At 38.1% G+C, this 72,089-nt stretch overlaps 1 protein-coding gene across 1 annotated transcript; it reads right to left on the reverse strand.

Moving 5' to 3' along the window:
• Positions 1-26,257: 26,257 nt before the first annotated feature.
• RTL3 (retrotransposon Gag like 3) lies at positions 26,258-29,721 on the reverse strand. Its single transcript, XM_074323462.1, has 2 exons — positions 29,531-29,721; positions 26,258-28,928 (listed from the first exon to the last, which is right to left on the reverse strand). The coding sequence occupies exon 2, from the start codon at positions 28,722-28,724 to the stop codon at positions 27,177-27,179; it is 1,548 nt and encodes a 515-aa protein (XP_074179563.1). The 5' UTR covers positions 28,725-28,928; positions 29,531-29,721; the 3' UTR covers positions 26,258-27,176.
• Positions 29,722-72,089: the final 42,368 nt, after the last annotated feature.

The raw sequence follows: 72,089 nt of genomic DNA on the forward strand, positions 1-72,089 counted from the left end.
TTACCGCCGAATAGTATTCCATTGTGTATATATACCACAACTTCTTTATCCATTCATCTATCGAAGGACATTTTGGTTGTTTCCATGTCTTGGCCACTGTAAACAAAGCTGCAATGAACATTGGAGCACACGTGTCTTTATCTCTAAATGTTTTCAGATTTTTTGGTAGATACCCAGGAGAGGGATTGCTGGGTCATATGGCAATTCTATTCGTAATTCTTTGAGGAACCTCCACACTGCCTTCCATAACGGCTGCACCAGTCTGCATTCCCACCAACAGTGTATGAGGGTTCCTTTTTCTCCACAGCCTCTCCAACATTTGTTACTATTTGTCTTGTTGATGATAGCCATTCTGACTGGGGTGAGGTGATATCTCATTGTGGTTTTGATTTGCATTTCCCTGATGATTAGTGATGTTGAGCATTTTTTCATATGTCTATTTGCCATTTGTATGTCCTCTTTGGAGAAATGTCTCTTCAAGTCCTCTGCCCATTTTTCAATTGGGTTGTTTGTTTTTTTGTTGTTGAGTTGCATGAGTTCCTTGTATATTCTGGATACTAGCCCCTTATCGGAGGCACTGTTTGCAAAAATCTTCTCCCATTCAGTTGGTGGCCTCTTTATTTTGTCAATGGTTTCTTTTGCTGTGCAGAAGCTTTTAAGTTTCATATAGTCCCATTCGTTTATTTTAGCTTTTACTTCCATTGCCTTTGGAGTCAAATTCATAAAATGCTCTTTGAACCCAAGGTCCATAAGTTTAGTACCTATGTTTTCTTCTATGCAGTTTATTGTGTCAGGTCTTATGCTTAAGTCTTTGATCCATTTTGAATTAACTTTGGTACATGGTGACAAATAGCAGTCCAGTTTCATTCTTTTGCACGTGGCTATCCAATTCTCCCAGCACCATTTATTGAAGAGGCTGTCTTTGCTCCATTGTATGTTTTCAGCTTCTTTGTCAAAGATTATCTGTCCATATTTATGTGGTTTTATTTCTGGGTTCTCAATTCTATTCCATTGGTCTATGTGTCTATTTTTCTGCCAATACCATGCTGTTTTGATTATTGTAGCCCTGTAGTACAAGCCAAAGTCAGGAAGTGTGATACCTCCAGTATTGTTCTTTTTTCTTAAGATTGCTTTGGCTATTCAGGGTCTTTTGCGGTTCCAAACAAATCTGATAATTTTTTGTTCTATTTCTTTAAAATATGCCATTGGGATTTTGAATGGGGATTGCATTAAATCTGTATATTGATTTGGGTAATATGGCCATTTTAACTATGATGATTCTTCCAATCCATGAGCATGGAATATCTTTGCATTTCTTTGTGTCTTCTACAATTTCTTTCAAAGATGTCTTATAGTTTTCAGCATATACGTCCTTCACATTCTTAGTTAAGTTTATTCCTAGGTATTTTATTCTTTTTGCTGCAATTTCAGAAGGAATTGTTTTTTGTATTTCTTTTTCTGAGATTTCATTGTTAGTATATAGGAATGCAATGTACTTTTGTACGTTGATTTTGTAGCCACCAACTTTACTGTATTCGTTGAATGTTTCTAATAACTTTCTGGTGGAGTCTTGAGGGTTTTCTATATATAGCATCATGTCATCTGCAAAGAGTGATAATTTAACTTCTTCATTCCCAATTTGGATGCCTTTTATTTCTTTCTCTTGCCTGATTGCTCTGGCAAGGACTTCCAACACTATGTTGAAAAGCAGAGGTGAAAGGGGACAGCCCTGTCGTGTTCCTGAACGTAGAGCAAAGGGCTTCAGTTTTTCTCCATTAATTATGAGATTAGCAGAGGGCTTGTCATATATGGCCTTTATTATGTTAAGGTATTTTCCTTCTATACCCATTTTATTAAGTGTTTTAATCATAAATGGATGTTGTATCTTGTCAAATGCTTTTTCTGCATCAATTGATATAATCATATGATTTTTGTCCTTTATTTTGTTTATGTGATGTATCACATTGATGGATTTGCGGATGTTGAACCATCCTTGTGCCTCAGGGATGAACCCCAGTTGGTCGTGATAAATAATCTTTTTAATGCATTGTTGTATTCCATTTGCTAGAATTTTATTTAGGATTTTTGCATCGGTATTCATCAGAGATATTGGTCTGTAGTTTTCTTTTTTGTGCTGTCCTTACCAGGTTTTGGTATCAGGCTAATGTTGGCCTCATAAAATGAGTTAGGGAGTACTGTCTCTTCTTCAATTTTTGGAAGAGTTTGTGCAGACTTGGTATTAGATCCTCTTTGAAGGTTTGGTAGAATTCACTAGTGAAGCCATCTGGTCCCGGACTTTTGCTTTTGGGAAGGTTTTGGATGACTGATTCAATTTCGTTACTGGTGATCGGTCTGTTTAGATTTTCCAGTTCTTCATGGTTCAGCCTTGGAAGGCTATATGTTTCTAAGAACTTGTCCATTTCTTCTAGGTTGTTGAATTTGGTGGCATATAGTCCTTCATAGTATTCTTGGATGATCCTTTGTATTTCTGTGGTGTCCGTGATAACTTCCCCTTTTACGTTTCTGATTTTGTTAATCAGTGTCTTCTCTCTTTTTATCTTAGTAAGTCTAGCCAAGGGTTTGTCAATTTTGTTAATCTTTTCAAAGAACCAGCTCTTTGTCACATTAATTTTTCTATTGTCTTTTGTTCTCTATTTCATTTAGTTCTGCTCTAATTTTTGTTATTTCCTTTCTTCTGCTGACCTTGGGTTTTACTTGTTCTTCTTTTTCTAGTTCTTTAAGGTGTAACATGAGGTTATTTATTTGGGAGTTTTCTTGTTTCTTGAGATAGGCCTGTAATGAGATAAATTTCCCTCTTAAAACTGCTTTCGCTGCATCCCAAAAATTTTGGTAGGATGTATTTTCATTGTCATTTGTTTCTATGTATCTTTTGATCTCTCCTCTAATTTCTTCTTTGACCCAGTCCTTCTTTAAAAGCATGTTGTTTAATCTCCATGTATTTGTGTTTTTCCCCTTTCTTTTTACAGTTGATTCTCAATTTCAAAGCCTTGTGATCAGAGAATATGCATGGTATGATTTCAATCTTCTTAAATTTGTTGAGACTGATTTTATGTCCCAATATATGGTCTATCCTTGAGAATGTTCCATGTACACTAGAAAAGAATGTATAGTCTGATGTTTTAGGATGAAGTGCTCTATAAATGTCAATTATGTCCATTTCATCTAATGTGTCATTTAGGGCTACTATTTCGTTATTTATTTTCTGTTTGGATGATCTATCCATAGCTGTCAATGATGTATTTAAGTCCCCTAGTATAATTGTGTTTTGGTCAATTTCTCCCTTTAGTTCTGTTAGTAGTTGCTTGGTGTATTTCGGTGCTCCCTGATTGGGGGCATAAATATTGATGACTGTTATGTCTTCTTGTTGTACAGTCCCTTCACCATTATGAAATGTCCATCTTTGTCTCTTGTTATCTTTTTCACCTTGAAGTCTGTTTCATCTGATATCATTATGGCTACACCTGATTTTCTCTGGGTACCATTTGCTTGGAGTGTCAATTTCCACCCTTTCACTTTGAGTCTATGCTTGTCCTTGTAGCTGAGATGTGTCTCTTGGAGACAGCATATGGTTGGGTTTAGTTTTTGATCCAATCTGCTACTCTGTGCCTTTTTATTGGTGAGTTCAGTCCATTTACATTTAGGGTGATTATTGATATGTGAGGATTTCCTGTCATTCTATCTTTAGTTTTCTGGTAAGGCTGTGTCTCCATTGTTTCTTTGCCTTTTGTTGTTGTCTATTATTTCTGTGTGGTGGTATTCTATGATGTTTCCTCTGTTTCTTCTTTTATTTCAGTATATATTTCAGTTCTGGATTTTTTTGAGTGGTTACCCTTAAGTTTATGTAAAAGAAAGTTTGATATTTAGAGTATTCCATTTTCTTCAGCACGCTTACTTTCTCCATTCCCATATTCCGTTCAGGCCTTTACTCTCCCCTTTTTGAGTTTTGGTTGCCACAAATTGTCCCTGTTGATGGTGGTCGAATAGCCTCCTTTAGTATTTCTTGTAGTGCAGGTCGTGTATTAGAAAATTCCCTCAGCTTCTGTATGTCTGGAAAGGTCTTTATTCCTCCTTCATATCTAAAGGATATCTTTGCTGGATATATTATTCTTGGCTCATGATTTCTCTCTTTCAATAGTTTGAATATTTGGTTCCACTCCTCCTGGCTTGTAGAGTTTCTGCTGAAAAATCTGATGATAATCTAATGGGCTTTCCTTTGTAAGTTACCGTCTTCTTTTCCCTGGCTGCCTTGAGGATTCTTTCTTTGTCGTTGATTTTAGACAGCTTCAATACAATGTGCCTTGGAGAAGGCCTGTTGGGATTGAGGTAACTAGGTGTTCTATTTGCTTCTTGGATTCGAGGGTCCAGTTCTGTCCACAAATTTGGGAAGTTCTCATCGACAATTTGTTTGAATATATTCTCTGTTCCCTTCTCGCTTTCTTCTCCTTCTGGTATGCCCATTATTCTTATATTGCTCTTTCTGATGGAGTCAGAAAGTTCTTGTAGAGTTCTTTCATTTCTTTTAAGTCTCAAGTCTCTTTCTTCTTCTATCTGTGTCATTTCCAGGTTTCTATCTTCGATGTCACTGATTCTTTCCTCCATCTGGTGAACTCTACTACCTAAGCTGGTTATTTCATTCTTAATTTCTTCTATTGAGTTCTTAATCTCCAGAAATTCTATTTGGTTCTTTTTTAAAATTTCAATCTCTTTCGTAAAATGCTCATGCTGTTCTTTGATTGAGTTTCTGAGTTCATTTAACTGCCTATCTGTGTTTTCTTGTATCTCGTTGAGTTTTTTCAGAACTGCAATCTTGAATTCTCTGTCATTTAAGTCACATATTTCTGTATCTTTAAGTGCCTTTTCTGGAGATTTTTCACTTTCTTTCTGAGCTATCTTGTTGCCTTGGTTATTCATGGTGATTACTGGTTTACTATTTCTCTTCCTAGACATCTACAGGAGTGACTTCTGCAACAGGTTGATAGGAAGCGGTCTTTCTTTTGTTTGCCAGTACTTGTTGGTAGAATGTTTCATTATTTCTCCAACTGCAACTTATTTTTCTTCTCCCACACGGTAGTGCTATGTTTTCTCTGCACTATTCCAGCTTCTCACACAATGGGGGGATTCCCTGGGAGACGGGCTTCTCCTCTGTTAATAGTTCGTCTAGGTCACAGGGTGCAGTGTCCCGGTGGGTATGCAGAGAGCTTTTGCTGTTCCAAAGCTCTTCCAGCTCCTGATTCAGAGCCTGTATGTTTCAGCAGTTCTGTTTACTCCGGCAGGGATCCGCCCAGATAGGTGGGTCCAGGGGCGTGGTGAGTTGTGAGAGGTGGCCCAGAGCAATGGCGGTGACCACCACCAAAGCCAGTCCTGCTTCCACAGCTCCCTCCCCTTTGCTGGAACTAGTTGGGCTGCGAATTTGTGTCTGTGGTCCACAGTTCTCAGAACAGCAAATATTGTTTTCTTGCCCTGACACTGCTACTCTTTCATTTCTAGCACCGGGCAGGTGGGGGTGGGGCGAGCTCTGGAAGGTAGAGAGGGGGCGGCTAGTCTCAGTGCCTAAGACTCTGTTCTCTGCTTGGCAGTGAGGGCTTAAACCGCCATTTTCAGCCTTCTTTCCTCAGTCTTTTCTCCGAGGTCTCTGCCATGAATGTTGGGTTCAGCCGTGTTTTATGCTGCCCCCTCAGCCCTGTGGGCCATAAGCGGAGCCCTAGCTGTCCGAGTTCTTCCCTGTCCTGCAGCTGCGGTAGTTCCGGGATGCAACGAGCCCGGAGCACTGAGCTGGGTCTGCGTCCTGTTCCCACGGGACTCCGTCTCTGCACTTCTCCCTTCCCTCCTCCCCTGCTCGCGTGAATCTCCCACCTGTAAGTGATTTCAGTAGTGGGCCTCTTCGTCTTGCCTGTCTGCTGTGCAGGGAGTCCTTTGTGGATTTTTTGTTGTTCAATTCTTTGTAAATTCCAGGGGAGCTTTACAGAGGCTCACCTCATGCCGCCATTTTTTCCTAAGTCCTCCCGATTTACTTTTTAACAGGTCATTATTCTTAGAGGTAATTAATGACTAGCTAGTATTGGTCTTGTGACCCCTTGGCTTGGACACTTGTAGGCACTTAGGATCAAATGGAGGCCATCCCACACCATCCAGGTGATGGAAGTGAGAAATGGGAGCTATTCTGTATTCTTCAGCTATTTCAGGAGGTAGAAATAGAGATTTTTTTGGAAGGGTTGGAGTATCAACCTTGCTGAAGTGTCAGAACATACTTCTCAATAAGTGTAAAATGGCTTAGTACAACAAACTTGGCACCATTGTACCTAAATTAAGATGCATTAAAGCAATTTCTTCACTGCCACCTCCCAATTAAGAGTGATACCCTTTCCTACCTTCTAATTAATTTGGATGGGGCTTTATAGATTCCAAAGCATTCCCACGTTTTTTTTTTTTTTGTTTTTTTTTTGACTTATGTGATATTATCAACAGCCTCAGAGAGACTTAACTATCCTCATTTTACAACTGAGGAAATAAGTTTTGAGCTATTAACAGACTGGAGATTTCACAGTTGTGAAAACACAAAGTTGAATTTTATTAAAACCCAAGTTTGTTGACTCCAAATCTAGTGTTCTCTTGCAGTTATTGCACTTATTTTTGATCAATGGTAAAGAAGCTCTGAAACTGAAATAGTCAGATATGGGGACAGAGCCAGGAGTGCAGTTTCCAGGCTCTCAGCCTCACGTTGAAAGGTACTCACTTGGTTAGTAAGTGGCCATCAACTGTGATTAGATGGCTATCAGCTGTGGCTAGTTGGTCCTCAGCTGTAACCAGTGAGCCATTGGCACTGATATAACTGCCGTGGCTATGCTAGTAGAAAATGGGGGCCAGCAAGAAGATGGTGGCTGAGCTAGCAAGAGTGGATTGCCGTTAGCATGGCGGATTGCAGCTAGTGAGTGAGGTTGGTTGGTGTGGGGACAGAGCCCCAGAGAGTAGTTTACAGGCTCTCGGCCTCACGTGGGGGAGTGCTGGCTCGGGTAGTGGATGGCCATCGGCTGTGGCTGATTGGCCGTCAGCTGTGGCCATTGAGCCATTGGCCACTAATATAACTGCTGCGGCTACGAAGGATAGCCGAGGAGAGTGGAGGAGAGTGAAAGAGAGTCGTCGGTGGGTTGTGGACAAAACGAACAGCAGGTCGCACGTCCAGTGAACCCAGCCTCCAGTGAGACCGTAGTGGTGTGGCTCCCCTACCTATGGCTCCGTGGGTGTTCCTTTTTGGCCTCACCATGTCCTGCGTTCTTGTGTGGGGAGCGGGAGCAGAGACCCCGCAGGCCTCCCCACACGACAGTTGGCAAAGAAGTGGACGGACGGCAGGCTATGGATCATGTGGCTCCTTCTGCCTGTGTCTCCAACCCAGCCGCCAGCGAGACTATAGTGGTATGACTCCCCTATCTATGGCTCCGTTGGGTGTTCCTTTTTGGCCTCACCATGTCCTGCATTCTTATGTGGGGAGCGGGAGCTGAGACCCCGGCATGACACCCTGCATGACATCAGGTCACACAATAAGTAAGTGGCAGAACTAGGACACTGAGAATTTCAAGCCTAAAACACTCTTATTCCATTTCCCCACTCTTACTTCCCATAACATTTTAATGCTACTCACAGGTATACACACACACACCACACACACACCACACACACACACACACACAATGTACACACGCAACACACACACACCACATTATTTCTCTGCTTGAAATGATTTAGTGAACCCACATTGCATTTTATAACAGAGTTCCAACATCTTTCTATTGTCTATGAATCTGTCACTCTCACCTGATGCCATTGGCATATGCTATGGCCTCTGTCAGGAGTACTTTACCTGCATTTGTCTTACTTTAAGAACCCCTTCCCACAATTAGGACCTGAGATAAGGACTTGAGTGTTGGTAGTTTATTTGGGAGATGATCTTAGGAAGCACGAGTAAGGGAGCAGGGAGCATGAAACAGGGAAGAAAGAAATGCCAGTGTTAAGGGGCATTATTCATGTCGTGTATGGAGAAAATGGGGACTTGATTATGCTGGGATATCACAGAAGCATAGAGAATGCCTCCTCAGAATTGACACATGAAGGAAAGGAGAATAGACCACTGACCCACTAGTTTTCCCATTAGTTGATTGCCCCCAGTGATCTTAACTTCCTTAGCACTAGTTTAGTGGGCTTTGAGACTTTAGCAAAATCCCTGAGACAGAAAATGAGAAGACACTCTGTATCTTAAGTTGGGACACTGCATGCATGAACTGTGTCTGAACTCATACAAACTTTCCACTGCAGCTCTAGCTGAAATCTCAAGTGGGCCCACGTAATGTAGGGAACTAGTTCCACCACTATTTCCATGGATACTTCTTTCTCATCTTCGGGTCCCGGCTTATATATCACTTCTTAGATGCCTTCTACGAACACCCAATCTAATTAGATACTCCCAAACTCTGACTATGAACTTCTCTTTTCTTACCCTTCTTTTCACTTATTATCATTTGTAATTATGTCCTTAATTGTCTTGATATTTAATATCCATCCCTCTTACTAGAAAGAGCTTCAAATAGCCTGGCACAGAGCAGACACTTAATACATATTTGCTGAGTGAATGGGTAGATAAATAGACACCCATGAGATCTAAAGATGTGGTATCCTGTTGTTTACTTAGCTTTGCAAAACTTTTCTCTTATATGTCGACTCTCAATTCCATCACCCAAAAAGCAGGCAAGCAAGCAGGTCAGCAATCAACTAAACAGACAAACAAAAATGGCTGGACTATGTATTCTTATGCCTATCTAGCAACTGACCTTGAGCTAGGTTAAAGAAGCTAAATAACTTGCTTGTTTGAGGTTATTGTGGGAAAACTGGGAACACATCGGAGTGTCCCAGACCTAAGACTGGTGTTGAGTTACTGAAACATGATATTAAGTACATTTACTTAGCACTTACTATGTGCCAGCCACTGTACTTAGTTCTTTACATGCATCACCTCATTTGTTACAACAAATCTAGGGGCTTATTTCCATTTTACAGATAACGAACCCAAGACTTAGGAAAATTGAGTAGCTTCCTTAAAATATGTATCTAATAAGAGGGTAACTGTGATGAATGCCATCAAATGCATTATTATTTTATGTGTTTTTCCGCTTTTTCCTCCAGCATTATTTATATATATTTCTCATACCATAAAATTCACTCATTTAAAGTATACATTTCAGTGGTTTTAGTATATTCACAGAATTGTGCAACTATAACCACTATCTTATTTTAGAATATTTTCAACACCCCAAAAAGAAATTCCACACTTATTAGGAGTCATTCATTTCTACTATATCCCTGCTTAACCTGCCCCTGTCCCCTAAACATTAGTCTACTGTATGTCTCTATGGATTTGCCTATTTTAGACATTTGTCATCAATGGACTAATACAGTTTGTGATCTTTTGTGACTGCTTTCACATACCATAATGTTTTCAATGTTTATTCATGTTGCAGCATATATAAGGACTTCATTCCTTTTAACAGCCAAATAAGTTTCAATTGTATGGATTTTATTTACCTATTCATTAGTTAATGGGCATTTGGGTTATTTCCACTTTTTGCCTATTATGAATGATGCTACCATAAACATTTGTGTTCAAGTTGTTGTGTGAACACATGTGTTCAATTCTGGGAATATACCTAGGAGTGGAATTTTTGGCTCACATGGTAACTCTATGTTAAACTTTTTGAGGACCTGCCAAACTGTTTTCCAAAATGACTGCACCATTTTACAACTCCATTCTGTGTTGTCTTTTCTTGACAGTGTCCTTTGAAACACAAAAGCTTTTAATGTTTATGCATTCTAGGTTCTCTTTTTTTGTTTGTTTGTTTCTTATATTGGTGTCATATCAAAGAAATAATTGCCTAACTCATGATCACAAATATTTACTCTTCTATTTACTTCTAACAATTTTGTAGGTTAACTCATGCATTTAAATTTTCTATCCATTTTGAGTTAATTCTGTGGATGGTGTGAGGTGTGAGGTCGGGTTCCAACTTCATTCTTTTGCACATGCAAAAGACTGGTTTTGCTGCACTTTATTAGTTTTGTTATGCTTTCATTTTCATTTATTTGAAAGCATTTTCTAATTTCTCTTGTAATCTCTTCTTTGACTTATTGGTTATTTAGGAGCATGTTGATAATTTCCACATATTTGTGAATTTTCCTAATCTCCTTCAGTTATTGATTTTTAACTTCATGTCAGTATGTTTGGAAAGCATAATTTGTAGGATTTCAATCCTTTTAAATTTACTCATGGTTATTTTATGGCCTAGTATATGGTTTATTCTGAAGAATGTTCCATGTTCATTTGAAGAATATGTGTTCTACTACTGTTGGATGCAGTGTTATAGATGTCTATTATGTCTAGTTGGTTTTTGGTTTATAGTGTTGTGTGGTATGTTTTTTAATTTTAAATAATGTTTTCTATTTTACTTGTGAAACCAATACATAAGAAATAAGTTGATAAAACTGTTAAAAAGGTAGGAAACTACTAGCCAAACCAACATATAAAATAAAAATTAAAAAAAATTCTGTATGTGTTCATATATCAAAATGCCTTTTCCTTTTAAATTTAGCTCCTGTGGAAAAGATTTCTTAATGAATTACAGATTTTAAGAATAATACTGCTTAACTTCTTATTTAATTAATAGATCATATTTGATGAACATAGTTAAATTGACACCATATACATTTGGTGAAATTGAAAGGAAAAATACATTAAGCTGGAAAACAGAAGACATGTGTTCTAGATCTGACTCTGTCACTAACTTGCTGTCTGGCCTCCATGAAGAATATGACTTGTCTGGGCTACAGTGTCCCTATCAGTAATATGAACTACTGTAGCTCCAGTATTCTTTCTTTTTTTGGGTTATCAATAAGAACACTTTTGTTGCTTTTCGAGAAATAATGGGGCAATGTGCAATAGGCTGACAGAACCACCTTTCACAGAATTTAAAAAAAAAATAGAACTATAAGGAGTAAATTGAGGAAAGACGGTGTTATGAAAAAGACATTACCTTATACCACAGAGTTTGAAACATATTTTAAAAACAGAACAGGTAAAACCCAATAAGGAATATTCAATACTCATTGCAATCAGGTACACATATCGTGAACTTTTTTCTCATGTTAGGAGAAACTGTATTCTGACTGGAGATTGAGGGTAGAGGCAGAGATAAGGGCAGGAAACATTAATATATATGTGTAACATGAGCTTTGGTGTTTTCTCTAATATTAAGTAAATTAAGGAAGTTGCTAGGCCTCACTTTACTTATTTATTAAAAATGAAATGGATTGACCTAAACTTTTTAACCTGTTTTTCTAAAGTTATGTAATGCTCAAATTCTTCTCCTTCCAAGAATGAATCTATCCAATGCTTCTTTGTGGTCTTAAAACCTACATTTGCTTGAAGCCTGACTGTTTGGACTTGACACAGAGATAGACAAAAATTTATGTACTTGCATCATCATCGAATCGTTACTTATTAGAGTGAAAAATGATAAAAGAGATAAATATTAAACAAAAGGAAAAATTGAAATTCTAGACTATTTAGAAAATGAAATCAGAAGTCAGGTTGATGTTTTATTCCTCTCTTCTTAACAGAAAGCATTATGTTTATGATGGAGAGTGTCTGGATAAAAACGGGGTAAAATAAAAACATTACAAAGATAGAAGTTAAGAAATATTTCACCTAGTGTTGGGAAAGAGACTATCTTTATATTCTGATATACCATATTCTTATATGTAAATATTGAGGGTGGAAAAGACCAAAGACTCTCACCATGAAGCTCAGAATTTTCACTGACTTTAATTTGCTCGGGAGAAATAGATGTTCCCACCATTCTCATAAATGTGCTTTATTAGCAGGAAATTACCTGAAGAAAAGTCATTCAATATTCTAATCTTTTCTCTGAAACTTTGAGTAGTAGTTTATCTCCTAAATCTTCAAAGGCTCAGCTTTCTTCTCAGAGATGCAGATTTTCATCTATCCTCATCCAATTCTAATAAACTTTGTCTCCATAGATATAAATGCAATGCATTTTATTTCATAGGTGGATTCTGCCTGTTTAATTTGAAAAAGGAAATAAATACGTATATTTGGGGGTTCAGCAACATTTACTTATTTATTCATTTATTCAACAAATTAATTGATTATATATTTACTCTGCTATACATTATTGTAGAGCAAATTATAGAAACATTTTCCTTAATGTAGTTTACATTCTTACTTTATTTGTAAATGCATCCTTATATATTAATACTTTATATATTTATTCATAAATAAGTAATATAATATAAAGTAGTGATAGTGCTGTGGATAACAATGAAGCAGGGTAGAAGAGAAGGTGACAGAGCAAGGAAAGGAGGCTTGTTCTAAATAGGTTACTCTTGAGAGGCCTCTCGGCAGAGTTGTTTGGCAGTCAGAGACTGACAGCAACGACAATTTTATCCTACAAAAATATGCTCATTTAATACTATGAAATAATACATACTACCTCTTTTAGTTACTGAAATCATTAGTCAAAATAACTTTTTAAAGTAAGTTTTTGCTCTTCAGTTTCATAGGTTTCAGTTACTTTTAAATTTCCTCATTTCTTATCAATTTTGTCATATTTCCCTATTTTCAATTACTGACCCAAGCCTGATCCCTTGCCACATCTGACCAAGGCAGGAACTATGTCAAATACTGTGTCCTCATCATTTCTGAGTAAGTATTAATTGATGTTCTCAGCCTCTGTATCTACTGGTCTTGTCCCAGTAACTTGGTTACATTGACTCTTTGGTGTGTTTCACTCCCAATGATTCTTCGGCCAAAAATCCTGAATCAGAACCCCTTCATCAGTGGCTATATCCAAACTGACTAATTCACAAACATAGCATCAGTTAAAAAAAAAAAAGCAATCCAGTAAAAGAAGAAAGAAATAAACAACAACAAAAAAACTAACAGATGTGAGATCTGGCTAATAGTGGACAATACTCAAGAGATCAGTGACAAATGTCCCAGGATGAATATTGTATTAATAACAGCACTTGCAAAATGCTGGTCCAGAATTAAGAGAACTGGGGACTCTAGGAAGAAGGACTCTGAGCAAAAATGACATACAAATTTGTGGTGGCTTTGGAAAATTAGTGAGGCATAGTAAGAGAATTCCATTTAAACTTTATGCTGAGAATATTGTCCTTTCAGTGGCATATTGGAGATGTAGAGAAATATTTGTAATAACTACATTGGAATTAATCACTATGCACTCATAATATGGCAAAACAAAATAAATGCATTTAACACTCATTATTAAAATCAGCCAATGGTAAAAACCATGAAATAACTATGGCTGTGGAATATACGCATACTTCAATATTGGCAGTGTAAAAGTAGAGGATCAAATGACAGAGATAAAGAAACAGTAGGATGGGAATAGAGAGGTTGAGGGCAGAAGAAGTGAATATATATTGATGACTATTATGTCTTCTCGTTGTATAGGCCCCTTTACCATTATGAAATGTCCATCTTTGTCTCCTGTTATCTTTTACACCCTGAATTCTGATTCATCTGATATCATTATGGCTACACCTGATTTTCTCTGGGTACCATTTGCTTGGAGTGTCAATTTCCACCCTTTCACTTTGAGTCTATGCTTGTCCTTGTAGCTGAGATGTGTCTCTTGGAGACAGCATATGGTTGCGTTTAGTTTTTTGATCTAATCTGCTACTCTGTGCCTTTTTATTGGTGAGTTTAGTCCATTTTATATTTAGGGTGATTATTTATATGTGAGGATTTCCTGTCATTCTATCTATAGTTTTCTGGTAAGGCCGTGTCTCCATTGTTTCTTTGCCTTTTGGTTGTTGTCTATTATTTCTGTGTGGTGGTATTCTATGATGTTTCCTTCTGTTTCTTCTTTTATTACAGTATATATTTTAGTTCTGGATTTTTTTGAGTGGTTACCTTTAAGTTTATGTACAAGAAACTTTGATATTTAGAGTATTCCATTTTCTTCAGCACGCTTACTTTCTCCATTCCTATATTCCGGTTCAGACCTTTACTCTCCCCCCTTTTATGTTTTGGTTGCCACAAATTGTCCCCATTGATAGTGGTGGAATAGCCTCCTTTAGTACTTTTCGTAGTGCAGGTCATGTATTAGAAAATTCCCTCAGCTTCTGTATGTCTGGAAAGCTCTTTATTCCTCCTTCATATCTAAAGGATATCTTTGCTGGATATATTATTCTTGGCTCATAATTTCTCTCTTTCAATAGTTTGAATATTTGGTTCCACTCCCTCCTGGCTTGTAGAGTTTCTGCTGAAAAATCTGATGATAATCTAATGGGCTTTCCTTTGTAGGTTACCGTCTTCTTTTCCCTGGCTGCCTTGAGGATTCTTTCTTTGTCGTTGATTTTAGACAGCTTCAATACAATGTGCCTTGGAGAAGTCCTGTTGGGATTGAGGTAATTAGGTGTTCTATTTGCTTCTTGGATTCGAGGATCCAGTTCTGTCCACAAGTTTGGGAAGTTCTCATCGACAATTTGTTTGAATATATTCTCTCTTCCTTTCTCTCTTTCTTCTCCTTCTGGTATGCCCATTATTCTTATATTGCTTTTTGTGATGGTGTCAGAAATTTCTTGTAGAGTTCTTTCATTTCTTTTAAGTCTCAAGTCTCTTTCTTCTTCCATCCGTTTCATTTCCAGGTTTTATCTTCGATGTCACTGATTCTTTCCTCCATCTGGTCAACTCTACTACCTAAGCTGGTTATTTCATTCTTAATTTCTTCTATTGAGTTCTTAATCTCCAGAAATTCTATTTGGTTCTTTTTTAAAATTTCAGTCTCTTTTGTAAAATGCTCATGTTATTCTTTGATTGTGTTTCTGAGTTTATTAAACTGCCTTTCTGTGTTTTCTTGCATCTCTTTGGGTTTTTTCAGAACTGCAGTCGAATTCTCTGTCATTTAAGTCACATATTTCCATATCTTTAAGTTCCTTTTCTGGAGAATTTTCACTTTCTTTCTGAGCTGTGTTGTTGCCTTGGTTATTAATGGCAATTACTGATTTATTATTTCTCTTCCTAGACATCTACAGGTGTGGCTTCTGCAACAGGTTGATAGGAAGAGGTCTTTCTTTTGTTTGCCAGTACTTGTTGGTAGAATGTTTTATTTTCTCTCCGACTGTAGCCTTTTTTTTCCTCTCTCACATGGTAGTGCTATGTTTTCTCTGCACTATTCCAGCTTCTCACATAATGGGGGGATTCCCTGGGAGACGGGCTTGTCCTCTGTTAATAGTTCGCCTGGGTCACAGGGCACAGTGTCCGTGTGGGTATGCAGAGAGCTTTTGAAGTTCCAAAGCTTTTCCTGCACCAGATTCAGAGCCTGTATGTTTCAGCAGTTCTGTTTACTCCTGCAGGGATCCACCCAGATAGGTGGGGTCAGGGGCAGGGTGAGTTGTGAGAGGTGGCCCAGAGCAATGGCGGCGACCACCACCACAGCCGGTCCTGCTTCCACAGCTCCCTCCCCTTTGCTGGAACTAGTTGGGCTGTGAATCTGTGTCTGCGGTCCTCAGTTCTCAGAACACCAAATATTCTGTTCTTTTGATCTGACACTGCTAGTGTTCCGCTTCTAGCATTGGGCAGGTGGGGGCAAGGCGAGCTCTGGGACAGTAGGGAGGGGGAGGCTAGTCTCAGTGCCTAAGGCTGCTGTTCTCTGCTTGGCAGTGAGGGCTTAAACCACCATTTTCAGCCTTCTTCCCTTAGTGTTTTCTCCGAGGTCTCTGCTGTGAGCGTTGGGTTCAGCTGTGTTATATGCTGTTCCCTCAGCCCTGTGGGCCATAAGCGGATCCCTAGCATTCCGAGTTCTTCCCTCTCCTGCAGCTGCGGTAGTTTCGGGAAGCAGTGAGCTCGGAGCACTGAGCTACGTCTTCGTCCTGCGCCCACGCGGCTCTGTCCCCCGTACTTCTCCCTCTCTCAGGCGATTCGCCCACCTTTAGGTGAATTCAGTAGTGGGCCTCTTTGTCTTGCCTGTCTGCTGTGCAGGGAGTCCTTTGTAGAGTTATTGTTATTCGATTCATTGTAAATTCCAGGCGAGCTTTACAGAGGCTCAACTCACACCGCCATTTTGATGACGTACCAGATAACAATCTCCAGTATTCTTTCTATGGCTCAGTAAAGCATGGGATTTGAGAGACTTGAGTTTATGTATACATTGCCCATTACATATTGATAATTCTCTTTATTTTTATTTTCCACATTTTTATTAGATTTATTCATGGGTTTTTAACAATTTTAAAAACATTATTTATTCAAATATAGCTAACATACAATAGCGTATTAATTTCAGGTGTACACCATAGTTGTTCAACATTTATATGCCTAAAGTAGTGATCACTATGATAAATTGAGCAAACATCTGACACCATACCAAGCTATCACAATATTACTTCCTATATTTCGTATGTTGTATATTACATCCCAAGACTTATTTGTTTTATACCTAGAAATTTGAGCCTCTTATTCCCATTCACTTTTCCCCCACTTTTTAAATTTTTCAATTACAGTTGACATTTAATGTACTGTATATATATTTCAGGTGTACAGCATAGTACTTAGATATTTATATAATGTAAGAAGTGATCCCTCTGACTAGTCTAGTACCCACTTGGCACTATACATAGTTATTACCATATTATTGACTATGTTCTCTATGCTTTACTTTACATCCCCATGAATATCTTTTAACTACCAATTTGTATTTCTTAATCCTTTCACCTCTTATACCCTGTCTCCTAACTCCCTCCCATCTATCACTTTGATAAATCTAGTACCCATCTGACCACACATAGTTATCACAATATTATTGACTATATTCTTTATGCTATACCCTACATCCTTCCATCTAATTTGTACTTCTTAATCCCTTCCCCTTTTTCACCCATCACAAACCCCCTCCCAGCTGACAGCCACCAAAATGTTCTCTTTATCTATGAATTTGTTTCTATTTTGTTTGTTAATTTATTTTGTTCTTTAGATACCAAATATAAGTGCAATCATATGATATTTGTTTTTCTCTCTCTGACTTATTCCACTCAGCATAATACTCTGTAGCATATTGCAGATGGCAAATTTTTATTCTTTTTTGTGGCTGAGTAATATCCCATTTTTATATATGTATAACCTCTTCTTTATCCATTCATCCACCCAGGGACACCCAGTTTGGCTTCACATTTTTGCTATTATAAATAATGCTGCAATGAACATATGGATGCACACGTCGCCTTGAAGTAGCGTTTGGATTTCTTTGGATAAATACCCCAAATTGCGATTACTAGATCCTTCTTTGTCCCTTGTTACAGCCTTTCTTTTGAAGTCTGTTTTGTCTGGTATAAGTATTGCTTCTCCAGCTTTTTTTGTGTGTGTTGCCATTTTTATGAAATATCTTTTCCATCCCTTTACTTTCATATGTATGGGTCTTGTTTTTTCATTCATTCAGCCACGCTGTCCTTTGATTGGAACATTTAATCCATTTACATTTGAAGTAATTGTTCATAGATATGTAGTTATTGACACTTTGTTATTCATATTTTTGTTGTTCTTCTTCTTCTCCATTTCCTTCTCCTCCTCCTCTGCTCCTACTCTTTCTTCTTTATGAAGTTCCTCTAACATTTCATGTAATACTGGTTTGGTGGTGATAAACTCCTTTAGCTTTTTCTTGTCTGGGAAGCTCTTTATCTGTCCTTCAATTCCAAATGACAGCTTTGCTGGGTAGAGTAATCTTGGTTGTAGGTCCTTGCTTTTCATCACTTTGAAGATTTCATGTGAATCCTTTCTGGCCTGCAAAGTTTCTGTTCAGAAATCAGGTGACAGTTTTATGGGAGCTCCCGTGTAGGTAGCTAACTGTCTTTCTCTTGCTGGTTTTAAGATTCTTTCTTTGTCTTGAAACATTGGCGTTGTAATTATTATTTGTCTTGGTGTGGGCCTCTTTGGGTTCATCTTGTTTGGCACTCTCTGTGCTTCCTGGGCTTGCGTATCTATTTCCTTCACTAGGTTAGGGAAGTTTTCATCATAATTTTTTTCAAATAGGTTTTAATTCCCTGCTCTCTCTCTTCTCCTTCTGGTACCCCTATGATGCAAATGTTAGTATGCTTGATGTTATCCAAGAGGCCCCTTAAACTGTCCTCATTTTTTATTTTTTATTTTTGTTTTTGCTGTTCTGATTGGGTTTTTCCTGCTACCTTAACTTCTAAATTACTGATTCGATCCTCTGCTTCATCTAATTTTTTGTTGATTCCCTGTAATTTGTTCTTCATTTCAGTTATAGTATTCTTTATTTATGACTGGTTCTTTTTTATGTTTTCTATCTCCTTTTTCATATTTTATCTTTATTGAAGTTCTCCCTGAGATCATTGAGCATCCTTATATCCAGTGTTTTGAACTCTGAGTCTGGTAGATTGCTTTTGTCCATTTTGTTTTGTTCTTTTTCTAGATCTCTGTTGTGTTCTTTTATTTGGGACATGTTTCTTTGTCCCCACATTTGGCATCCTCCCAGTGTTTGTTTCTACACATGAGGTAGGGATGCTATTTCTCTGGTCTTAGTAGAGTTGCCTTATGTAGTAGGTATCTTGTGGGTCCCAATGGTGCAGTCCTCCTGGTCACCAAAGCTGGGTGCTCCAGGTATATCCCTTGTGTGGGTTGTGTGTGTCCTCCTTTTGTAGTTGAGCCATGGTTGCTGTTTGCATTCAATGAGAGAGATTACCCCTTAGGCTCATTGGTTATGAGGAGTGGCTGTGACTACCGTTGAGGAGTTGTGGTGCAGGGGCTGACCCTACAGAGCAGGACTTGCTCTAGCAGGGTTCTGGTGCCTGCCCAGTCTGTCCTTTGGGTGTGTTGCCCTTTGAAGCAGTTGGCTCAGTCTGAATCTGGCCACTAGGCATGCCAGCCATGGGTCTCCTGGGAGGGGACCCACTATAGGCCAAGTTTATCTGCAGCCTATGCCCTGCCTGAGGCCACCTGGCATGAGTCACAAAGCAATTGCATGTGGATGCCACACATGCTGTGCTCAGAAGTTCCTTGAGAACCCAAGATGCAAACCAAGTCTGGGTGTCACTGTGTGGTGCTTAGGGCTGCTCAGCCAAAGGTATGGGACATGATAAAGCTAAATGCTACTTGTTTGGATTTTGTGAACCTTTGAGATATTCTAGAAAAGTCTGTATCATGTGCCATGGCAGGCCATTTGTACATAAAAGCCACTGGAAGTGGCTTGGGTGTTCCTGAAAGTTGGGTGAGGTGGGGTCTCAGAATCATGAGGGCAGAGCAAACAAACAGTGTTAGCCAGATTTTTGGATACTCAGATATGGTGGCTAGCTGCATCTGTACACTGGGAGGGGGAAGGGCTCAAAAAAGAAACAATGTCTTCCAGCTGCTCCTCCAACTGGGATAAAGCTGCTCCTTCAGCCCTCACTCTGAAGCCAGACCCTTGAGTTTCTCCCTGTATGTCCCTGGCACCTGTCAAGCTGCCACCTCAGTGCTAGAGTTTAGAGCAAGTGAGTTCATCAGCAAGTAAGTCTGTGCACAGACCCTATAAGAGGACTACCTGGGACTGCAGCCACCATCTGCTTCACTCAGCCACAATCTCCACTGATTTTCACAACCAGAAGTTATGAGGACTTCTTTCCCCAGCACTGAACCCCTGGGCTGGGAAGCCTAGTGTGGGTCAGGGACCCCTCGCTCCTAAGTTGGGGGGATATCTGCAGCTGAGATATCCCTTCTGATTTTTAATGGTCACACATGGGTGTGGGACCAGCCTATTCTGTGTCTCTGCCCCTCCTACCAGTGTTGAGGTGACTTCTTTTCTGTGTGCTTAGTTGTAGGACTTTGGTTCAGCTAGAATTCAGGCAATTCTCAATGATGGTGTTCTGTAGTTTAGTTGTAATTTTGATGCAGTTGTGAGAGGAAGTTAAGCATAATGTTTACTATTCTGCTATGTTGCCTGGAAATCTCCAAATATTGCTAATTCTTAAGTGTGATTTTATTTGACCTTGCCCCTTATTGGTCTCTCCCCCATTCCTTCAAATACATATTTAATTTTACAACAGAAAGCAGTGTTAAAAATTAAAAGTTGAAATATGGAAATTCCCTTTGGTATTCATCTTTTTGGGAATGCTTTAATAATATTGGAGTTCAGCTGCTTTTTCTTCTAAAAATCAGTAGAGCTTCATTGGCAATGCAGTTGGTACACTTGTAGCTTATTATGTGACATATGTGGTATGACTGACAGGAAAAAAGCAATGAGACAGGCTAAGAAAACAGTGAGCTCAGCTCTAGAGTTTCAGACATTCTGTTCTGTATGGTTGTAAAATTTCATACTTTCTTTTTCTCATATGAATTTTAGGTTTCTAGATGTCCTGTGCACATATGACTGTTCTGTGTGCCATATCCCATTTTCATCTGTATCAGAATACATAATGGTTCTCCAATTTGAGGCATGTCAGACAGTTGACTACTGTTGGCATTTGTCTCGTCCCCCCACCCCCACCGGATGTGGGAATATGTCCCACATTCTCCAGCCAAAAACCCTTTACCAAATTTTCTCACTTATTTGAATCACTATGAGGCAGAATAATAACCAAAGTGAGTGCTCTGTTAGTCATATTAAATGATGATGGCAGTTGTTTCCTATAGACTTATGACTTATGCAGAGGCCAGTACAGTTTGACCTTTTAACTTTCAATTGTTTTTACCTAGAAATCATATAAGTTAGAAACAGAAAAGATAATAGTCCTATATGTTTTCATTTTTAATTTAATTTTCTTTTGGTAGGGACATGAAGATTAGTCTGTTCTTACTTGTTTTCTCTAGGTTGGGCTAAATAGATGAAAAAATAAGCTCAGGTCAATTATAGTAAGTGATCAATTAGTTGACATGCCCACAGGAAGGCATTAGCATTTTAAATACATGATATTCTGGTAAACAGAGTGCTGGTATATATGCTAAAAATGTTATTCTTATTTTCAAATGATTTGATTATAATAACAAGCTACTTAATACAGTAATTATATCAATCTAATTAAATCTTGTTCTGATTGACAATATAGAATACCTGACACATAGCAAATACTTACTAGATTTCCGGGAAATTAAATTTAACTTAAATAGGTATTTTAATATGAAGCTTTTGGGGGTCATTATTAGGAACAAAAGTTATTATAGCACCTTTATTTATACAGCAGTTTCAACTTTCATAATACTGTTTAACATGAGTTTTTTTCATTTGATGCTTTTTCTAACTTCACTGTGTAGGTAAAACAGGTATTATTATTCTCATTTCATAAATGAAATAGGTTGTACAGCTAGTAAGTGACAAACTCAGGAGTTTAATCCTAATATCTTGATCCCTTGTGCTCTGACCCTTATATTTTTCTTATCATTTAATATTTGATAATCTAGTAGTATGCTAGATATGAAAGTTTATTGCATTAAGAATTTTAAAAATCATCTATCCCTACAAAACCTTTTAAAAACATATTTGTAGAAATACACAGGTACTTTAAGAACTGGAGCACATATAAATCCTTCTATGGAATGACCATGACTACTCCAGTTGTACTTTAATAGCATGAAATACGAAGTACTTGTTAATAAAACAAAGCAGTAAGAGAGGTTACCAAAATATATAGAGATCATTTTTCCTGTTAAAGTTCAAACTTTGACAATTTAGCTAAAGAGGAAAATGTTTTCTTTTTATCCATGCCAAATATTGCTGAATATATATATATTCAGAAAATCTCTCCATGTAGAGTCTTTAAAATTTGAAACTTAAGAGGCCCAAATGGAAAATCGTTTCTTATAATTCATGAGCCTTTATCCGTTATTAGTTTATACATTTTTCAATGGAAGGGACATTGTCTTGTACATATTTGTGCATACTTTAGTGTCTTACTCATAGTGAAATCTCAAACATTTGAGGGAAATGGGTCTTAATTTTCTTTAAATTTGTTGCCTTTCATGGTTTGAACCCATCTTTATAAAACCTAAGAAGTTAAAAAAAAAATGAGAGTACTTTTTGACTTTCTCTCTTAACAATTTCAACATCACTATCAAAATTTCTAAAATATAAACTAATCATGTTTCTTTCCTACCTAAAAACCTTCTAATTTGTGAGATAAGGGGCAGTGAGAAAGGGAAACCTTTTGATTTTATGTTCTAAACCTTTGATATATATGAGTTTGTTGCAATGAGTATGCATTACTTTGTAGCAAGAGAACAAAAATACACCCATACCTAACATAGGAAAACAAAAAAGAAAACCAACTTTCCAGTTCAAATTTCCCGCAGGGTAAAGGTTGAATGCCTTAGCTTGGTAAATGGGGTCTATAACCTGAGACTTCCAACTTCCTTGTAAGTTTCATCTCCCACCATCATCCTTCCCCCCTAAAAACACATGCACATGCCCCTACTCACCAGTGAAATAGAACTATCTTTTCTAAAGACACCATGATTTTTCTTTCCAACTTCTTTATGTGTGTATACCTTATTCATTCTATAAAGTCCTGCCCTCCCTCTTGTTTCCAATGAGATTCTTTCAAGACCCAGCTCAAAACACACTTTTTCAGTCCATAGAAGAATTAGTGCTCTCTCCTCTGTATACCACAGCACTGTGTTACACAACTGTTTCCCCATTAAATTGTGGCCAAAACAAGAACCATGAGTCATATTTTAGACATCTTTGTACTTCTTTTCCTCTTCCACCATGCCTGTGTCTGATACATAGAAGGCATTCAGTAAATGCTTGTTGAATGAATAAATAAATAAATTCATTAACTAATTAATATCTTTAAGGTAATAGAACTCATGTGAGTGAATAAATATTGTTAAAGTACTTAATAAAGTGTAAAATGTCAGTCAGCCTGAAAATCAGTGTGGTGTATTGGATAGAACTCCAGCTTTGGAGTGAGATAGATCAGGTTTTGTTTTTAGCATTCACCAATTCTTAGCAGTATGACCTTTGGCAAGTGACCTCATCTCAGTGGGCTTCACTTCTTTGATTTATATAATGGGGATGGGGCTAATAGTATCTACCTTGCAGACAGTTGTAAAGATCTGAATCACCTAGCCCAGTATCTGGCAAAAGCCAGGTGCTCATTAAATGGTAGTTATTACTGTCGGCTTTATCAGCTTGTGCAGTATTTCAGTTTGATATATTTGTTACCACCACACATTTGATTATCTGTGCTAGCTGTCTACGGCTGGTAATTTTTTTGTCCTTGAGCACATTTTTAACTTTTTTTTTAAATTAAAGTTTATTGGGGTGACAATTGTTAGTAAAGTTACATAGATTTCAGGTGTACAATTCTGTAATACATTATCTATATATCACATTGCATGTTCACCACCCTGTCAGTTCTCTTTCCATCACCATATATTTGATCCCCTTTACCTTCATCTACCAACCCCCTCCCCCCTTGCCCTCTGGTAACCACTAAACTATTGTCTCTGTCTATGAGTTTTTGTTTCTTCCCTTGTTTGTCTTGTTCTTTTGTTGTTTTCAGTTTTGTATACCACATATCAGTGAAATCATATGGTTCTCGTCTTCTTCTGTCTGACTTATTTCACTTAACGTAATAATCTCAAGATCCAGCCATCCTGTCACAAATGGTACTATTTCATCTTTTCTTGTGGCAGAATAGTATTCCATTGTGTATATATACCACATTTTAAACTTTTCATGTTATACTTTAGACATGGTCTGCAGTACCTAGCTCAGTGCTGGTCACATACTTGATTTTTAACTACTGAGCTAGAACAGTGGCTTATGGTGAAAAGAGCACTAGATTTGGAGTCAGGAGATTAGCATAACATACGCTGAATAGCTTTCCTTTCTCTAGGCCAAATCAGCATCTTCATTTGTGAAATTAAAGAAATAGACTTCTTACGTCTTTTAAAGCTCACAAATTCTGTGATTCAATGATGAGATAATTGATCCTTTTCATGAAATAAAGAATTTTACTATAGATAAATAAATTCCTATATTCACATAGAAAAATGTAAGGGCCAGGTAGGTTGACCAACCATCCCAGTTTTCCCAGAATTGTCCCAGTTTTAACACAAAGTCCTGTGTACCATGAATCTTCTCCGTTCAGTGGGAAGTCTATACCGTTGGTCTTGTTAGCTCCAGGTAGTTTGGCAAATAAAATATATTTTTTTCTTTGTAGCTGCTTAAAACTTCTGTTTTCTTGAATTCCACATTGACAAATCATGCTTGGTCTTGGGGGTAGAGACAAGAAATTGAGAAGAAGAAAAATCAAGAAGAGCCCATAATATACAAATAAGCACCCTTCTCTTTGTAACCATAATTCACTATCATTGAATCAGTAGCTGTGGAGAACTTTTATGTAACAGGCAGTATGGTAGATTATGCTGTCAAGGGTATGGACATAGAAGATTCTATCTCTGCACCCAGTCTAAGTATTTGTATGTAGGGGTGGAGTAGAGGGGACATAGGACATCTATCTAGGGAAAGGTACCCACATACCACAGGGTGGTGTATAATGGCAAAATGTGTTAGACTGTTCAGAGAAGTAAGGGGAAGCTAATGAGGACTGGAAGAGGTAGGATTTGAGGCTTCATAGGATTTGGATTGGCTATGGAAGTGTCTAGGCAGACAATTCCAGGGGTAGTGCACATGCTGCCAGATAATGCACAGATCCTACACTTAACTGATTGTTAATGGACTTCCAACACCCTTGAAAAATAACATGAAATCTGAAAGGGGGCGGTGCCATTAATAAACAAAAAGAAATCCTCCAAGAGATAAAGTGGTAAGTTTGAGGGTAAGTGAGGCAGTGAGGTTGTTGGGGATGAGATCAAGGGAACTGGCAAAACAGAATTACAATCCAAATGGTCCCTGAAAGTTTTCTTCTAAGTTTTTCCCTCTTTTTTAAGGTTGTCTCACTTAGCTCTCTGTTGTCACAATCTTGTTTGGTCCTTACCATTGCACTAGGGACATTGGCATGCTGTAGGGGAAAGGACTTTGGAGGCCAAACAGACCTCTACCACTTACTAGCTTTGTGATTTGGGGCAAGTGAACTAGATTTGCTGGGAATCTGCTCATGTTAAAATAGGAACAAATATACCTGTTTCACTGAATTGTTCTGAGGAATAGTACAATAATTAATGTGTATAACATGCCTGACACTGTAGCTGGAATATATTAGTGACTCAATGAATGGTAAGTTCCTCACCTATTTCCTTTTAGGGTTCTGATCATGTATTTGATTATTTGTCTAGCTAAGAGTCAGGGTCTCCTTCAAGTGGTCTCAGAAAGAGACTCCTAAAGAAGAGTTGAAAACATAGAGGAAGTACAATAGAGTCTGCTTTGATCACTCCTCATATCTCATCAGGTGATCCCAGCCTCGTCCCCCACCACCGTGTGTGTGTGTGTGTGTGTGTGTGTGTGTGTGTGTGTGTGTGTGTGATTTAAGTCAGGATATTGCACTAGCTTCTCTTAAGTCCATCGGGCATACATTCTTTTCCTTGACTTGGCTCTCTCTGTGTGTCGTGCAAGCAACATGGCTAGCAGAGCAGGGTAATTTGTATATGCAGGGGAGGAACAGTTGGCTACTAATAATTTGCATGTGTTGAAAGCTGATTCCTGACACCCCACTTCTGTGCACTGGCAAGAGCAGATTAATAGGCATGAGCTCTAGGGCAAATTTCCCTGGTGAAGGAAATAAGACCTTATCACTTTATGGGAAAGCTGGGTCACTGAGTGCCCTCATTATCTTCTCCAGTGTCTTTGGTTAACTTTTAAAGCCCAATAAGTTTGCTCTCAAAGTTGCTCATGTCTCTGTTATTGCTCACTTTATTTTTGTAGGAGTTTCCCCCTCCCCTCAGCTCTGCCCTCAGCACCCCCTAGCCTTCCTTTGAACTCTTTCCAACCTCCTACCAATCTCCCCCAAACCCTCTTCTCAGCCTTCCCTCTATACTCCACCCAATCCCTCCATACTTCATTCAATCTCCCTCTGACCCAACCATTCCCCTACTCTCTCCATCTCCCTCTACCCCATCACCCACTGATATATCACTACCCCTGGAATATTCAGGACCCCACCCAAAATTTTAGCCTTTTCCAATCCCCTTTATCCCTCCCAAATTACTTGTCCCATATCTTCTTCCCTCTGACAAGCCAAGAAATAATTCAAGCACCAGTAGAAATTGCCAATGTTTATTGATTTTTAAAAAAAGTCACTTGCAAATTTATATTCTTTATTGAAAAGATGTTGCAATTTTTGTGATAGAGAAAATCTTAAGAAAAAATATCAAGTCAGTCTAACAGCTATACTTTTTCAATGTTAGTTTCTAATATCTATTCTCATGCATATTGTTAGTATAATTTGTAATTAAAACAGCCCCACATTAATGCAGGGTTCAAAGAAAAGGGCATGCAGGGTTGGTGAAAAAGTGGCAACTCAAAGTCGTTGAGTTCAGTCCATGATCCAAGAGGCAAGGTCATTGTACAGGTAGCCTTAGTTCATTGCAAGAGATTCAGTAGAAAATTCTGGAAGCGGCAAATGCTGATGACAGCTGAGGTAACAGAAGACAGGTTGCCAGAAGCAGTCACTAGGATAAAGGCTCTACCCAGCAATTATTTCATCATGATGTCTTCTATTCCACCTGTGCCTGAAGCAATTGTAGTGACAGTAACGAGATGGAAAGGACACAGTGCGGCTACTCCACTCAATGTTTGGGTCATGTGTTTCAAGCCAGTGGATTCCAAGAATCAGAGGGTATCTTGGTGCATGAATAATATCAAACTGGATCTCTTCAATGTGGTTTCCAATTTTAACTTCGACAGGTGGTGTTTCCTTGGTTATGGGTCCATTAATCAGTGGACGGCCATCTACTGTTTCCAGCATCAGAGGGAAGATGTTATTGCGGATGGGCAGCTTCTCTCGAAGGACCACAGAATGGTCAATGCTGTTTCTGTAAGAGCCTGAATCCACCATTGCTTGCTCAAAGAATTGTCGTCTTCCCAGTCGAATTTCAACAGTAAGCCATAGGGTATGGGACATGGATACTGGAAGTGAGGGGGATGCATATTTGTAGATTGGCCCGCCGGGGTTCCCCCTTACCGCCGGGCCTCCATGTTTCCCGCCTGCTGGGCACGATGAGGCTTGACAGGGCAATATCTGGCAAAATGACCAGGATGACCACAGTAGAGGCACAAGTGGCCTTCACGGCGGCGGACCCGTTCAGCTTCACTGAGGTGTGGACGATTGCTTGCAGCCTGCACAGGCTGGTTTTCAGCTGATGGTCTCTCAGGCCCAGCTCTCTCTTCAGAGGAACTTGCCCCTTGTGGATTTGGATCAGGCTTACCACTTAGCTTTTCTTCTAGGTTGATGCACTGGGTGATCATATCAGATAGGTTGATAGCTGGGCTTGTGTGAGACAATTGATCTCGGATAGAACTGGGAAGCCCTTCCTGAAATTGGATGCAGAGAGTGCTTTCCTCCCAGTTTAGCTCTTGAGCAATGAGGTAGAAGTGGGTCACATACTGGTGGACAGGGTCCTCCCCTTGGCAGAGCTGACGGATGCGGTGGTTGGCATCTTCCATGTTTTCTGGATTGTCAAAAGTATCCTGGAGCACTCGTATGAAACTTTCAAATTGCTCCAGCAGGGGGCTTTGTATATCTACTAAGGGCTGGAACCACCTTCCTGCCTCACCTGAGAAGCGGTTGCCAACAAAGCTCACCAGGGCAGCTTCAGTGGGATACAGGTGCCCTCTGACTCTCATGTAACTATTCAATTGAACCAGGAACTCAGGGAGCTTATGGGCATCCCCGTTGAAGGCTAAAGGGTATTCTAAGGGGAAAGCTTCAGCTTGTAACCCATTAGGGGATTGTGGGAACTCTGAGGCTGCTGATGTCTCAATAGTGATTCGGTCTTCCAGAGACTCTTGGGGTGCTGAGAGCTCTAGGAACTCCTGGACATCTGAAGGATCCAGGGACTCCTGGGGTACTTGAGACTCAAGAGGCTCAAGGGGTTCCAGGTGTATCGAAGTCTCCTGGTATTCTCGTGCCTCCTGGAGCTCCTGGGCATTTGGGGAATCCTGAGGGTCTGAATTCTGGGGCTCCTGGGCCTCTGGGGCATCCTGGGTATCTTGGGACTTCTGGACCTTCTTGGTTTCTGGGGGCTTATGGGCCTCCTGGGCCACTGGGGTCTTCTGGGGCTCCTTAGCTTCTGGAGGCTTTTGGAAATTCCAGGCTGCTGAGAACCCAAGGACCATTGGAGGTACCTGGGGCTCCTGAGTTACTAGGAGCTCTAGGGACTCTGGGGCTGCTGCAGGCTTTAAAGACTTCTGGGTCTCCTGGGCTATTGGGGTCACCTGGGTCTCCTGGGCTGCTGGAGTCTCCCAGGCTAGGAGTTCCTGGGGTTCTCTGGGCTTCTGGGTCTCCTCAAACTCTGGGGGATCCAGGGACTCTTGGGGTTTGGGGGACTCCTGGGCCTCTGAGGGCTTCTGGAGTGGTTCATCCTCCTTGGCTGCTTGGGGCTTCTGGAGCTCTGGGATCTGGGCTTGGAGGGCAGCATTTTCTTCCATCAGCCTCTGCACTTGGGCCTGCAGAATTTCATTCTCTAATTTCAGAGCAATATAGGAGGCTGCCAAGTCCTCCACCATCTTTTGAGGAAGTGGGCTCGGTTTGTCAGTGTGCTGCCAAGAGAGATTGGGTGGGCTCTTGTGAGGTATTTCTAAAAGCTCCTCACAGGCATATGTCAGGCTCCTTGAATTTTCTAGGAGGTGGAGATTTGAGCCCTGCCAAGTTTGATTACCAGGAGGTTACTGGGAGCCTCCAGAGATCAGCAAAGGGAGGTATCAGATACACTGTGAAGAGAGTAGGATCTGAGGATCAGAAATTTTGGAAAGCATTCATTCAAAATAAATAAGAACAAAACCTGACCAATACTGCTGGATTTCTTTTACTATAGGCTCATATTCACCAGTTGGGTCATATATGCTGGCTCTGACCCCATGACATTTTATGAATAGCATCTGACCCGAACTGTATGTAATTTTGCATTCTTCTTTTGAAACTTAACATTATATTAGAATCTATTTCTCCATATTCTTTTCTGTTTTTACATAGTCTTTGATTTCTGTCTGCCTAATATCCCAATGTAACACTTGGATTTTAACAGCTGCTTTCAATGACTAACTCAAATGTTTGAGCAATGTGGGCATTTTAGGCTCTGTGGTGGACCAACCCAAGAGATATTTTTGGGTGGCTGGGGTAGGAGGTAAGGGGGAGCTCTTTCTGACACCTCAGAAATTGTACCACATAAGTAACCGCACAAGACCAGCCTCAGGAGAAAACAAGCAAAAGTTGACTAAATATATACGTGTATATGCGCTCAGCAGACACATGCATGTTATTTATAAAATTGCTCAAAATAGTTAAGAAAATAACTTTTATAAAGGTACGTTACCATTCAGAGACTTAGTCCAGGAGCTCGGCTGTCTGCGTACCCATCGCTGAGGAGGGAAGTGTGTGAATGGCTGTGGAGGCTTGCCTTTTCTGCACACACTGAACTCAAACAAACACACCCACTCCCAGAACGCCTTCCAACTCTCCTCTGTAACATAGTTATTTTGAGTGTGGAAGAGTTGTTTTTTTTCTCTCTTTTTTTTTGACAGTGCCTCACAGTTTAGAGCCGCAAGGAAAGTAGGATGCTGCGCCGGTGTGAAGCAGCCTCATATACTCAGTCCTTGGTTACATTAATAAATATTTGGCCAGGAAATTGGGAGTAATACTATTGCCCTTGTGAAAAGTTGCAAACATTTCTGAATGACCACAGTGGTTTGGGACTTTATTTTTTATGTCTGTCTCATGTAACCTCCCCTCTCTCTATCCACACTGGGCTGTTTGTTTAATTCTCATTCAGAGAGCAGCCTGCAGCCCCTCAGGCCCTTCCCCCGCCCACATACTTAGTCCCTAGGGTCCCTCCATGCAATGCTTTTTTTGGAAACTTTACCATGGACAGATCTAGGCAAGGTATAATAGGATAAGACTGTGGAGGAGACCAACTTTGTTGAAGGGTACTTGCAGCAGTCTTGCAGTGCCCCTGGCTCCTTCTGAACATCTTGACCCAGGGCTCTCATCTTTCTTTGAGTCACTCAGGTGCTCTAGGCAGCACTCAGGTAGCCATCAAGGGCTGGCCACTTGAAAAGTGACCTTGCACAAGATCTCACATTCTGTTCTCATGACAAATCACAGTCATACCCTGGGCATGGGCCATGTGGCCATTTTAGGTAAGGCTCAGGGGCAGCTATTTTAATCTTAGTAAGGAGTGGGATTGGAGATTGTCTTTGGCCACTTCAAATCACATATCAAGTCATTCATGGCCCTAAGTCTCCTTTAAAAATGGTCAGTTCCACATTAGTCAGCATAATGGGATAAACCCTGGTGATGGCCTATGCCCAAACCACAGTAAATTGACAGACTGGACTAGCTGGAGCTGAATGCAGAGGCCTTGAAAAGAAAAGGAAAATATTTTGCAACTAAGTTATATTCCTTTCCTCCCTTTTAATGTTTTATTCTTTAGAAACACATTACACATAAAACCACCACTATTATCAGGAAATAACATGTTCTATGTATGTGAATTATTCAGATAATTGAAGCCTTCCTTTTGAAAATCCAAAACGCACAGTTGACATTTACCTTATCAATTAAAACATGAGAAAAATTTTTATAGGATGCATTACACTTCTTTTATCATTCCTAAGTAGATGATTTTGAACATAATTTAATCGATTTTTAATGGGTTGGAGTCATACTTACACAAACCAGTTTCTTTGCTGTGTTGTAACACGGTGTTGCCTTCTGAAAGTTACTGAGAAGTATAAAGTGGCCTGTCTCCAAATTAAATACCTCCAAATTGCTATGCTTTCCAACTTCTTGTAATTTATTTCTCCTTTGTAGTTTTTTCTACCATTTTGTTATCAGGCTGTCATATAGCCCTTCACACTGTTACCTATATACGTTTCTATACGAAGTCTAGACATATTTGGCAAATTACTTAGTCCTTCTAAAACTTTGTCTAAAACTCTGTTTATGAAACTGTAAAATTGGGCTATTAATTGTATTTAACTTTGTAGAGTCATTGCAAAGATATAGTGAAATAATGCATGCAGAAGTCTTAGTACAGTGTCTAACAACTAGTAGCATCCAATAAAGGTTAATAATAATAATAAGCTGTAGCCACAGTAACCAAACTTTATTTTTAAATTATCTGTGAATTGGGAAATTAGGTAGGTAAACTTGCTAGAATTGAATAGGGGCTGAGCAGAGACTCTCATAAGAAGAAACCTATGGTGCATGTATTTTACGGCATTTATTTTTCAGCACTCAGGGGCTTATTTCCCCCTTCCTAATTGGGTTATGGATGATTTAGTTTACCAAATAATGCTCTAGAATCACAACAGAGGCACCTGAGCAGGAAAATGAGATGATTAACAAGGGAATTGTGTAGCAGCGAAGACAGATGTTCAAAAAGTCCATGGACTAAAGCACTGAACAGTGCCTTGCCTACAGGTATATTTATCCACTAGGTAAACACAGAAACCTTTTTCTACCTCCCACCCCCCACAAAAGAGCAAAGACCAAATTCAACGTTTGTAAGTACAAGTTGCAAACTGCCTAAACATAGAGAGAGAATTATTCTCTTTTGAGTGGATATAAAGAGCTACACTGACTTTTTGTCAAAATACCTAAAGTAGTTTTAATACACTGAAATAATTAAGTAAGAATAGGAAAGTAATCACATCGAAACTCTCATCGTGTTTCCCCTACTCTTTAATCCTTCTTCTTACACTCACAACACAATGAAATATATGGAGCCTTTATAATGTTTATGAAAACATTTTAAGCAAAAGAGGTTTTGTTAACTAGGCAAATAAATTTTTAGAGAAAAAAGAAGACAAATATGTTCATTTAACAGTTATAAAAAGACTGCATAATTATGCTCAGTTATGTTAATAAGTTACACATGTTGATTGTTAGCTTAGGGAGAAAGGGAAGGGAAAGGTTGAATAAGATGAACTTCTACTTTGTACGTTCCAGAAAGAATCATAATTTTATTTTTTCTGCAAATGTACAATCTGAAACATTTTAGGTCTCTGCTGGGGTCTCCCACCAAAGCTGGCTGGGCTGCATCTTCAAGCACTTCAAGCACCTCAAGCTCCTGTTCCTCTCTCTTACCACCTTGGAAAAAAGTCAACAAGACAGGTTATTCCATGGGTTCCCTGGCACAATGCCTAGCTACCCCTTGGGGGCAGTTCCACCGTGGTTTCTGTTTTCTTCATACTATTCCTATGGTTGTGATAGAGCTTGCAGCACTTTCTTAAGTTTAACCCATAATGTGCTTAGTAAGATTGAAACTTTTCACTGTTATCAACACTATGCAGCACTGGGACAACATGAGTTCCCAATTCTTGTAGAAGTTGCAAACCTTTCCAAGAATTCTCTTTACTCATAGGACTGGACTCCAGAGCACCTGGTAATGGAATAGAAACAGGGTTCTTTGCTATAACCCCACTCATGTGGAATGCACTTCTTTTAGGGACCTGGACCTCTCCTTTACTTCCTGAACCCCTATTCTCTGGGGTTTGCCAATGCTAGTTCATCCAGAGGCCAGACTAGGTCCAAGCTGATGGCATCACCATGGCAGAAGAGAAAGAGGGAGAGAGAGGAGAGGGAGATGGTGGGAAGAGAGAGAGTGGATGGAGGGAAGGGAAGAGGAGAAGGAAAGATAGTATTAGAAAATCTAGAAAAAAGCTTAAAAATCTCAGCATATGTACATTTTGGTCAGTTAAAGATACAATTTAATTTTGTGGTTTAGCATTTTAAAAACTCATGTGATAGTAGACTATCTTTTAATGCTTAGGCTTACCTCTAAAGGTCTTAATCAGGCAATGGGGGTGGTATTGTCTTTATAGGGTTGTAGAATGCTAAAAGAGGAGGTGGTAGACTCTCTGTGGAACATGAGAGGAAGCTCGGAGTATACTGAAGGAAGATACAGCAGTGAATGAGGTGCTGACAAGGGAGAATACCCAGCTCTGCCAACTCCACATTTTTGCTGTGCAGTAAAAATGAGATAATAGTTGTGAAAGTGATTTGGAAAAAATGTGCTAATGGAAAAAGTGCAGGCTTTGAAGTAAAATGGGCCTAGGTTCAATTCCCAGTTCTGCTCTTTACTAGCTGTGCGATCTTCACCAAGTTACTTAAATTCTCTGAGACTCATTTTCCTTGTCTGGAAAGTAGAGGATAATAATAGGTCATTATGGAGTTGCTGTGATGATTAGAAATAACATTAATACCTAATAATAGCCATTTGCTGAGTTGTAGCTGATAAACAAAATTATAATGATGGTAGTGGTGATTGCCACTGAGTTTCATATATCAGCTTATCTAGTGCATCCAAACAAAATTTGTTTCAACTTTTTGTATATAAACCCACCACAATTAATACAACTGTTTCACAAATATGAGCATCCAGGTGGCTAAAGGCACTGAGCTGAGGTTGTGTGTGTGTGTGTGTGTGTGTGTGTGTGTGTGTGTGTGTGTTTGGGGTGTGTATGCTGAGTGAGGAATAAAAAATGAATCTACTTGGAGCTTTTTGTCAAAGAGTTTACAGGACAGTAAAGCAGGCAAAATATGTACTTTGGTATAAATAATGCAGAAATCTCCTAGTGGTAAATGTCATTCAGGGATACAGAAAAAGTCCTCTGACAGTGGACAAGGGAGAGATCTTGTGAATGTGGTGGGATAGGTGGAGAGGAGTGAGTGTGGAATCTGGTAAGGCTTAGTAAAAGAGGTGACTTTCAAGCTGGGCTTTGAATTTGATTTTAAAAGGAGGGTATGATTTGCTCATCCCACTGTGGGGGTGAAATGAGAATGGATGAAGAAAAGAACATCAACAATGGAGGAAACAGCTAAAACAAAGGGACAGAGCATGGGAATTACAGCTTATGAACGGACGAAGAGCAGTTTCATTTGGATGAAGCCTAGGGTATACGAAGGAAGTATATAAGTTCACAGAGATATAATGTGATACATAGGTCCTCAAAAAGAAAGTTGAGATTTAGCAGAGAGATGACAGGAAAAGCAAATGTTTATCTACCTATGTATCTATATATATCTATATATCTAGATACATGGTCAAGAAATATGTGATCCTGGCAATTTATAACTGCCCTATATATTTTCTAAATTCACTGAAGGGATGGTATCCATTAGCCCTCCTCTCAAGAATACCTGATACACCTTAAATATGATCTATGAGCTAATTTTATCTATTAACATTTTCAAGAATTTATTACTACTATTATTATTATTATTATTTATTAAAGTTTATCAGGGTGACAATTCTTAGTAAAGTTACATAGATTTCAGGTGTAAAATTCTGGAATACATTATCTCTCTATATATATATATCACATTGTGTGTTCACCACCCAGAGTCAGTTCTCCTTCCATCACGATATATTTGACCCCGTTTACCCTCTTATACAAACCCCCTCACCCCTCACACTCTGGAAACTACTAAACTATAGTCTATGTCCATGAGTTTTTGGTTTTTCATTTGTTTGTCTTGTTCTTTTGTTGTTTTCAGTTTTATATACCACATATCAGTGAAATCATATGGTTCTCGACATTTTCTGTCTGATTTATTTCGCTTATTATTATAATGTCAAGATCCACCCATGATGTCACAAATGGTACTATTTCATCTTTTCTTATGGCAGAATAGTATTCCATTGTGTATATATACCACAACTTCTTTATCTACTCATCTATCGGACGACACTTTGGTTGTTTCCACGTCTTGGCTACCGTAAATAAAGCTGCAATGAACATTGGAGGACATATGTCTTTATGTATAAATGTTTTCTGATTTTGGGGGAAGATACCCTGAAGAGGGATTGCTGGGTCATGTGGTAATTCTATTCCTAATTATTTGAGGAACTTCCACACTGCCTTCCATGGCAGCTGCACCAGTCTGCATTCCCACCAACGGTGTATGAGGGTTCCTTTTTCTCCACAGCCTCTCCAACAAATTACTATTTGTCTTGATGATAGCCATTCTAAGTGGGGTAAAGTGATAAGTCATTGTGGCTTTTATTTGCATTTCTCTGATGATTAGTGATGTTGAACATTCTTTCATATGTCTACTGCCCATTTGTGTGTCCTCTGGAGAAATGTCTCATCAGGTCCTCTGCCCATTTTTTAAATTGGACTGTTTGTTTTTTTGTGGTTGAGTTGTATGAGTTCCTTATATATTTTGGATATTAGTGCCTTATCAGATGCATTGTTTGCAACAAGCTTCTCCCATTTGGTTGGTTGCCTCTTTATTTTGTCGATGGTTTCTTTTGCTGTGTAGAAGTTCTTCACTTTGATATAGTCCCACACATTTATTTTAACTTTTCTTCCCTTGCCTTTGAAATCAAATTCATAAAATGCTCTTTGAACCCAAGGTTCATAAGTTTAGGACCTAGGTTTTCTTCTATGCAGTTTATTGTTTCAGATCTTATGTTTAGATCTTTGATCCATTTTGAGTTAATTTTGGTACATGGGGACATATAGCAGTGTAACTTCATTCTCTTGCATGTGGCTTTCAAATTCTCCTAGCACCATTTATTGAAGAAGGTGTCTTTTCTCCACTGTATGTTTTTTGGCTTCTTTGTCAATAATTATCTTTCCATATTTATGTGGGTTTATTTCTGGGTTTTCAATTCTATTCCATTGGTATGTGTGTCTGTTTTTTCTGCCAATTCTATACTGTTTTGATTATTGTTGCCGTGTAGTACAAGGTGAAGTCAGGGAGTGTGATAACTCCAGCTTTGTTCTTTTTTCTTAGAAATGCCTTGGCTATTCAGGGTCTTTTGTGGTTCCATACTAATCTGATGATTTTTTTGTTCTATTTCTTCAAAAAATGTCATTGGGATTTTGATGGGGATTGTATTAAATCTGTGTATTGCTTTGGGTAATATGGCCATATTAACTATGTTGATTCTTCCAATCCATGAGCACAGATTATCCTTCTATTTCTTTGTGTCTTTATTTCTTTCAAAAATGTCTTGTAGTTTTCAGCATATAGGTCTTTCAGATCCTTGGTTAAGTTTATTCGTGGGTATTTCATTGTTTTTGTTGCAATTGCAAAAGGAATTGGCTTTTTAAATTTCTTTTTCTGAGATTTCATTGTTAGTATATAGGAAAGCAATGGACTTTTGTACGTTGATTTTGTAGGCAGCAAGGTTACTGTATTCGTTTATTGTTTCTAATAGCTTTTTGGTGGATTCTTTAGTATTTTCTATATATAACATCATGTCATCTGCAGAGTGAGAATTTAACTTCTTCAATCCCAATTTGGAGGCCTTTTATTTCTTTATCTTGCCTGATTGCTCAAGCTTTGACTTCCAATACTATGTTGAAAGAAACAAGTGATAGGGGATAGCCCTGTCATGTTCCTGAATGTAGAGCAAAGGGCTTCAGTTTTTCACCATTAATTATGATATTAACTCAGGGTCTGTCATATATGGCTTAATATGCTGAGGTATTTTCTGTCTATACCCATTTTATTAAATGTTTTAATCATTAATGGGATGTTGTATCTTGTCAAATGCTTTTTCTGAATCTATTGATATAATCAAGAGTTTTGAATTTTATTTTGTTTATGTGGTGTATCACATTGATGGATTTGCTTACGATAAACCACCCTTGTGCCCTGGGATGTACCCCACTTGGTCGTGATGTATAATCTTTTTAATGCATTGATGCATTCGATTTTCTAGAATTTCACTTAGGATTTTTGCATCTGTATTCATCAGAGATATTGATCTGTAAATTTATTTTGTTGTGTTATCCTTACCAGGTTTTGATATCAGGGTAATGTTGGCCTCATAAAATGAGTTAGGGAATATTGTCTTTTCTTCAATTTTTTGGAAGAGTTTCAGTAGGACAGGTATTAGATCCTCTTTGAATGTTTTGTAGAATTCACTAGTGAAGTCATCTGGTCCCGGAATTTTGCTTCTGGAAAGGTTTCCGATGAGTGATTTCAATTTCCTTACTGGTAATAAGTCTATTTAGATTTTCTAATTCTTTGTGATTCAGCCTACAAAGGCTATATGTTTCTAAGACTTTGTCCATTTCTTCTAGGTTTTTGAATTTGGTGGAATATAGTCCTTCATAGTACTCTTGGATAATACTTTGTTATTCTGTGGCATAGATGATAACTTCCCGTTTTTCATTTCTGATTTTGTTAATTAGTGTCTTCTTTGTTTTTATCTTAGTGAGTCTAGCCAAGGGTTTGTCAATTTTATTAATCTTTTCAAAGAACCAGCTCTGTGTTGCATTAATTTTTTCTTTCTTTTTTTTTTTTTTTTGTCAAAATGCTGTTTTATATATTCATAGTAACAATGATGGGTTTTTTTAAATTTATTTTTAAATTTATTGGGGTGACAATTGTTAGCAAAATTACATAGATTTCAGGTGTACAATTCTGTATTACATCATCTATAAATCCCATTGTGTGTTCACCACCCAGAGTCAGTTCTCCTTCCATCACCATATATTTGATCCCCCTAACCCTCTTCTCCCACCCCATACCCCCCTTTCCCTCTGGTAACCACTAAAGTATTGTCTGTGTCTATGAGTTTCTGTTTCTCATTTGTTTGTGTTGTTCTTTTGTTGTTTTTGGTTTATATACCACATATCAGTGAAATCACATGGTTCTCTGCTTTTTCTGTCTGACTTATTTCGCTCAGCATTACACTCTCAAGATCCATCCATGTTGTCACAAATGTTCCTATATCATCTTTTCTTACTGCCGAATAGTATTCCATTGTGTATATATACCACAACTTCTTTATCCATTCATCTATCGAAGGACATTTTGGTTGTTTCCATGTCTTGGCCACCGTAAACAAAGCTGCAATGAACATTGGAGCACAGGTGTCTTTATCTATAGATGTTTTCAGATTTTTTGGGTAGATACCCAGGAGAGGGATTGCTGGGTCATATGGCAATTCTATTCGTAATTTTTGAGGAACCTCCACACTGCCTTCCATAACGGCTGCACCAGTCTGCATTCCCACCAACAGTGTATGAGGCTTCCTTTTTCTCCACAGCCTCTCCAACACTTGTTACTATTTGTCTTGTTGATGATAGCCATTCTGACTGGGGTGAGGTGATATCTCATTGTGGTTTTGATTTGCATTTCTCTGATGATTAGTGATGATGAGCATTTTTTCATATGTCTATTTGCCATTTGTATGTCCTCTTTGGATAAATGTCTCTTCAAGTCCTCTGACCATATTTCAATTGGGTTGTTTGTTTGTTTTTGTTGTTGAGTTGCATGAGTTCCTTGTATATTCTGAATATTATATGGCTCACTTTTAAACACACCTTCTCTCAACCACAGCTTACACCTGACAGACTGCACTGAACAAGTTGAAACTTGTCACACACTCTTACTAAGGTTTGACGCACTGCTTCCTGTATTGAAGATTGCTGCCTTTCTGTTGGATGGAATTTGACATCAGTATTCACAGTATTTTGTTATCACACCTCATATCTCAAAGACATGTTGAGTGAAAGAAGCCAGAAACAAAAATGTGATACTATCTTTTGAAGTTCAAGTCCAGGCAAACTCAATCAATAGTACTACAATTCCAAATCAAAGTTAACTCTGTGTATGAAGAGGTATTGAATGGGAAGAACCACAAAGAAACTTTCTGAGTATGAGTGATAGAAATATTCTGTATGTTGATCTGATTGGTGGACACATGAATATGTGCATATGTAAAAAGTCACTGAAGATTTCTGCGTTGTACGATGTGTAAATTGCATATTGCATTTTAAGCAAGATACTTATAAATCAATGATGTTCAGTGGTTCTCAAATGGTAGTCCTCAAAAGGTGGCATCAGAATAATCTGAGATTTTTCCTTAAAGTAGATTCCCAGGTCCTAGCGAATACCTACTATTCCAGAATCTCTAGTGGTGGAGCCTTGTGAGCTACATATTTTAACAAGTACTGAGAACTATAGGAAGTAGTCAAATATGGGGACTCTGTTACATTTCTCTGACTGGCACTTGTAAATCCAATTCTGAATGAGTTAGTTTGTTGGGTGAAGTTGGGATGAGGAGCGGCGAAGGAACTCAAACCCATCAAAACCATTCTAAGCAAAGATTTATTTTCTGGCTTGCTTTAGTAGTATTCTTGTTGGTGGAGAGATGTGTGTGTGTATGGAGAGTAGAGGTAAGGGACTGCATGGTGAGAGAATGCTGGTTTTAAAGGAAAGTTAATTATAATTATTTTCCAAAGGTGCTCAAGGTTAGTACTAATGTCATCAAGTTAACTAGATTATTTGAAGGCTAGAGAGTGAACTGATGGTCAAAAAACTTATTCTGGGTTCTGAAAAATTGGTAGCAGGGTCTGCCCTCAGCAAATATTTAAGTTGTCTTCTACTCTGCCTGTCTACTTTTGGATAACTTCCCCATAAATAGTAGGTTTAAACCCTGGTATTCTGCCCGCACAAACTCATCTTCTAAGTATAAGTCAGTGACTTTCTCTGCTTCTCTTCAAGGGAGAATTTGTGTTTTATAGGGATGCTCAGACAGCAATATTCAATTTTTAACGCAAGGTAAATAATGGATGATGGTGCTTCAGGATAGTAGCTGGAGGACAGCAGGAAAAATTTTTAGCATAAAATTAATTCTGCTTGATTTTTAAAAAAATAATTTTTATTTTTCAATGATGGTTGGCATACAACATTATATTAGTTTCAGATGTACAACATAGTGATTAGACATTTCTACAACTTATGAAGTGATCTGTTGGATAAATCTATTGAGACATGCATGCATACATACATACATCTGACAACATACATAGTTATTATAATATTATTGACTATATTTCCTATGCTATACTTTACATTCCATGACTATTTCATAACTAGCAATTTATACTTCTTTTTTTTATTAGTTTCAGGTGTATAAAACAAGGCACTAGTTAGACATTTTACACCTCACAAAGTGATAATCTCCCTCCCCCAATCTATTGCCCCTCTGACAACGTATATATCTATTAGAATGCCATTGATTATTCCCGATGCTGTACTCTGTATCCCGTGACTATATGTATATTAAATTATAGTTGACATACAATATTATTCAGCTTCAGCTTCAGGTACACATGTAGTGGTCAAGCATCTACACCATCCATTAAGTGGTCTCTCTAATAAGACATGTTCCGATCTAACACCTTATCAAATCTTTACAACATTACTGACTATATTCCCCAAAATGTCTTTCATATCCCCGTGGCAACATTGTAGTTACCAATGTATGCTGTCTAATTCCTTCCTTTTCTCCCTCATCCCTACCACAATCCCCTCTAGCAACCATCAGTTTTCCTCTATATCTCTGAGACTATTTCTGTTTACTTTGCTCATTTATTCATATCTTTAGATTTCACATATAAGTGAGATCATATGGTATTTGTCTTTCTCCGTCTGACTTATTTCACTTAGCATAATGTTCTCTCCGTCTCCATATCGTTTCAAATGTTAAGATTTCAATCTCCTTTATAGCTGAGTAATACTCATTGTATAAATGTACCACAGTTTCTTAATCCAGTCATCTACCAATGGGCATTTCGGTTGTTTCCAAATTTTGACTATTATAAATAGCACTGCAGTAAACATAGGGGTGTATATACTTTTTTGAATTAGCATCTTGGATTTCTCTGCATAGATACCTAAGAGTGGAATTGTTGGGTCATAAGGTAGTTCCATTTCCAGTTTTTTGAGATACCTCCATACTGATTTCCATAGTGGCTGCACCAATCTGCAATCCCACCAACAGTGCACCAGGGTTTCCTTTTCTCCACAACCTCGCCAGTATTTACTGTTTATTGATTTATTGATGATAGCAATTTTGACCGGAGTGAGGTGGTATCTCATTGTGGTTTTTATTTGCATTTCTCTAATGATTAGTGAGGTTGAACATTTTTTTCATGTATCTATTGGCCATCTGTATGTCCTTTTTATAGAAATGTCTCTTTACATCCTCTGCCCATTTTTTAATTGGGTTGCTTGTTTTTTTCATGTTGAGCTGAATGAGTGTTTCACATTAATGAGTGTTTGGATATTAACCCCTTACCAGATGTATTATTGACAAATATCTTCTCCCATTCAGTAGGCTGCCTTTTTGTTTAATTGATGGTTTCCTTTGCTGTGAAAAAACTTTGAAGCTCAATGTAATCACATGTCTTTATTTTTTCTTTTACTTCCCTTGCTTGCAGGGATATACCAGTAAAAATAGGACTCAGGGTAATATCTACAAATTAACTCCCTATATTTTCTTCTAGGACTTGTATGGTTTTGGGTCTTACATTTAAGTCTTTAATCCATTGTGAATTTGTCCTCATCTATGGTGTAAGGAGATTGTCCAGTTTAATTTTTTTGCATGTGTCAGTCCAGTTTTCCCAGCACCATTTATTAAATAGACTGCTTTTACCCCCATGTAAATTCTTTCTTCTATTGTCATAGATTATATGACCATATAGTCATGGATTTATGTCTCGGCTCTATTCTGTTCCATTTATCTCTGTTTCTGTTTTTGTGTCCATACCATGTTGTTTTGGTTACTAGAGCCTTGTAGTATCACTTGTTTTCAGGTAGCATGATACCTCCCACTTTGTTCTTATTTCTCAAGATTGCCATGACTATTTGGGGTCTATTGCAGTTCCATATAAATTTTAGGATTATAAGTTTTAATTCTGTGAAAAATGTTATTGGTGATGTGATAGGAATTGCATTGAATCTATATATTGCCTTAGGTTATATTGACATTTAGACTATATCAATTCTTCCTATCCATGAACATGGTATGTGTTTCCATTTATTTGTACTTTCTTTGATTTCTCTCTTCAGTGTCTTATAATTTTCTGAGCACAGATCTTTTACTTCTTTGGTTAAATTTATTCCTAGGTAATTTTTGAAGCAATTGTAAATGGGATTGATTTCTCCTTCTGATAGTTTATTATTGGTGTATATAGATGCAACTGATTTCTGAATGTTAATTTTGTATCCTGCTACTTTACTAAATTTGTTTATCAGTTCTAATAGTTTTTTTGGTGGAATCTTTGGGATTCTCTATATATACTATCATGTCATCTGTATATAAAGACAATTTTATTTCTTCCTTTTCAATTTGGATGCCTTTTATTTCTTTTTCTTGTCTGATTGCTGTGGCTAGAACTTCCAGAACTATGTTGAATAAAAATGGTGAAAGTGGGCAACCTTACCTTGTTCCTGATCTTTAGGGGAATGGTTTCAGCCTTACCTCATTGAGTATGATACTAGCTGAGGGTTTATCATGCATGGCCTTTACTATGTTGAGATATGGTCCCTCTATTCCCATTTCCTTAAGACTTTTTATCATAAATAGCTGCTGGATTTTGTCAAAAGCTTTTTCTGCATCTACTGATATGTCATATGATTTTTATTTTTCATTTTGTTAATGTGGTGTATCATGTTAATTGATTTGCGGATATTGAACCAACCTTGCATACCAGGACTGAATCCCAACTGATTGTGGTGTATGATCTTTTTAATGTGTTGCTGAATCCAGTTTGCTAGTATTTTGTTGAGGATTTTTGCATCTATGTTCATTAGGCATATCGGCCTATAGTTTTCTTTTCTTTTTTTGTAATGTCTTTGTCTTGTTTTGGAATCAGAGTAATAGTGGCCTTGTAAAACATGCTTGGGAGCCTTCCTTCTTTTGGGATATTTTGGAATAATTTGAGGAGAATAGGTGTTAATTATTTTTTGAATGTTTTATAAAATTCAACTGTAAAGCCTTATGGTTCAGTACTTTTACTTGTTGGGAGCTAGTTGATTACTGACTCAATTTCTTTATTAGTAATCAGTGTGTTCAGAGTTTCTGTTTCTTTTTGATTCAGTCTTGGAAGATTGTATGCTTCTAAAAATTTATCCATTTCTTCCAGATTGTCTAATTTGTTGGCATATAGTCGCTTGTAGTATTTTCTTAAAATTTTCTGTATTTCTGTGGTATCTGTTGTCACTTCTCCTCTTTCAATTCTGATTTTATTATTTTGGGTGCTGTCTCTCTTTTTCTTGGTGATCTGGCTAAGGGCTTGTCGATTTTGTTTATCTTTTCAAAAAAACCAGCTCTTGGTTTCATTGATCTTTCATATTGTTTTTTTTTAATCTCTATTTCACTTATTTTTGCTCTGATCTTTACTATTCCCTTCCTTGTACTCCTTTGGGCTTGTTTTGCCATTCTTTTTCCAGTTCCCTTAGGTGTAAGGATAGACTATTGGTTTGAGATTTTTCTTGTTTCTTTAGAAAGGCCTGCATTGCTATTAGGACTGCTTTTGCTGCATCCCATAGATGTTGGCTAGTTGTGTTTTCAATTTCATTTGTCTTAAGGTATCTTTTGATGTCATTTTTGATCTCATTATTGACCCACTCACTATGTAGTAACATGTTATTCAGCCTCCATGTATTTGTGTGTTTTCGGATTTCTTCTTATAATTTAGTTTTAGTTTCACAGCATTGTGTTCATGGAAGATGCTTGATATGATATCAATTTTCTTAAATTTATTGAGACTTGTTTTATGGCCTAGAATGTGATCTATCTTGGAAAATGTTCAAAGTGCACTTGAGAAGAATGTATATTCTGTTGCTTTGGGGTGAAATTCTCTAAAAATATAGATTAAATCCAACTGGTCTAAAGTGTCAATTAAGGCCATTGTTTCTATGTTGATTTTCTGTCTGAAGGATCTGTCCATTGGTGACAATGCAGTGTTGAAGTCCCCTATTACGATAGCGCTACTGTTGATCTCTGATTTTATGTCAGTCATAAACTGTTTTACATATTTAGGAGCTCCTTTTTGAGTGCATAGATGTTTACTAGGGTTATGTCCTCTTGTTGGATCCCCTTTATAATTATGTAGTGCCCTTCTTTGTCTTTTATTGTAGTCTTCATTGTAAAGTCTATTTTTGTCTGAAGTAACTATTGCTACCCCAACTTTTTTCTCATTTCCATTTGCGTGAAATGTCTTATTCCATCCCTTTACTTTCAGTCTGTGTGTCTTTTGATCTGAGATGAGTCTCTTGTAAATAGCATATGCATGGGTCCTGTTTTCTTATCCACTCAGCCACTCTGTCTTTTGATTGGAGCATTTAGCCCATTCACATTTGAAGTGATTATTGATATGTACATATATCTTGCCATTTGTTATTTGTATTTCTGGTCTTCCTTTGTTAGTTTGTTTTCCCCTTTCTTCTATTTAGAAAAGCCCTTTTAACATTTCCTGCAGTGCTGGTTTGGTGGTAATGAATTGCTTTAGCTTATTCTTTTCTGAGAAGCTCCTTATCTCTCCTTCAATTTTAAGTGATAGCCTTGCTGGGTAGAGCAATCTTGGTTGTAGGTCTTTGTTTTTCATCACTTTGAATATTTCCTGCCACTCCCTTCTGGCCTGCAGAGTTTCTATAGAAAAGTCAGCTGATAGTCTTATATGAGTTCCCTTGTATGTAACCCGCTATCTTTTTCTTGCTGTTTTTAGGATTCTCTCTTTGTCTTTAACTTTTGCCGTTTTAGCTATAATGTGTCTTGGTGTGGGCCTGTTTGGGTTCATCACATTTGGAGCTCTTTGTACTTCCTGGGCTTGTATGTCAATTTCATTCAGCAGGGTGGGGAAGTTTTCAGTCATTATTTCTTAAAATATGTTCTCAATCCCTTGCTCCTTCTTTTCTCCTTCTGGTATGATGAGAATGTTGTTACTCTTGATGTTGTCCCACAGGTCTCTTAAACTATTTTCATTCTTTTTTTCCTTTTTGTTGTTCTGATTGGGTGATTTCTGCTATCTTGTCTTCTAAATCACTGATCTGATCCTCTGCTTCATCTAATCTACTGATGATTCCCTTGAGTGCTCCATTATTGTATTCTTTAGTTCTAACTGGTTGTTTTTTTATTTCTCTTTCCTTCTTTATGTTCTCACTAAGTTTCTTAAACACTCTTATCATCAGTGTTCTAAACTCTGTCTCTGATAGGTTGGATGCCTCTGTTTCATTTAGTTCTATTTCTAGAGATTTCTTCTGATCTTTTATTTTGGACATGTTTCTTTGTTTCCTCATTCTGGCTGTCACTCTGTGATTGCTTCAATGTATTAGGTAGAACACCTATGTCTCTAAGTCATTGCTGGGTGGTCTTATGGGCTATGTGTCCTTTATATTCGGATTGCACAGTCTCCCTATTCTCCTGTCCCGTGTGTTCCAGAAGTGTCACTGCTGTAGTTGATCTTTAATTGCTTTTGGCTTGTCTGTGGGTGGGATTGACCCTCAGGCTGATTAGCTGGGAGAATTAGCAACGCTCACTCTGTATGAGCTGCTGTGTGGAGGTTGACACCCTCAGAGGAGGCTTGGCCCCTGTGGGCTCTTGTGCCTGTGGAAAATTTCCTTTGAGATTGCCGCTTATAGGTTCAACCAGGTAGTGCTCTGGTTTGGTCTGTCACTGGCCTCTGGGTGTCTTGGTTCTGGTGTCTCTTGGGTGGGGTTCCACTCAGGGCTGTTTAAGCCTTGTCTGTTACTGGGCTATGGCTACCTGGTAGATTCCTCAAAGCTGTATGCCATTGGCTGCTGCCTGTGCTGGAGCTGGAGTCATGTGTGGGTGGTCTCTGTGAATTGAGGCTGGCTACCACCAATATTGGTCCTGAGGCAGTTTAGCAAAAGGCTCAGAGACCCCTAGGCCTCTTGCCACCTGAGAGTTGCTCATAAGGCAAAACTATTGAAAGAGACTCTTTAGGAGTATGTGGCTGGCAATTTGACACAGTGTTGAAGGTGCCCTTGGCAATGTGGCTCTAGCTGGGCAGGATGGTGTTCAAGTGAGTTACAAGACGTGACGGATGGGTTTTAAGAAGTTAATGCAGGTTCATATCTTACACCAATACGTGGCCTGTGACCCCCATGTGCAGAGTTCTGAGGGCTCTACAGCCAGCCTCCACCTCAAGCTCACAAATTCTCAAGAGCTGCTCCTGAGTGGCTGTGGTGCAGGTTTGGAGTCACTGAACACCATGAAGATGACCCCAGGGCTCTGCAGACCATCTGCTGTCATAAAAAACCTTTTCCATAGTTTGTGGGGGTGGGTCCAGTCACCCAGGCACCCATAGTGCCCTGGCAATGTGGTGGGCGAGGTGGTGTTACATGTGAATAAAGGCTATGGTCAGTGGTTTTTACAAATTCAGAGTAGCCTCAGCTCCTGGATCAGTGCTAGGCCCATGTCCACTTTGCAAAACAAAAACAAAGCAAGGCAAACCAACAACACCAAAAAACAAATACACCCCCACAAAAACTTGATATCAATGATGAGACAGGAGAAACAGAGATATATAAAAGAGACAAAAACAGTAGAACAAGACAGTAAAATAATAACCAAAGTAGTAACAAGACAAACAAACCTGGGAAACAACAACAACAACAACAACAACAAAAGACAAAAGAAGAAAAATGAACAAAAAGATGAAAGAGAAAGAAAAGAAAAAAAAGAATAAAAGGAAAAAGGGAAAAATGGTAATAATAAACAAAATAAAAAATAAAAGAGAGGATTAAAAGAAAAGAAACAAAAAATAGAAAAAGAAAAGAAAAAATCTCCCCATCCGCTTTAATCTTCAGGCCACTTGCTCAGCAATATAGAGTCTCTGAGCAACTCAGCACCAACTATTTTGAAGGGAAGAGCACAGCACATCGTGAGCTGCAGGCCTCCCTCTCAGGCTCTCAGTGAGCTGCCATGGGCCCTGGAGCCATGCTCACCACCAAAAATCCCAACAGGTTGCTGCAAGCTTTCCTCTGCTGCAAAAACCCTCTATAACCTGTGAAGGTGGGAGCCAGGCACCATGGGCCCAGGGTGTCCCTGGCAACGCATCTGTAGGTGGGTGGGGCAGGCCCCCAGGGCAATACAGGGTGTGTCAGTGCCCCCCCCACCAAGTCCGAACAGCGTGCTTCTACACCAGCAACCATCCTGCACAAATGCCTTTGCAAGATTGTGCTGCCGCGCAGCTCTTGGCCCAACACTCTCAGGAAAACTCTGTCTCTGTCTGTCCCAATCAGCAGCCCGTGGATCAGGCAGAGCAGCCCCACAGCCAGGCACCACCCTGGCAACACTGCACATGCAGCGTATAGAGTGGGGATCAAAGGCAGCATCAGCATGTGCCTGTGTCTCAATCAGCAACCTGTCAGAGCTGGAGCGTGACCAACAGTCAGGCCTCTCCCTACTTAGAAACATATCACAAGCCATGTAGAGAGCTGGAACCCAAGGCAGCATGCAGGGGCACAAGCGCACACCATCACCAATTCCACCAGACCAATGCTGTCCCAAACCTGACCCTCTGTGGGAGGGCTTAACCCTGTGTCATGCAGGGTCTCAGCTCTCGCTCCCCGCACAGAATGCAGGATATGGTGAGGCCAAAAAGGAACACCAATGGAGCCATAGATAGGGGAATCATACCACTATATTCTTGCAGGTGGTTTGGTTGGAGACACAGGAAGCTGGAGCCGCAATCTGCCATCTGCTTCTCTGCCAACCAACAACCCCTCAGCATAACCACAGCAGTTATATCAGTGGCTAATGGCTAACTGGTTACAGTTGATGGGCACCCAGACACAGTGGATGGCCATCTGATTACAGCTGATGGCCATCTAATAACCGAGCCAGCACCTTTCCACATGAGGCCAAGAGCCTAGAAACTGCTCTCTTGGACTCTGTCCCCACACCCTGAAAAAATGGTGCCCTCCTGTACACCACTTGTGTGTAAGCGCCACACAGGGGGAACAATGGTCCAAAAACCTCCAGCTCCCTCAATGAATGCGGTCAGCTCAGTCCTTTAGGGCAGGCTACTGCCCCCCCACCCACCCCACCCCCGCTGCAGAGCCACGCCCTATGTCAGGGACCAGGTGAGTGCTTGGCAGTGAGTGAATCTGTGTGCCAGCTCCACAGGAGGGTGACTGGATCTCTAGTCACCCTCTGGCCCACCAAGTTGAACAAAGAGAGTTCTCACTGATTTCTACTACCAGCTATCATGGAAGTCCCCTACCCCACAAAGAGACTCTGAGCTGGGGAGCCTGGTGCGGGGCCTGATGGTCCTTCCCCCAACAGAGGAAACCTCCACCACTGAAGTGCCCCTCATGGGGTTTGGCCTCTCACCCTCTCACCATGGTCCTGGAGTCAGCCTGCCTCATGTTTCTACCCCTCCTACTAGTCTCGATGTGGTGGTCTCTTCTTTAAATCCTTAGTTTAGAGCAGGGTTGTCAAAACTGCTGCCCGCGGGCCAACTGCAGTCCGCAATCCATTGTTAATTGGCCCACAGCAAATTCCAAAAGTATATTTAGTTTACTTAAATAAACCAGGTGAGGCAATACGTACTTCACCTCGAGTGAGTGGCCCGGCTGTTTGTGTATTTTATTGCATATGGCCCTTGGTAAAAAACGTTGTAAAAAGTTTGGACACCCCTGGTTTAGAGGTTTTGTTCAGCTAGTGTTCAAATGAACTCCGAGGTTGAATGTTATATAAATTATTCGTAATTTTGGTGTGATCCTGGGAGGCAGTTGGAGCAGCGCCCATCTATTCCGCCATCTTAGCTCCTCCACAATTTATACTTCTTAATCCCTTCCCATTTCACCCATCCCCCCCATCTGGCAACCATCAAAATGTTCTCAGTATCTATGAGTTTGTTTCTGTTTTATTTGTTTGTTTATTTTGTTATTTAGATCCCACATGTAAGTGAAATCATATGGCATTTTTCTTTCTCTGACTGACTTCACTCAGCTCAATGCCCTCTAGGTCCATCCATGTTGTTGCAGATAGCAAGATTTCAATATTTTTTAATGGCTGAGTAATATTCCATTGTAAATATGTACTACCTCTTCTTTATCTATTCATCCATTGATGGGCACCCAAGCTGCCTCCATATCTAGACTATTGTAAATAATGCTGTCTATTTATGTAATGCTTGCCTATTGTAAATAATGCTGTCTCTTTAAATGATGCTTGACTATTGTAAATAATGAATGGATGCACATGTCCCTTCTAAGTAGTATTTTGGCTTTCTTCAGATAAATATGCAGAAGTGGGATTACTGGGCCTTTTTGGCCTTTCTTTTAAAGTCTATTTTGTCTGGTATAAGTATTGCTAACCAAGCTTTTTTTGTTTGTAACCATTTTCATTAAGTATCATTTTCCGTCCCTTTACTTTCAGTCTATGGGTGTCTTCTGAAGTGAGTCTCTTGTATGCAGCATATGTAAGGGTCTTCTTAGTTTTTTAATCTATTCAGCAATGTTATCTTTTGATTGGAGCATTTAATCCATTTACATTTAAAGCAGTTGTTGATAGATATGTAGTTGTTGCCATTTTTAAAAATTAAAGTTTATTGAGGTGACAATGGTTAGTAAAGTTACATAAGTTTCAAGTGAACAATTCTGTAATACATCATCTGTATATCACATTGTGTGTTCACCACCCAGAGGCAGTTCTCCTTCCATCACCATATATTTGATCCCATTTACCTTCATCTACCACCCCGTTCCCCTTACACTCTGGTAACTACTAAACTATTGTCTGTGTCTATGAGTTTTAGTTTCTTTATTTGTTTGTCTGTTTTCTTTGTTGCTTTCAGTTTTATATCCAAAATATCTGAAATTACATGGTTCTCGAACTTTTCTGTCTGACTTATTTTGTTTAGCATAATAATCTCAAGATTCATACATGTTGTCTCAAGTGGCACTATTTCATCTTTTCTTATGGCAGAGTAGTATTCCATTGAGTATGTATGTCACATCTTGTTTATACAATCATCGATCGAAGGACACTTTGGTTGTTTCCATGTCTTGGCTTACCATAAATAAAGCTGCAATGAACATTGGAGCACATAAACTGTTGGTGGGACTGCAGATTGGTGCAGCTTCTATGGAAGACAGTGTGGCGTTTCCTCAAAAAATTAATAATAGAATTACGATACGACCCAGCAACCCCTCTCCTGGGTTTTTACCCCAAAAATCTGAAAACATTTATCTGTAAAGTTATTGCCATTTTATTATTCATATTTTTTTTATCCTTTCTCCTCCTCCTCCTCCTCCTCCTCCTCCTCCTCTTCCTCCTTCTTCTTCAAGAAGTTCCTCTAACATTTCTTATAATACTGGTTTGGTGGTGATAAACTCCTTTAGCTTTTCCTTGTCTGTGAAGCTCTTTATCTGTCCTTTGATTCTAAATGATAGCTTTGCTGAGTAGAGTAATCTTGGTTGTAGGTCTGTGCTTTTCATCACTTTGAATATTTCACATAAATCCCTCTGACCTCCAGTTTCTGTTGAGAAATCAGCTGACACTCTTTTTGTTTGTTTTGTTTTTTTGTTTTGTTTTGTTTTGTTTTTAATTAAATTTATTGGGGTGACAATTGTGAGGAAAGCTACATAGATTGCAGGTGTACAATTCTGTAATACTTTATTTATATCTTACATTGTGTGTTCACCACCCAGAGTCAGTTGTCTTTCCATCACCATATATTAGACCCTTTTTACTCGCTTCTAAATCCCCCATCTCCCATAACCCTCTGGTAACCCCTAAACTATTGTCTATGTATATGAGTTTTTGTTCCTTCATTAGTTTGTCTTGTTTTTTTGCTGTTTTCAGTTTTATATACCAAATAGCAGTGAAATCATATGGTTCTCTGCTTTTTATGTCTGACTTATTTCGCTTAGCATTATAGTCTCAAGATCCATCCATCCATGTTCTCACAAATGATACTATTTCGTCTTTTCTTACCGCCGAATAGCATTCCATTGTGTATATACACCACAAATTCTTTATCCATTCATATATCCAAGAACATTTGGGTTGTTTCCAGGTATCGGCGACCGTAAATAAAGCTGCAATGAACATTGGGGCACACATGTCTTTATGAATAAATGTTTTCAGATTTTTTGGGTAGATACCCAGGAGAGGGATTGCTGGGTCATATGGTAATTCTATTCTTAATTTTTTGAGGAACCTCGACACTGCCATCAATCTGCATTCCAACCAACAGTATATGAGGGTTCCTTTTGTTCAACAGCCTCTCCAATACTTGTTACTATTTGTGTTGTTGATGAATTTGACTCCAAAGGCAAGGGAAGCAAAAGCTAAAATGAATGAATGGGACTATATCAAACGTGAAAGCTTCTGCACAGCAAAATAAACCATTGACAAAATAAAGAGGTAACCAACTGAATGGGAGAAGATTTTTGCGAACAGCACCTCTGATAAGGGGCTAATATCCAAAATATTCAAGGAACTCATACAACTCAATTACAAAAATACAAACCAGACAATCCAGTTGAAAAATGGGAAGAGGATCTGAAGAGACATTTCTCCAAAGAGGACATACAAATGGCCAATAGACATTTGAAAAAATGTTCAACGTCACTAATCATCAGAGAAATGCAAATAAAAACCACAATTAGATATCACCTCATCACAGTTAGAATAGCTATCATCAGCTGACATTCTTTTTTTTTTAATTTTTTGTTTTTTTAGTTACAGTTGATGTACAATATTATGTTGGTTTCAGGTGTGCAGCATAGTAATCAGACATTTATATAACATTCGAAGTGATCTCCTGAGACATCTAGTACCCATCAGTGACAACCGCCCTCCCCTCATCCACTATCCCTTTGACATCGTACACAGCCATTACATTTCTACTATCTCTATTCCTAATTCAGTTGACATTCTTATGGGAGCTCCCTTGTAAGTAACTAACTGCTTTTCTCTTGCTGCTTTTAAGATTTTTTGTCTTTAACCTTTGGAATTTTAATTATGATGTGTCTTGGTGTTGACCTCTTTGGGTTTGACTTGTTTGGGAATCTGCACTTCTTGAGTTGTATGTCTATTTCCTTCACCAGGTTAGGAAAATTTTTCATCATTATTTCTTCAGATAGGTTTTAAATTACTTGCTCTCTCTCTCTTCTCTTTCTGGTACCCCTAAGATGTGAATGTTGGTGCACTTGATGTTGTCCCACAGGCCCCTTAAACTATCCTCATTTTTTCTAATTCCTTTTTTCTTTTTGCTGTTCTGTTTGGATATTTTCTAATACCTTATCTTCTAAATCACTTATTCATTCCTCTGCTTCATCTAATCTACTATTGAATCCCTTGAATGTATTTTTCATTTCAATTATTTTATTCTTTTTTTCGGATTGGTTCTTTTTTATATTTTCTATCTCTATTTTTATGCTTTCTATCTCTTTGTTGAAGTTTTCACTAAGGTCATTGAGCATCCTTAATAACCAGTGGTTTGAACTCTGCGTCTAGTAGGTTGCTTATCTCTTTTTTTTTATTAGTTCTTGTTCGGGGCTTTGTTCTTTTCTTTCACTTGAGTCACATTTCTTCATCTCCTAATTTTGTCTGCCTCCCTGTTTTTGTTTCTATATATTAGGCAGGGCTGTTATATGTCCCAGTCTTAGTACAGTAGCCTTATGTAATCGATGTCCTGTGGGGCCCAGTGGCGCAGTCTCCCTGGTCTCCTGAGCTGGGTGCTCCAAGTATGTCCCTTGTGTGTGTTGTGTGTGCTCTTCTGTTGTAGTTGAACCTTGGTTGCTGTGTGCACATCACTGGGAGGGATTGATCCTCTGGTTGACTTGTTATGAGGACTGTCCATGACCACAGTGGAGGAGCTGTTGTGCAGGGGCTGAATCCATGGAGCAGGATTTGCTTTATCAGGGCTCTGATGCCTGCCCAGTCTCCCTTTTGAGTGTGTCCTTTGTGGAGGTGGTTGGGCGGTGCTCTTGTGTGGTCTGAAGCTGGTGACTGGATGTTTTGGTTCTGGGTCTCTTTGGAGGTGCTCTGGTGCAGGCCAAGTTTAGCCACTGACTGTGACTTGCCTGGAGCCATTTAGTATGATATAGAAAGTAAGCTGGAGATGATTACCATTTTTGCTGGTCTTGAAGGTGCCTGGAACAGGCTATGCTATGTACTGAGGCCAGCTGCCATTAGTGCTGGGCTTGCGGCTACTTAGCAAGAGGTACAGGGCATGTCAAAGCCAAATGCTATGTGTTTGGGGTTTGTTAGCCTTTGAGAGATTTTAGCAAAGTCCGCAGCATGAGCCAAGACAGGAAAAACAACCTGATAGCTTTGGTGGATCTGCAAGTTGGGTGGGGCAGGGCCTTGTGAATCACCAGGATAGGGAAAACAGTGTTAGCCAGGTTTATGGAGACTCCGATGTGGCACCACCTGCATGCTGGTTGGGGTGAGGACTCAACAAAAGAACAGTGGCCTCTGCCTGGCAGAAAGCTCTTTCTATCTCTTGCCCTGAAGCCAGGCAATTCAGTTCCTCCCTGTATGTCCCTAGCACCTTTCGAGCTTTTGCCCCAGCACTGAAACTCAGAGCAAGTACAAGTCTGACAATTAAGTTGGCAAACTCATCCTAGAAAAAGTGCTACATACCTCATTGTTGAATATCAGTATGGTCACCTTCGAAGTACCACAGTGAGGAAGCTATGCACCACTGCCAACACCTAGTCCACACTTCAAAGCAATTTTGGGACTCTTTTTCTGGAATGGCCATCAGAGCTGTTGTCATATTACCCTTGATGTCCCAATGTCTTGTTTTCAACATTTCCCTTACCTTTGGGTAGAGAAAAATGTCATCGGGGGCCAGATCAGGTGAGTAGAGAGGGTGTTCCAACGCAGTGGTTTGATTACTGGGTAAAACTCCCTCACAGACAATGCCATGTGAGTTGGTGCATTGTCGTGATGCAAAAGCCATGAATTGTTGGCCAAAAGTTCAGGTCTTCTATCTTTTTCACACTGCCTTTTAAGCACTTCCAAATAGTCAACTTGGATAACTGTTTGTCCAGTTGGTACAAATTCATAATGAACAATCCCTCTGATATGAAAAAAGGTTAGCAATATCGTTGCAACATGTTTATGAACTTAATTGTCAGACGTTCGTAAGTCTGTCAGCAAGTAAGTCTGTGCATGGTCCCCTTAAGAGGAACTCCTGAGACTCCAGCATCCCTCCATCACACTCAGCCAAAATCTCTGCTGGTTTTCAGAGCCACAAATTATGGGGACTTCTCTCTCCGGTAGTGAAACCTTGGGGTGAGGAGCCTGGTGTGGGGCTGGGACCCCTCACTCCTCAGGGGCAACCTCTGCAGCTGAGATATCCCTCCTGATTTTTAACTGCCACACATGGGTGTAGGAGAGATTGTTCTGAGTCTCCACCTCTCCTACCAGTCTCAACATGGCTTCTTCTGTATATCCTTTAGTTATAGGACATGTGTTTAGCTAGGCTTCAGGTGATTCTCATTGATGGTTGTTCTGTAGGTTAGTTGTAATTTTGATGTAGTCATGAGAGGAGGCAAACACAGAGTTTATGTACTCTGCCATCTTGACCAGAAGCTCCTATTCTGCTGGTCAAGACAGTCCAGACTTCAAAGTTTAAGCTCACTGGTACTCAGAATGCACCTCAGGTTCTTCCTCTGTAAAATAAGTTTTTGTATCCTGGTAGGTTGCAGAAGGACAACTTACTAGAGAGTGGCAAATTTGGGATCCTATCACCAAAGCCCAGATACAACTGTATATATAGTACCAACATGCTTGAGAGTGGGGCCTACCATTTGTTGTCCCAGAACCTTTAGGTATCTATTAAAGTAGAAATGAAGATGCATGGTGTAATTGCTATATTTCCAAAAGCTTAACACGTACAGAATAACTAAAACCTTTAATTTTCTGTGTTTTTATTCCAATGTAAATCAACTCATGTGGTATATTTGTCAGCTTGATGAAGGATCTGTGGGCCTTTGAATGTCTATCCTGTCTCCCACACTGTCTCTTTTACCTTAGTTCTGTCTGACAATTTGCCATTGTACATTTCTCATCCCTCTTTTACTAAGAAAAATATATTCTTTTGCATTAAATATTGCTGCTGTATGGGGTTGCATAATGTCCTCCCAAAATTCACATCTGTGAATGTTCTCCATGTACTGGAACCTCAGAATGTGACATTATTTGGAAATAGGGTCTTTTCAGATATAATTAGTTGAGTTCTTATTGGATTGGGGGAACCCTAAATCCAATGACTGGTGTTCTCATAAGAAGACTGTGTGAACATAAAGAGGTACACACAGGGAAGAAGACCACGTGGAAATGGAGGCAGAGATTGGTGTGACATAATGATAAACCAAGGAAAGCCAGGAACCACCAGATGCTAGAAGAGGCAAGGAAAGATTGCTTCCTAGAGACTTCAGAGGAAACATGTCTTGTTGACACCTTGATTTTGGACTTCAAGTCTTTAGGACTTCGAGAAAATAAATTTATCAATTTGTTTCATCTATGTTATGGCAGCCCTAGGAAACTAATACAGCCTCTTACTAAGTCCTGGAAGAGGGTCCCCTGGATGGGGCATTCTATGAAGTCAATGGCACTTCATTGAGATAGCACTGGGTTAGAGAACAGGGCCACTAGAAGGGGTAAAAAGGCTTTGGAAGTGGGAAGAGTAGAGAAAAGTTGGCCACATTTTGCAGATTACATAAACAAAGACCATCCTAGTAGAGAATAGTCTCCAAAGCCTCATTCAACTGCCTCTTCTGAAACAAGCTTTCTATCCTATACTAATATGGAGTCAACAGTATGCAGTTATGGGCCTCGCTAAGTGCTCAGGAACTAGGAGTTGAAAATAACTTCCAGTTCTTTAGATTCCACATATAAGTGAGATCATATGGTATTTGTCTTTCTCCAACTGACTTATTTCACTTAGCATAATGTTCTCTAGGTCCATCCATATCATTGCAAGTGGTAAGATTTCATTCTCCTTTGTAGCTGAGTAATACTCCATTGTATAAATGTACCACAGTTTCTAAAGAACTGAATAAATGAGCAAAGTAATCAGAAATAGTCTCAGAGGTATAGAAGAAAAACTGATGGTTGCTAGATGGGAAGGGGTTGGGAATGAGGGAGAAGGGGAGGGGATTAGAAAGCACAAATTTGTAACTACAATATTGCCACGGGGATATGAAAGACAGTTTGGGGAATATAATCAATAATGTTGTAATGATTTTGCAGGGTGTCAGATGGGCACATGTCTTAATAGGGAAACCACTTCATGGACGATGTAGGTGCCTGACCACTGCACTGTACACCTGAAGTTGAAGCTGAATAATATTGTATGTCAAATAGTCACAGGATATGGAGTACAGCATAGGGAATAGAGTCAATGGAATTGTAATAGATATATACGATGTCAGAGGGGCAATAGATTGGGAGAGGGGGTTGTCACTTTGTGAGGGGTGAAATGTCTATTACATTGTTTTGTACACCTGAAACTAATAAAAAAATAAAAATAATAAATAAATAAATAAATGCCTCCCCCTCCCCCCAAAAAAGAAACTAACTTCCACACCCTGGAGACATGAGCCCTACCCAGTCTTTTTTTCCTCCACAGAAACCATCACTTGTGAGTGACCTAACCTCAGGGTGATTTACATGAGTACTAAAGGGTTTTGCAAGCAGGATAATACATCTTATGTGATCCCCATTCCTCTGTCTCAATCAGAATTAGGAAATTTGCTATTATTGTTTTAAATGATCTTTTATATTTGTTTATTTGTTTTGATTGTTTGCCATTTTGAAAATTCATCTGGCTGTTTGGTTTTACACTAACCTCCCCCCCCCACCCCCACCGTACCTTTTCGCAATACTTTTTAGGCTTGCCTAAACTTCACTTTGTTTTCTGCATCAGGTAATGTTTCATTTTGACTCACTACCCAGGAGAGTGGGGTTGACCAGTGGGGCTTAGGCTCTGCTTTGCATTTCCCTGACTGGGCCATAGCAGGGTGGCTGTTTCTAATTCATTTTAGAGTTCACTTTTGGTCTAATTTGCCTCCCTGAGAAAAATCCTTCTGTTGTTCATCTTTTCACCTTTCAAATGCCTCTATCTTCTGTGAGCATCAGGGTAAGTGGGTGGCTGTTACAAGTAGAGACAAATATCTGAGTGTATTTCATCTAACTTTGTAGGTTGCAAGTTTGCTACCCCTGTCTTCAGTGTGGAGTTTGTTGACCTGGAGCATGGTTTCTGAGGCAGATGTATATATATATATATATATATATATATATATATATATATAGAGAGAGAGAGAGAGAGAGAGAGAGAGAGAGAGAGAGAGAGAGAGATTTGCACATAGGAGAGTTGGTGGTATGATTTAAAGGATCTGGCAAAGATGTATTTTCCTATCTCTGCACCAAAGAGGGGAAAAAAACCTACTTAATTATTTTGCCTATGATTGACCTGATAGGGCACTCATTTGCATGATTAGGTAGGCCTCACCTGTTTTGTTCTCTGTTCCACACAGTATCTGTGAAACAATCATTTATAACAGTGGTTGAAGAGCATAAACTAGCATACATTGCTCTCCTTATTTTATTTTATTTTATTTTTTTTTTTTTTTTACATTGCTCTCCTTATTTACAGTATGATTTCTAAAGCCATGTTCTTCTGGAGTTAGGAGTCAAGAAACATGGTTTTTCACTGACTATGAATCTCACACTGTTATTTCTACCTTTTATGAGAATATTTCCACCTTTTAATATAGTTTAGAGGAAATCACCAATGTTAGTTTCTCTCTCCAAATCTGGTCTGATAAACCCCAGGCCTGAACTCTGGAGAAATAGATTTAATGGGCACAGTACTGGTCTCTAAGTCAAAAGATCTCAGTTCCAGTGGTTGTAAGGAACAAATGGTTCAAAGATGTTATTTTCTTTCTAACATTTTCACTATCTGACATTATCTTAAATATTTACTTGTCTTCTCATTTATTGCATGTTTCTTCCAATAGAAGTAACCACATTAGCACAGGAAATCCGTCTTATTCTCTACTGTTTCTCTAGAATGGTGAAATATGGTGCCAGGCCTAGAATGGTGCCTGGCATTTTGGAGGAGCTCAATAACCATTTGTGGAATGAGTGAATATATAAATTAAGGACTCATATACTCATACAGTTAGGGAAGCTAACCCATTCTGTCACTCCACAATGTTCTTTCAACATCTTTGACAAGCACTAATTGAGTCCAGCCTTAAGTTCCTCCAGGACAGGGAACTCACCATCTCCCCAGAGAGTTTTTACTATCACCAGAGAGTTCTTTCATATGTTGAGTTCGAATCTATCGCACTAAAATTTTCAACCCTTAGTCTTTATCCTGCCTTTTTGCAGACACACAGAATAAGTTCTAATTTTCAATATAATGGCCCTTCAAGTTTGTGAAGACTATACTGATAGTCTCCATAAATTTTCTCCATGTGAAACAGTCTCAATTCCATTAACTGTGTCTCATATGATGTGCTTTTGACTACTCTTTGTCATCTTGGCACTCTTATGTGACCACTTATTTATGCTCCAATATTGTGATCGGGCAAGTGCTCAGTGTGGTACAACCAGCCTCTCCTTGCTTGATAGAAGTCTATTTATCAGTAGTTCATGAATGTATCTGTTCAATATGTTCCACATCTAACTGTCCTATGATTCATTCCATATTTCATCATTTTATCCACAAGGACATCATCATTGCAGACATTTTAAAATGACTTGCTAAAATTCAGATATATTAAGTCTGTGCAATTTCATTAATGTGCTAGTATAGCAACCAAATCTAAAAATGAAATGAGGTTAATCAGCTTAGTAAAGCAATATCGGCTCTTCATGCTTCCTACCCCCTTTTGAATGATCATAAACTGTTTGAAATGACTAATAAAAAATGTTTGGAAATTTTTAAATTTAAAAGCACTAAAGAAGTTCAAAATATTATAAATATTATAACTCTTATGAACTTTTCAGATATATTTATATATCTATACATATGCATTGATAGATGATAGAAAGAATGTGGTGTGTGTGTGTGTGCCCACACGTGCACGCATGAATGTGTGTGTTCTCTATATTTCTGGCAGAAGAATCAGTGGGAAATAGTTAATACTGTCAGTTCTGACAGTAAATCCTCATAATTAGAATTCTAAATCTGCTTTAGCAAGATGAGTAGGAGAAAGGCAATCTCCCCTTAGTCTATTGTTTCATTATGTCAAGACACAGACTCAAAGATGTAACAGTATATCTCGTCCTATTTGGAACTTCTTTAAAAAAATGATAAAAGACATTTTTTCCTTCTTTTTTCTCTCTCGAGTAAAGCACATATCTAAGAGAATGCAGTCTGCAGGAAATCTGGAGGAAGACCTTCTATGCTCGGGGTCCTTGCCTCCAAAACTTCTATTGTTCCAGGTAACACTATATTCTCTTGTTTTTGTGAGTGAATAAAACCACACTGTGTAAGTTCACTTTGGATATTTATGTCTTTGAGATGGGCAAAGATAAAATAAATTTGTATCTGAGGCACAGATTGATTAGGTATCTAGTCCTAACCTAAAAGAGACCCTCACCAAATTAAATAAAGCATTTGAACTTTACAAAAGCAAGAACATTTAGAAACTGATAAAAATTCACATGCATTCTCTCTCTCTCCCTGCTCCCTCCCCCTCTCTTTTCTTCCCTCTCTCTTTCAAATCAAATCCCAGTTTTGCTTGAAATTAAAATCTTTCCTTTCTAAATTGTTTGCCAATCTGATTAATAGGGTCCCTGCCAGGTCACAAACTCTGATTCATTAAGTACAGCCTAAACATAAAGAATACTTCAGTACTTGACTATAAAGATTCAATGAATTCAGTTATAAATACATATCCTATTCTCCTAAGGCTTGAATTTTACTGGAAGTCAGTTTTCCTTAAGCTTAAGTTTCAGTCATTTTTATACCCCTTTCCTAATATCTTCTCTATTCTAATCACTTGTTATTAATTGCTTACTATTTTTCTTCAAAAGGACTCTTTGAAATTTAAATATCCATTTTATCATTATCCTAAACATTACGTTTTTTGGCATCATGCGCTTGAAATATTAGATAATGTTAAAAACAAAAAGGTTGTCTATGTAGCATCTAAAATTATCTACAAAACACCAGTAGTATACATACGTATCTAACTAAATAATCTACCTTCTGACATGACTCCTATAGTCTTGACTCAACAGACTATAGCTTTTATTTATATTTATTCAGAAATCCAAAAATTCATTATAAGTGCCAAGAATTGGATTAACATTACGTAGTATCGTACCTATTTGTGTGGTAGGGGGTGAGAAAACTGGTGATGGACCAGGTGAAGAAGTTTGTGTCTCCTCATTGTTTTTCTCCCTGCCCCTTTTCTGCTGTGAGAGTTTCATAATTTTCTTCAGTCTTCAGCCATCTAATATATACTTGGTTAAGAAGTCTTGAGAAGTTTGTTGGATTTTACCATTTGCTCTTGAATAGCTTGGATTTGAACATGGTAGAAACATATTGGAAATAGCATTAAAAGGCAAAATGAGTTTTCTTCTCATAGCTCATATAAAACCTCAGTTTTAGCTTTAAGGCTCAGGTGACTTGGTCTAAGGAGGCTACTTTTTTTTTAATTAAATTTATTGGGGTGACAATTGTTAGTAAAATTACATAGATTTCAGGGAAGCTACTTTTGACTTACTGTTCCAGCTGAAATAATAATATTCAGGGCACAGTCGAAATTGTCCTAAATTTCAGTGTAGTGGAGAGTCTCATGCCTATAGTCCAGGTAATTAAATTTGAATTCTCCTAAGGACTTTATGCTGATCCTTCAAAGCCCTTTAGTAGCGACTCTCCTATCTTTCTTATAATGACACTGCACCCCTTGTCCTCTAGTTCCTGTCAAAAATTAGCAAAGGGGCGAGTGGCATTGTCATTATCATATAGGTTTAAGATTGCAAAGGCAGTTACACCTCCAGGAAATGTTTGTTTCCTCCAAGGCATTATGTTTATAATTCAGAGAGTCACCTGCCAAGGGCTGTCTGGGTCGACTTATTAATCTTTCTTCAAGCATGCCCATCTGAATCAAACAACCTAAAGTACATATGTCCATGCTCAATTCTGCTATTTTTAAAAACAAACCAAATCAAACAAAAACAAAACAACATGGTACTGTTCACTGAATTAATAGTATGAGTACTGACTAGTCTTGAATTACTATTATAAAAAGTAATTCATAATTTAAAGTAAGATTTGAAGAGATACAAAGGTTTCGGTTTTAAACAAAGTTGTACAGTGGTTTCCTCACAAAACTGTTGAGATAGTTTAGAAAGGTCATTGCAAAGGACATCCTCACATACTGACCAGATGAAGTTTATTATGTTTTATCAATAAGCTGTGACTGAAGTTCTAGTGTCACTTAATGTCACCTCTTGGATCATGGATTGAAATAGCATGACATGTAGATATGATGTCCTATTTCAGAAAAAACCTTAGAAAAAAAATAAAGGTCTTCTGCCTTTAATTGGCTCTTCAGCAGTGACCAAGAGATCTAGAGATACAATGGTGTATATTAGTGGTTCTCAAACTTTAAAGTGTATCAGAATCACCTGGAGGATTTCTTAAAAACAGAAATTTCTGAGCCCAACCCCTGGAATTTCTGATTTTGTAGGTCTGGAGTGAGGCTTGAGAATTTGCATTTCTAACAAGTTCCCAGGTAATGCTGCTGCTGCTGGTCTGAGTGACCACACTTTGAGAAACATTGGATTAGAACTACATACAGTAAAGAAGTTCCATAATCTTCAGAATAGATAACATGAGCATTTTCATAGGATAGAAATAAAAGTTTGAAACTCACATCTTCTTTATCCAATTGTCTATTGATGGGCACTTCCATATCTTGGCTATTGTAAATAGTGTTGCAGTAAACATAGGGGTGGATATCTTTTTGAATTAGTGTTTTGGATTTCTTTGGCTAAATACCCAGAAATGGAATTACTGGGTCATAAGGTAGTTCTGTTTTTAACTTTTTGAGGAACTTCCAAACCTTTTTCCATAGTGGCTGCACCAATTTATAATCCCACTAACAGTGTATGAGGGTTCCCTTTACTCTGCATCCTTGTCAACACCTGTGTGTTGATTTATTGATGATAGCTATATTGATAGGTGTGTTACTTAAAATAAGGAAATAAGTAATTTTTTAAAAAGTCATGTGGAACAAGAGGGATGAACATTTATTGAGCTCCTATTGTGTGATGCACTTGCTAATGCTTTACAAACATGTTTTATTTAATTTAATTTTGACTTCTTTATTCCCAATTTTTTTTCAGGTAAATGTATAAATTTTATTTCTCTATGTAAAATGTTATTCCCAATTTTCAGATGAAGAAGAAACTTTGGCAAGGTTAACTAATTTTCCCAATGTCACATAGCTAGTAGCTGGCAGAGCTGAGACTCAAACCCAGGTCTGCATGGCTTCAAAGCATATAGTTTTTCAATTAGATCACATTGCCAAGTCAAATGGTTTCTAAAATATACATTATTATTGTTATTGTTATTATTATTATTATTATTATTATTATTATTTTGCTTAGATGAGCAACGTTATCTAACGGAAGTGCAGTAAATTCAGTGCCAGGACAATGAGGCTTCAGCCCTGATTCTACCACTAATTTTATCCATTAATGTGTTAGTTCACGTACCAATCCCCCAAACCATCCATCCATCCATCCATCCATCCATCCATCCATCCATCCATCAATCAATTCATCTGTCTATTTGCTCATTCATCAAACATTTCTTGAGCATTCATAGCCCCTTATTATGTGTAAATACTTTCACTTTTTTAGACCTCACTTTTCTCATATGTGTAATGAGAAGTTTGGACCCGATGTTTTAGAAGGCCTCTTGCATTCTTTTTTTTTTCTTTGTAAAGACTTTATTGGGGAAGGGGAACAGGACTTTATTGGGGAACAGTGTGTACTTCCAGGACTTTTTTCCAAGTCAAGTTGTCCTTTTAATCTTAGTTGTGGAGGGTGTGGTTCAGCTTCAAGTTGTTGTCCTTTCAGTCTTAATGGCAGGGGCGCAGCCCACCATCCCTTGCAGGATTTGAGGAGTTGAACTGGCAACCTTGTGGTTGAGAGCCCACTGGCCCATGTGGGAATCGAACCGGCAGCCTTAGGAGTTAGGAGCATGGAGCTCTAACTGCCTGAGCCACCGGGTCGGCCCCCTCTTGCATTCTTTAAAGGCAGATTATGCCCAGGGTTCCTATTTCTTCAGCAATGAAAAATTGCAGATCTTTGTAGGCAAATAAAATAAGTTATCCCTCATAAAAATGAATTCAGAGGAAAATCCCTATGTGACTATGGAGCATTACTTGTATATGACAAGACATCTTTTTGTTAACAACATAAAAATATATCACTGATTAAAACTAGGACATAATTGAAGACTGTGGTAATTGTAGTAAAGCTATTTTTGAATATTTTGTGGAAATGTGAATAACAGTTTTACAAAAAACTGATTTACTAGGTTCCAACAAATTCAAGAGTGCTCAAGCACCAAGGGCTTTGTACTTAATGGTTAAAACCAAATGCAGATTTGCATTTCTCTGATGATTAGTGATGTTGAGCATTTTTTCATATGTCTATTTGCCATTTGTATGTCCTCTTTGGAGAAATGTCTCTTCAAGTCCTCTGACCATTTTTCAATTGGGTTGTTTGTTTTTTTGTTGTTGAGTTGCATGAGTTCCTTGTATATTCTGGATACTAGCCCCTTATCGGAGGCACTGTTTGCAAAAATCTTCTCCCATTCAGTTGGTGGCCTCTTTATTTTGTCAATGGTTTCTTTTGCTGTGCAGAAGCTTTTAAGTTTCATATAGTCCCATTCGTTTATTTTAGCTTTTACTTCACCCCAATAAATTTAATAAAAAAAAAAGACTCAGTAAAAAAACAAACAAACAAACAAAAAAAACAAATGCAGAATTTGTGACCACCTAGACCTTAGAATAATTTAAAATTTAAGCTCTCAAGATATGTTCAATAATATTCATTTATGACTTTATGAGAACTTTTCATTTGATCTGAAAAAATAATCTTTGCTCAAAACTTTCTTTCTAATTGCTGTGTACCCTTAAGAAAACTCTTAAGTACAAATTGGTAGTTACAAAATAGTCATGGGGATGTAAAGTACAGCATAGGGAATATAGTCGATAATATTGTAATAACTATGTGTAATGCCAGGTGGGTACTAGAGTAATCAGGGGGATCACCTTGTAAATCATGTAACTGTCTAACCACTATGCTGGTCACCTGAAATTAATATAAAATCATATAGAATGTCAACTGTAATTGCAAAATAAACAATTTTTAAAAGAGTATAGAAAAGGGAAAAAAGAAAACTTAAGAAGATCACATGTAAATCTAGGAAACAAACATATCATTGACAATAACAAAAACAGCATAAGTAGAACCATGTGAGTGGGGATTGTAAAAAGTCAATGACTATCAAGTTTTGCAAGTGAATGCCAGATTTGTCTGTGATTGAGTTATAGACCTTACACAGACCTTGCATTTTGGGTTAGATTTGGCAATGAAATGAACAGGAATTTTTCCCATATCTATGTCTATGGCTCATAATTAGTTCAGAATTTAGATCTTTATCATTCTTACATAATCAATGAAAGGAAAAGTATTTATGACAACTGCAGTGACAATTAGCCAAAGATGCTTCATATGTGAGCCCATTTTTAAATTACGTTTAATATGCATTCAAGATGGGAGATTTATTACCTGAGACATTTCCAGAGCCAGAGTGATTTGAATAAGTTTGTGAATTTTATCTGTCTTCTCTTCTAATAACTCTTTCCCATTGTTGACATGTCCAAATAAGGAGCAAACTTAACCTGAAATGTTACAGAAAAGTACACTCATTGGGGAGAACAAAATAACTTGATTTAAAAATAGATTTCAGTTGTCTTTTGACTTTGATGGAAGAAGAGTTGTTACAAGAAACAAACGTGATATGAAGATTCAGAAACTGTTTAGGTTCTTGGGATTTGCCTATGATTTTTTAAAATTTATTTTTAATTTTTTTATTTAAGTGTAATTGGTATACAACCTTATATTAGTTATATTACTTTCAGGAATACAGTATATTGATTTGACATTTTTATGCCTTACAATGTGATCACCCCACTAATTCTAATTCTAGTAATCACCTGTCAGTGTCACAAATTTATCACAATATTATTGATTATATTCCCCTTCTCCCTTTCATCCATCTCCCCACCCTCTCCTTTTTGGTAACAATCCTAATGGTCTCTGTTTCTATGTTATGTTTTTTTTTGTTTTTATATTCCACATATAAGTAAAACCGTACGGTATTTGTTTTTCTCTGCCTGACTTATATCACTTAGCATAATACCCTCTAGATCCATCCATGTCATCACAAATGGTAAGATTTCATTCTTTTCATTGCTGTATAATATTCCTGTGTGTGTGTGTGTGTGTGTGTGTGTGTGTGTGTGTGTATCACATCTTCTTTATCCATTCATCTATCAATGGGTACCTAGGTTGGTTCCATATCTTGGCTATTGCAAATAATACTGCAATGAACATAGAGGTCTATATATTTTTTCAAATTAGTGTTTTCATTTTCTTTGGATAAATACCCAGAAGTGGAATTGCTGGGTTGTATGGTATATCCATTTTTAGGTTTTTGAAGAACCTCCATATGATTTTAATGGAATGTTAACAAGGTATTTTCAGAGATGGGTTATTATCATCAATTGTTGTCATTCTCCAAATATTGCCTATTTCTTCTTTATTTTCATTTTCCTTAGAGAATGTATTTTCTCATCGAAGATAATGCCCAGTCTCCTGTCAAAATAGCATAGATTTAGGGAAAATGCTATAGCACTGGAACTCATTTTTCAATATTCAGAATAAGCAAAAGAAGAACAATTTTGTGCTGACCCTCAAAGGGAAAAGTTGACAGTATGTAAATACTCTTTGTAAAATAAAATAGTTGTAGAAACCCCATGTCCTTTCACTGGTCCAGTTTTGATAGCACCTATGATTTTCAATAGTTATAGGAGACAAAAAATGCTCTGCTGATTTTGGAAGTAAATTGATTGGTTCAGCTGTAGAATAATGAACAAATGACTCACAATAGCGCTTTTCCTTGCCCTCTACTCACAGTTACCACTTTAACCTAACTTCCTATATAATGGAAGGAGAACTGACTCTGGGTGGAAAACACACAAAGTGATTTATAGATGATGTAATACAGAATTGTATACCTGAAATCTATGTAACTTTATTAACAATTGTCACCCCAATAAACTTGAAAAAAACAACTAGCGAAAATGCATTTTTATAGGTAGAATAATGAGCCTCATTATATTTTAATTTGTCATCCTGGTTGAAAGGTACTATAATTATAAAACTGAAAGACCTCTCTCTATCCAAGTGCTTTGACATAGGATGGAAATTAATTTTTATTTTTTATTTGTGGGATTTAGACTGTAGCTCCTAAATGCTAGTCATAACATTGATTCCTGATCAGGTCTTGAAGAACAGACTTAACCTATTTTTTTAACTTTCACTTAGGTTTTTAACCTCCTATTATACAAGCTTTTATTTGATTAATGAGATAACAGGCAAGGACTGTGTAGTTTGGGTGGGATGTTTTAACAAACTTCAGAAGTTTATACTCATAAAGACATGCCCTAATTTGTCCAGGAATTTCATAATTAATTTTTTTCAATGGTAAATTAAAATATGCCATGATGGATTTGGTTTCCTTCTATGGATGTTAGCATAGATATCTGGATTTCAAAAAGTAGATTATTAAAATGGCCATAAAGTTTCAGAAAATGGGAATTTGTTTATAAAGTATAAATCCTGTATAACTGGAAATATTATTTGTTTATAACCTTTTTAGTTGGAAGCAACATTCTAGTTCAATCCTGTCATATCACATATAAGGAATTTGTGACACAGAAAGGTTTAAAATCATTTTTCTCAATTATAGTGTGCACCTCTATGTTCATTGAGCGTTATTTATAATAGCCAAGGTATGAAAGCAACATGTGTCCATCAATAGACGATTGGATAAAGAAGATGTGGTTCTTATATATACAATGGGATATGACTCAGCAATAAAAATAAACAAAATCCTGCCATTTGCAACAACATGATTGAACCTAAATGATATTATGCTAAGTGAAATATATCAGACAGATAAAGATAAATATCATGTGATCTCACTTATATGTGGAATCTAGGAGAGGTTTAATACCTTAACAAGATCACCCAGCTAGTAAGTCAGAGAGCCAGGACTAGAACCCAATCGATTTGATTCTTATTATAGAGCTCCAAGAACTTAGAGTTATAGAGGCTAGAGGAACTTAAACTCTTAACTTTCTATATAATGCTTGAACACACTCTTCCAATCTCTTGAAAAATCCAGTCTCTGCTTAATCACTCTTATGGATGAAAAACTTACTACAATATAAGGAAACATCTACTTTTGTTTGAAAATACCTATATGGAAGTCAAACTTCATAACTTCTTTTTTTTAAATTTATTGGGGTAACAATTGTTAGTGAAATTACATAGATTTCAGGTGTACAATTCTGTATTACATCATCTATAAATCCCATTGTGTGTTCACCACCCAGAGTCAGTTCTTCTTCCATCACCATGTATTTCATCCCCCTTACCCTCATCTCCCACCCCCATTCCCCTTACCCTCTGGTAACCACTAAACTATTGTCTGTGTCTATGAGTTTTTGTTTCTCATTTGTTTGTCTTGTTCTTTTGTTGTTTTTGGTTTATATACCACATATCAGTGAAATCATATAGTTCTCTGCTTTTTCTGTCTGACTTATTTTGCTTAGCATTATACTCTCAAGATCCATCCATGTTGTCACAAATGTTCCTATATCATCTTTTCTTACTGCCGAATAGTATTCCATTGTGTATATATACCACAACTTCTTTATCCATTCATCTATCGAAGGACATTTTGGTTGTTTCCATGTCTTGGCCACCGTAAACAAAGCTGCAATGAACATTGGAGCACACGTGTCTTTATGGATAAATGTTTTCAGATTTTTTGGGTAGATACCCAGGAGAGGGATTGCTGGGTCATATGGCAATTCTATTCGTAATTTTTTGAGGAACCTCCACACTGCCTTCCATAACGGCTGCACCAGTCTGCATTCCCACCAACAGTGTATGAGGGTTCCTTTTTCTCCACAGCCTCTCCAACACTTGTTACTATTTGTCTTGTTGATGATAGCCATTCTGACTGGGGTGAGGTGATATCTCATTGTGGTTTTGATTTGCATTTCTCTGATGATTAGTGATGTTGAGCATTTTTTCATATGTCTATTTGCCATTTGTATGTCCTCTTTGGAGAAATGTCTCTTCAAGTCCTCTGCCCATTTTTCAATTGGGTTGTTTGTTTTTTTGTTGTTGAGTTGCATGAGTTCCTTGTATATTCTTGATATTACCCCTTATAGGAGGCACTGTTTGCAAAAACCTTCTCCCATTCAATTGGTGGCCTCTTTCTTTTGTCGATGGTTTCTTTTGCTGTGCAGAAGCTTTTAAGTTTCATATAGTCCCATTCATTTATTTTAGCTTTTACTTCCCTTGCCTTTGGAGTCAAATTCATAAAATGCTCTTTGAACCCAAGGTCCATAAGTTTAGTACCTATGTTTTCTTCTATGCAGTTTATTGTGTCAGGTCTTATGCTTAAGTCTTTGATCCATTTTGAATTAACTTTGGTACATGGTGACAAATAGCAGTCCAGTTTCATTCTTTTGCACGTGGCTATCCAATTCTCCCAGCACCATTTATTGAAGAGGCTGTCTTTGCTCCATTGTATGTTTTTAGCTTCTTTGTCAAAAATTATCTGTCCATATTTATGTGGTTTTATTTCTGGGTTCTCAATTCTATTCCATTGGTCTATGTGTCTGTTTTTCTGCCAATACCATGCTGTTTTGATTATTGTAGCCCTGTAGTACAAGCCAAAGTCAGGAAGTGTGATACCTCCATTATTGTTCTTTTTCTTAAGATTGCTTTGGCTATTCGGGGTCTTTTGTGGTTCCAAACAAATCTGATGATTTTTTGTTCTATTTCTTTAAAATATGCCATTGGGATTTTGATGGGGATTGCATTGAATCTGTATATTGCTTTGGGTAATATGGCCATTTTAACTATGTTGATTCTTCCAATCCATGAGCACGGAATGTCTTTCCATTTCTTTGTGTCTTCTTCAATTTCTTTCAAAAATGTCTTATAGTTTTCAGCATATAGGTCTTTCACATCCTTGGTTAAGTTTATTCCTAGGTATTTTATTCTTTTTGCTGCAATTGCAAAAGGAATTGTTTTTTGTATTTCTTTTTCTGAGATTTCATTGTTAATATATAGGAAGGCAATAGACTTTTGTGCGTTGATTTTGTAGCCAGCAACTTTACCGTATTCGTTGATTGTTTCTAATAGCTTTTTGGTGGAGTCTTTAGGGTTTTCTATATATAGTATGATGTCATCTGCAAAGAGTGATAATTTATCTTCTTCATTCCCAATTTGGATGCCTTTTATTTCTTTCTCTTGCCTGATTGCTCTGGCAAGGACTTCCAACACTATGTTGAAAAGCAGAGGTGATAGGGGACAGCCCTGTCGTGTTCCTGAACGTAGAGCAAAGGGCTTCAGTTTTTCACCATTAATTATGAGATTAGCAGAGGGCTTGTCATATATGGCCTTTATTATGTTAAGGTATTTTCCTTCTATACCTATTTTATTAAGTGTTTTAATCATAAATGGATGTTGTATCTTGTCAAATGCTTTTTCTGCATCAATTGATATAATCATATGATTTTTGTCCTTTATTTTGTTTATGTGATGTATCACATTGATGGATTTGCGGATGTTGAACCATCCTTGTGCCCCAGGGATGAACCCCACTTGGTCGTGATGAATAATCATTTTAATGCATTGTTGTATTCGATTTGCTAGAATTTTATTTAGGATTTTTGCATCATTATTCATCAGAGATATTGGTCTGTAGTTTTCTTTTTTGTGCTGACCTTACCGGGTTTTGTTATCAGCGTAATGTGGCCTCATAAAATGAGTTAGGGAGTATTGTCTCTTCTTCAATTATTTGGAAGAGTTTGAGCAGGATTGGTATTAGATCCTCTTTGAAGGTTTGGTAGAATTCACTAGTGAAGCCATCTGGTCCCGGACTTTTGCTTTTGGGAAGGTTTTGGATGACTGATTCAATTTCGTTACTGGTGATCGGTCTGTTTAGATTTTCCAGTTCTTCATGGTTCAGCCTTGGAAGGCTATATGTTTCTAAGAACTTGTCCATTTCTTCTAGGTTGTTGAATTTGGTGGCATATAGTCCTTCATAGTATTCTTGGATGATCCTTTGTATTTCTGTGGTGTCCGTGATAACTTCCCTTTTTCATTTCTGATTTTGTTAATCAGTGTCTTCTCTTTTTATCTTAGTAAGTCTAGCCAAGGGTTTGTCAATTTTGTTAATCTTTTCAAAGAACCAGCTCTTTGTCACATTAATTTTTTCTATTGTCTTTTGTTCTCTATTTCATTTAGTTCTGCTCTGATTTTTGTTATTTCCTTTCTTCTGCTGACCTTGGGTTTTACTTGTTCTTCTTTTTCTGGTTCTTTAAGGTGTAACATAAGGTTATTTATTTGGGATTTTTCTTGTTTCTGAAGATAAGCCTCTAATTATATAAATTTCCTTCTTAAAACTGCTTTTGCAGCATCCCAAAAATTTGGTAGGATGTATTATCTTTGTCGTTTTTTCTATGTATCTTTTGATCTCTCCTGTAATTTCTTCTTTGACCCAGTCCTTCTTTAACAGTATGTTGTTTAATATCCATGTATTTGTGTTTTTTCCTGCTTTCTTTTTGCAGTTGATATCCAATTTCAAAGCCTTGTGATCAGAGAATATGCTTGGTATGATTTCAATCTTCTTAAATTTGTTGAGACTGATTTTATGTCCCAATATATGGTCTATCCTTGAGAATGTTCCATGTACACTAGAAAAGAAATGTATAGTCTGATGTCTTAGGATGAAGTGCTCCATAAATGTCAATTATGTCCATTTCATCTAATGTGTCATTTAGGACTGCTATTTCGTTATTTATTTTCTGTTTGGATGATCTGTCCATAGCTGTCAATGATGTATTTAGGTCCCCTAGTATAATTGTTTTTTGGTCAATTTCTCCCTTTAGTTCTATTAGTAGTTGCTTGGTGTATTTCGGTGCTCCCTGATTGGGGGCATAAATATTGATGATTGTTATGTCTTCTTATTGTACAGTCCCCTTCACCATTATGAAATGTCCATCTTTGTCTCTTGTTATCTTTTTTCACCTTGAAGTCTGTTTCATCTGATATCATTATGGCTACACCTGATTTTCTCTGGGTACCATTTTCTTGGAGTGTCAATTTCCACCCTTTCACTTTGAGTCTATTCTTGTCCTTGTAGCTGAGATGTGTCTCTTGGAGACAGCATGTGGTTGGGTTTAGTTTTTTATCCAATCTGCTGCTCTGGGACTTTTTATTGGTGAATTCAGTCCATTTACATTTAGAGTGATTATTGGTATGTGAGTATTTCCTGTCATTCTATCTTTAGTTTTCTGTTAGGGCTGTGTCTCCATTGTTTCTTTGCCTTTTTGTTGTTGTCTATTATTTCTGTGTGGTGGTATTCTATGATGTGTCCCTCTGTTTCTTCTTTTATTTCAGTATATATTTCAGTTCTGGATTTTTTTTTGAGTGGTTACCCTTAAGTTTATGTAAAAGAAAGTTTGATATTTAGAGTATTCCATTTTCTTCAGCACGCTTACTTTCTCCATTCCCATATTCCAGTTGAGGCCTTAATCTCCCCTTTTTTCAGTTTTGGTTGCCACAAATTGTCCCTGTTGATGGTGGTCGAATAGCCTCCTTTAGTATTTCTTGTGGTTCAGGTAGTGTATTAGAAAATTCCCTCAGCTTCTGTATGTCTGGAAAGGTCTTTATTCCTCCTTCGTATCTAAAGGATATCTTTGCT

Source organism: Rhinolophus sinicus, chromosome X, assembly GCF_036562045.2.
Source record: "Rhinolophus sinicus isolate RSC01 chromosome X, ASM3656204v1, whole genome shotgun sequence".
NCBI lineage: Eukaryota > Metazoa > Chordata > Mammalia > Chiroptera > Rhinolophidae > Rhinolophus > Rhinolophus sinicus.

Bases quoted from the DNA above. Each gene is read 5' to 3' on its own strand.
- RTL3 (XM_074323462.1), bottom strand. From the start codon at position 28,724: ATGGTGGAGGACTTGGCAGCCTCCTATATTGCTCTGAAATTAGAGAAT.